General features: G+C 42.3%; 6 protein-coding genes across 17 annotated transcripts in view; 4 read left to right on the forward strand and 2 right to left on the reverse strand.

Annotated features, from left to right (window-relative positions):
* LOC109884375 (casein kinase I) overlaps positions 1-2,095 on the forward strand; it is a 9,843-nt gene extending 7,748 nt beyond the window's left edge. For all 4 annotated transcript variants that reach the window (XR_004210406.1, XM_020476342.2, XM_031827582.1 and 1 more), the window contains one exon: positions 1-2,095. This exon is cut by the window's left edge and continues 46 nt beyond it. The gene's annotated coding sequence lies outside the window, so the exon portion shown is untranslated.
* A 1,707-nt stretch (positions 2,096-3,802) lies between these two features.
* On the forward strand, positions 3,803-18,951 carry LOC109884386 (transmembrane protein 184B-like). 2 transcript variants are annotated; one of them, XM_031827583.1, is made up of 10 exons: positions 3,825-4,306; positions 8,058-8,294; positions 9,386-9,551; positions 12,591-12,681; positions 12,890-12,965; positions 13,061-13,152; positions 13,527-13,696; positions 13,858-14,052; positions 14,567-14,593; positions 15,015-18,951. In XM_031827583.1, the coding sequence occupies exons 2-10, from the start codon at positions 8,061-8,063 to the stop codon at positions 15,239-15,241; spliced, it is 1,278 nt and encodes a 425-aa protein (XP_031683443.1). In that variant the 5' UTR covers positions 3,825-4,306; positions 8,058-8,060; the 3' UTR covers positions 15,242-18,951. The 2 variants fall into 2 exon arrangements, with proteins under 2 accessions (XP_020331947.2, XP_031683443.1); XM_020476358.2 differs by lacking the exon at positions 14,567-14,593 and having other exon boundaries at positions 3,803-4,306.
* An 8,623-nt stretch (positions 18,952-27,574) lies between these two features.
* Positions 27,575-36,228, reverse strand: LOC109884382 (ADP-ribosylation factor-binding protein GGA1). 3 transcript variants are annotated; one of them, XM_031827584.1, is made up of 18 exons: positions 36,161-36,228; positions 35,915-36,071; positions 35,237-35,321; positions 34,572-34,647; positions 34,337-34,435; positions 34,122-34,245; positions 33,936-34,036; positions 33,711-33,791; positions 33,249-33,386; positions 33,040-33,121; positions 32,801-32,914; positions 32,527-32,667; positions 32,374-32,450; positions 29,386-29,576; positions 28,895-29,100; positions 28,636-28,805; positions 28,434-28,544; positions 27,575-28,310 (listed from the first exon to the last, which is right to left on the reverse strand). In XM_031827584.1, exons 2-18 carry the CDS (start codon positions 35,979-35,981, stop codon positions 28,200-28,202), a joined length of 1,974 nt encoding a protein of 657 aa, XP_031683444.1. In that variant the 5' UTR covers positions 35,982-36,071; positions 36,161-36,228; the 3' UTR covers positions 27,575-28,199. The 3 variants fall into 3 exon arrangements, with proteins under 3 accessions (XP_031683444.1, XP_031683446.1, XP_031683445.1); XM_031827586.1 differs by having other exon boundaries at positions 35,915-36,210; XM_031827585.1 differs by lacking the exon at positions 36,161-36,228 and having other exon boundaries at positions 36,026-36,129.
* LOC109884389 (MICAL-like protein 1) lies at positions 35,991-43,944 on the forward strand. 5 transcript variants are annotated; one of them, XM_031827588.1, is made up of 15 exons: positions 35,991-36,104; positions 38,668-38,714; positions 38,848-38,989; positions 39,095-39,189; positions 39,322-39,446; positions 39,554-40,102; positions 40,286-40,328; positions 40,601-41,752; positions 42,058-42,159; positions 42,260-42,386; positions 42,517-42,607; positions 42,757-42,830; positions 42,986-43,100; positions 43,211-43,254; positions 43,413-43,944. In XM_031827588.1, exons 8-15 carry the CDS (start codon positions 41,150-41,152, stop codon positions 43,496-43,498), a joined length of 1,242 nt encoding a protein of 413 aa, XP_031683448.1. In that variant the 5' UTR covers positions 35,991-36,104; positions 38,668-38,714; positions 38,848-38,989; positions 39,095-39,189; positions 39,322-39,446; positions 39,554-40,102; positions 40,286-40,328; positions 40,601-41,149; the 3' UTR covers positions 43,499-43,944. The 5 variants fall into 5 exon arrangements, 4 of the variants coding, with proteins under 4 accessions (XP_031683448.1, XP_031683447.1, XP_031683449.1 ...); XM_031827587.1 differs by lacking the exon at positions 35,991-36,104 and adding an exon at positions 36,191-36,876; XM_031827589.1 differs by lacking the exon at positions 35,991-36,104 and adding an exon at positions 36,191-36,876 and having other exon boundaries at positions 42,061-42,159.
* Positions 43,945-44,452: 508 nt separating this feature from the next.
* On the forward strand, positions 44,453-47,040 carry LOC109884383 (DNA-directed RNA polymerases I, II, and III subunit RPABC2-like). Of its 2 annotated transcripts, none has more exons than XR_002254351.2 (5): positions 44,453-44,600; positions 44,819-44,888; positions 45,174-45,913; positions 46,065-46,136; positions 46,256-47,040. XR_002254351.2 is itself a non-coding variant. In XM_020476355.2 (5 exons), exons 1-5 carry the CDS (start codon positions 44,581-44,583, stop codon positions 46,344-46,346), a joined length of 384 nt encoding a protein of 127 aa, XP_020331944.1. In that variant the 5' UTR covers positions 44,455-44,580; the 3' UTR covers positions 46,347-47,040. The 2 variants fall into 2 exon arrangements, 1 of the variants encoding a protein (XP_020331944.1); XM_020476355.2 differs by having other exon boundaries at positions 44,455-44,600; positions 45,174-45,304.
* Positions 47,041-49,167: 2,127 nt separating this feature from the next.
* On the reverse strand, positions 49,168-59,368 carry LOC109898604 (SRY-box transcription factor 10). Its single transcript, XM_020493632.2, has 4 exons — positions 59,251-59,368; positions 54,218-55,074; positions 52,446-52,711; positions 49,168-52,333 (listed from the first exon to the last, which is right to left on the reverse strand). The coding sequence occupies exons 2-4, from the start codon at positions 54,658-54,660 to the stop codon at positions 51,552-51,554; spliced, it is 1,491 nt and encodes a 496-aa protein (XP_020349221.2). The 5' UTR covers positions 54,661-55,074; positions 59,251-59,368; the 3' UTR covers positions 49,168-51,551.
* Between the last annotated feature and the right edge of the window lie 10,298 nt (positions 59,369-69,666).

Genomic DNA, 69,666 nt, shown 5'->3' on the forward strand with positions numbered 1-69,666 from the left:
TTGCTAATTGGACAAATAAGTGGATCTTGGAGGAAAGGACGGAGAATCATAAACTGATGAAAGGATGGCAGTTGGTCAAGGACTGCAGGAATTTCTCCCCTCCACCCTAACTTTGATGGGATGAACCTGGCCTGTAATAGTATGAGGATAAGATAGTGAATAACACCCTCCTCTCCACTGACCCATTTACCCCATGGTAGCTTGGATCATGCACCCCCTGCCACACACCTTTGTCCCTCCCCCATTCTCTGGGTGGCTGGCAGGTAGAAGACTGATTTGGGGGTTGAAAAAGACAAGCTGGTGCTCCTTTGCCAAATATAGTTGCGGGCACAAACGCGTTCCAAACCAAGAAAGGGTCAACTCGAAATTTGGGCTTGTGTGGATTTAGCCATTTCTGTTTACACCGCAAAGACCACACACACAAATGTACCCATGTATGTTTTAACCAGTTAATTTATAGAATAGTAAGGGGCTGTACTGATTGGTATGATATACTGTGCATATTTTGTGAATAGATCATATTCATTTGGTGGGGGTCCTATTGAGGCTTGGGCAATTTTACTTTCTTATTTGATGTTTTAACTCAGAAAGGAAAGGAACAGCTGAAGAGAAGGAATGGTGAGAAGGATGGAGAGATGGGTGGGTGGTAGATGAAGCCATGAGAAGAAAGGAAGAGCAAGTGAATATTAGCTGAAATGATGTTGGGTTCTTTTCCCCTACTTTACCTCTTACTGAATTGCTAATTCTCCACTTTAGCCTAGCATTTAGGCTACTTCAACCCACTTTGGAACTGATGTTGTCCAAAAGCCATGGTGGACATGTTTTCTACCCTTCTCCTGCTTTTATTTATTCACCACCTCATCCACACTTGTTTTTTTCATCCTCCTTTTTGCCCACTTTGGTCTCCTTTTGATTTGTGTTCTTTGGTCGTAATATTTGGTAGGTTGATAAGGTCAAAGCAACCATGCTTATTTTAAGACTGTGCAACATTCTTAAGACATGGAAGAATCACAAGCTTTCTTAATGTATCTGACCAGAGACTGCGATGAACAAGTTGGCAAATGATGGTGGCTATGATTTTCATGATTTTTCTTAATGCCAACTTTTACATTTTATTTTAATGTTTTTCTTTTTGTAGGTCTGATGGGAATGGATGAGCTCTGTACTTGATTGCATCAGGTGCAATGGCTTTTTTTTGTTGCTTTTTTTTACTTCACTGTAAATATTTTTTATTTCTGTGTAAGCCAAAATTTGGTTGGTTGTTTTTAAGGTGTAATGTAGAAAAATAAATGCATAAATTGCAGCTGGGTATCAGTATTTCTTTAAAAATATATTAAGTACTAAATTGGGAGGAATTTTAGAAACTTTTACATCGCCAACTGGGTTGTGTGTGTGTGTGTGTGTGTGTGTGTGTGTGTGTGTGTGTGTCGTCAGAAGTGTAGGTCTGGTGCATGGACTCTCAGAATTCCATAGGTCCCCTGTTAAGATCACAGGGCTGCTGGGGACAAACTGCAGGCTATACATTTCTCATGCCTCATTATTTGAGATTGTCCGTCTCACTGTTCTTTTTCCGATACTCCATTTTGTTTCTCTTGTGTACGAGGAAGCTCTTGGAAGTATTGCACTTTGTTTTTCCTATTTTATTCCCAGCAGTTTGTTCATAGTCTGAGAATTTGTCACTACTCTCCCCATCACTCCACTCAAAGCCTTTCCTGGAGGACCTGATATAGGGCTGTCTACTTTTTTTTTTTTAACAAGGAGATCTATTCTATCCTTCTATTGCAAAATAAGAGGTCCCTGGATGTCATTTACCAGCACCCTTGATGTCATTGATAACTGGGACTCGGATGCAATCACAGTGATGTCACAGTTTCTGGTAATGACCTGTGTTTGCGACGTGTCCCTTTGGCAAGCCAGTGTGACCCAGTGGCAATGTAACTACGGGGAGGGATAGCGCTGGTCAGGCTATGGGGAGTATACACCTTATGTATTGTGTACTGATATCTTGTACAGTTCTTTAACACACTTTAACTTTATTTACAACAGTATTTGTGTATATTTTATGACGTAATAAAAAAATCTAATTTCCTCACTAGTAATTTGTTGAAATGGCTCTATTCTACTTCAGTTCTATGCACTTGTGTTGTGTACTGTTTATTTTTGTAGCTGTACAGTTGTGGCCAGAAGTTGAGAAAGACACAAATATAAATTTTCACAATTCTCCTGACTCAGTTTGTATGATGGCAATTTGCATATACTCCAGAATGTTATGAAGAGTGATCGGAGGAATTGCAAAGTCCCTCTTTGCCATGAAATTAACTGAATCCCCCCAAAAAATTCCGCTGCATTTCAGCCCTGCCACAAAAGGACCAGCTGACATGTCAGTGATTCTCTCATTAACACAGGTGTGATTCAGCTGTGGGATCGGGGCACCACCAGTACAGCGCTTGCTCAGGAATGGCAGCAGGCAGGTGTGAGTGCATCTGCATGCACAGTGAGGCAAAGACTTTTGGAGGATGGCCTGGTGTCAAGAAGGGCAGCAAAGAAGCCACTTCTCTCCAGGAAAAACATCAGGGACAGGCTGATATTCTGCAAAAGGTACAGGGATTGGACTGCTGAGGACTGGGGTTAAGTCATTTTCTCTGATGAATCCCCTTTCCGATTGTTTGGGGCGTCCGGACAAAAGCTTGTCCGGAGAAGACAAGGTGAGCACTACCATCAGTCCTGTGTCATGCCAACAGTAAAGCATCCTGAGACCATTTATGTGTGGGGTTGTTTCTCAGCCTAAGGGGTTGCTTCTTGCCTAAGAACACTGCCGTGAATAAAGAATCCTCCGAGAGCAACACATCCTCCGAGAGCAACTTCTCCCAACCATCCAGGAACGGTTTGGTGACTACCAATGCCTTTTCCAGCATGATGGAGCACCTTGCCATAAGGCAAAAGTGATAACAAATTACCTCTGGAACAAAACATCGATATTTTGGGTCCATGGCCAGGAAACTCCCCAGACCTTAATCCCATTGAGAACTGGTGGTCAATCCTCAAGAGGCGGGTGGACAAACAAAAACCCAACGCCTTTGACACTTATGAAATGCTTGTAATTATACTTCAGTATTCCATAGTAACATCTGACAAAAATATCTAAAGACACTTAAGCAGCAAACTTTATGGAAATTAATATTTGTGTCATTCTCTCAACTTTTGGCCACGACTATACACTGCATTTGGGAAATGGCATGTTATTGTATCTAAAAGGGGACCATTTGAAAAGACTGTGGAGGAGTGAATGGGTCTGAAATGCTTTTTTTCAAAATTAAAATGTCAATACAGTAATGAGACATCTCAGTACATATTTATAAAAGTCACTACACTTGAATACATGAACATGTCATGATTAATAAACATTTTACATTCAATTTGCAGATACATTTTTAAAAGGATCAGGGTTGACATTTTTTTAATTATGTAAGAAAATACTGTTCTTGTCATTGACTAATTCTATAGATTTTAATTAATATTTAAGTAAAACATTTCTGGTACGGATATATATCTGAAATTGACTTTGATATACCAATCAACTTTAAAATGGGGAAACTACTAACTGTTTTGTGACAAGTTATTTTGGAGGAGCTAAGTAACTGCGTTTTTTATTTTTCAATGAAATGTGTAATATTATTCGAATGAAAACAACGCTACTGAATTAATTAACTTTATACTACCTGGTAAATTCTTCATACACAAACACATATATTTGAAATCTGGGTTTGTACAACAATGCAAGACCAGCTGGCATATACGAGTTACATCATGGGAAAGTGGCTCAAGGCGATGAAGCTAAAAAGCAGCGCCTGCGTGAAAGCAGGAACGGTGGAGGAGTTTCGCTGTTCTGCTACTGTAAAATCTTAGCGTAGTGAATCGCTAGGAGAGATACAGGGGAAGAACGGAGCCGAATTCACGAGCGTTCCCGGATAATGCTATTTTGAAATGATAGTGACTGAATAAAGTCTTTCTACATGAGATGGACTATTAGTACAGACAAAAGTTTGTATTTGCCTAGGATTTGAAGAGTTTGCGAGCAGCTACCTAACTAGCGATGCTAACGTTAGCTAGCGAACTAGATACAGCTGTAAACATGGTTTAAATTGGTTTCTCACTTGACGTTATATTGCAGTGATTTAAATTTAGTATGAATTATTATTTTATGAATGTGTGTCTGTCGTAGCTAAAAACGTATTTAGGATACATTTATGCTTGGATTCAAACAGCCGCAGTGTGTACACAAATCAAACAACTGCAGCAGAGGCAGGTAAGCCACCGCTCGCACTGTGTTTTTGTGTTCAGAATGGATAGAAAGAAACTGTTTCCAAACGAACGACGAATGTACCTTTCGCTTGATGACACAGTTGTAATTTCAGTTCCTGTTTCAGCTCCTGAAATCATCCGTAAAGAGGTTTTGGTTGCCTTTTTTTCTATTATGGAAATGGGAAGCTGCTGTTTTTTTAATATAGTCTTTGCATGGAAATTATGTTATTCATTTATTCTCACTGCAACGCCCTATATTTTCCTTAGTATGTTATGCCTTTAGTATATCTGGAGAGGAAAACTGCTAAAAATGTATCTCGTTTTCATTTTGGCATCAATGTCAAAAAGCCGGTGCTGGATGACTGGTAGGATTTAGGTCAAAGTACAACAGATGTTATGAAATACACCCTCGGGTTCAGTCAGCAGGAATTGATGGAGTCTCCCCTGTCATGTCTATATGAATTATCTGGTCATTGAACCAAACGAAATGCACCAGACATGGCTCTCAATTACAACTGAACATCAGTATACCTTATAAATATAACATGTTTGCTGTTTTTAGAAGCCATCAATATTGACCAATACTTTCATTCTTTACTACTGTCTCAACCCTTTCCCTTTTTCTTGAATAATTAAGTATTTGTGTCATGGAAAAATCACATTATAAATCTAATAGGCATTCATTCTCTAGGCCTATGAAGAATAGGCCTACATATTGTTGATATTCAATCTCAATAGTCATCAGTCAATAGTCTATGCTTATCACGAACCAATAGTTACTTGAGAAACCCAACTTGAGGGAATTTAGTGTGACATTCAAATGTAACTGCCCCCTCAGATGTAATTCATACAGCAGGCTTCGTCCAGCAGCGTGAGTCACCCATGGCCACGACCTGCCTATATTTAGCCATGCATATTAATTGAATCCCCTTTTTAAATCAGTTTTATTCTGAATGATTAGGTTATTGCCATCATTGGACGCCAGACTGATGCATCTAGCGGTCACATTACCTAGTTAGCATCACTCATGCAGGATTGAGCAATAGGGGTCAGTCACCTTGCTGACTTTGAGAATTGATCATGTGCTGCTGATGGCTAAAAGACTCAAACCAATCTCATAAATGTTAAAAAATTTTCTGTCATTCAATAAATTCCTCTCATTAGCTATACAGTTGAAGTCGGAAGTTTACATGCACTTAGGTTGAAGTCTTTAAAACTCATTTTTCAACCCTCCACAAATTTCTTGTCAACAAACTATAGTTTTGGCAAGTCGGTTAGGACATCTACTTTGTGCATGACACAAGTAATTTTTTCAACAATTATTTAGAAACAGATTATTTCACATATAATTCACTGTATCACAATTCCAGTGGGTCAGAAGTTTACATACACTAAGTTGACTGTGCCTTGAAACAGCTTGGAAAATTCCAGAAAATGTCATGGCTTTAGAAGCTTCTGAGAGGCTAATTTACATCATTTGAGTCAATTGGAGGTGTACCTGTGGATGTATTTCAAGGCCTACCTTCAAACTCAGGGCCTCTTTGCTTGACATCATGGGAAAATCAAAAAAAAAAAATCTGCCAAGACCTCAGAAAAAACAATGTAGACCTCCACAAGTCTGGTTCATTCTTGGGAGCAATTTCCAAACGCCTGAAGGTACCACGTTCATCTGTACAAACAATAGTACGTAAGTATAAACACCATGGGACCACGCAGCCGTCATACCGCTCAGGAAGGAGACCCGTTCTGTCTCCTAGAGACGAACGTACTTTGGTGTGAAAAGTGCAAATCAATCCCAGAACAACATCAAAGGACTTTGTGAAGATGCTGAAGGAAACAGGTACAAAAGTATCTATATCCACAGTAAATACGAGCCCTATATCGACATAACCTGAAAGGCAGCTCAGCAAGGAAGAAGCCACTGGCTCCAAAACCGCCATAAAAAAAAGCCAGACTACGGTTTGCAACTGCACATGGGGACAAAGATTGTACTTTTTGGAGAAATGTCCTCTGGTCTGATGAAACAAAAATAGAACTGTTTGGCCATATGTTATGTTTGGAGGAAGAAGGGGGAGGCTTGCAAGCCGAAGAACACCATCCCAACCGTGAAGCACTGAGGTGGCAGCATCATGTTGTGGGTGTGCTTTGCTGCAGGAGGGACTGGTGCACTTCACAAAATAGATGGCTTCATGAGGACGGAAAATCATGTGGATATATTGAAGCAACATCTCTAGACATCAGTCGGGAAGTTAAAGCTTGGTCGCAAATGGGTCTTCCAAATGGACAATGACCCCAAGCATATTTCCGAAGTTGTGGCAAAATGGCTAAAGGGCAACAAAGTCAAGGTATTGGAGTTGCCATCACTAAGCCCTGACCTCAATCCCATAGACAATTTGTGGGCAGAACTGAAAAAGCATGTCGGGAGGCCTACAAACCTGACTCAGTTACACCATCTGTCAGGAGGAATGGGCCAAAATTCACCCAACTTATTGTGGGAAGCTTGTGGAAGGCTGCCTGAAACGTTTGACCCAAGTTAAACAATTTAAATGCAATGCTACCAAATACTAATTGAGTGTATGTAAACTTCTGACCCACTGGGAATGTGATGAAAGAAATAAAAGCTGAAAGAAATCATTCTCTCTACTATATTATTCTGACATTTCACATTCTTAAAATAAGTGGTGATCCTAACTGACCTAAGACAGGGAATTTTTACTAGGATTAAATGTCAGGAATTGTGAAAAACGGAGTTTAAATGCATTTGGCTAAGGTGTATGTAAACTTCTGACTTCAATTGTATGTCCCACTGGCACTGATATACCCAGTCTGTCCTTCAGTGTGCTCAATAGAGATGTGTTTGTGGCTCTCCTATGCTCGCCCCTGCTCTCAAACCAGGAGGAGAAGGAGAATTTGGGTCAGTGGGCCCTCAGCCCGTGTCACGCCAATTTGCTCTGACTGACTGATTCACTCTGTCCCTGTGTTCTCTCTCAACTTCCATCCCCCTCTCCCCCTCACTCGGCTTCTTCTGGTTCCCCTCTCTCTCCCTCACTCGGCTCCTTCTGGTTCCCCTCTCTCTCCCTCACTCGGCTCCTTCTGGTTCCCCTCTCTCTCTCCCCCTCACTCGGCTCCTTCTGGTATCCCTCTCTCTCTCCCCCTCACTCTGCTCCTCCTGGTTCCCCTCTCTCTCTCCCCCTCACTCGGCTCCTCCTGGTTCCCCTCTCTCTCTCTCCCCCTCACTCGGCTCCTCCTGGTTCCCCTCACTCGGCTCCTCCTGGTTCCCCTCTCTCTCTCTCCCCCTCACTCGGCTCCTCCTGGTTCCCCTCTCTCTCTCTCCCCCTCACTCGGCTCCTCCTGGTTCCCCTCTCTCTCTCTCTCTCTCTCTCTCTCTCCCCCTCACTCGGCTCCTCCTGGTTCCCCTCTCTCTCTCTCCCCCTCACTCGGCTCCTCCTGGTTCCCCTCTCTCTCTCTCCTCTCCATATCTTATTCAGATTTTCTCTGTCCACAAGGATGTTAGTTTCAGCTTTAATTGTTCAATTGAATAAAGTAGTAGGTTTTTATTGGTATGCCCGAGACAACCATCCATGTGTGATGTGTTCGATAACCTTGAAAGAAACTAGGGTATTGGTCCCTTGGGAGGCACACTGTTCCTTAATGGAGCTCCACCATTTCTACATATTTAGCTACTTCTGTTAATGTGATTGTGAATATCCCCCCCCCCCAAAAAAACACCATATCCCCCTGTTGTCTCCCTCCAGAGGATGGAGGAGCTGTGGAGACGTGGCATGCCCCTGTCAGATCGAATGGAAAATGACTCCCCAGCCGATATAGCCCCAGGGTCCCCGACCACAGCGGCCCCGTCGGGCTCCAATGCCTCCTGGGTGCCAGACACCCCCCTGGTGACCCCTGAGGAACCATACTTCCTCATGACGTCCACTGCCCAGACCGTGTCAGGGTTCTTTGTCTGGACAGCCCTGCTAATAACCTGCCACCAGGTAAGGGGCTAGTGAACTCTTTCTCACACATACATACACAAACACACACACACTCTTATGTTTTTCTGCATGCTGCATCTAACATATGCTTAAACTGTTTGTACTCAAATCATATGTTAGTGTGGTCTCACTGCTGCATAAGATGGATGCCTAGTGCCTCCAGTAGTTTTCTCAGTATGCACAAATCAAATTGGAGATAGAAACTGCAGAAGCATATGAAGGCATCCCTTCAGATTCCTCACGCCTGCTAAGTCCAGGTTGATTATGCACTCTGGAACACCTCAGGCTGTTCAACCATGATAAAGTAGTTGTGACAGGTCTTCAAATATGTAGTCATGTTTCCTGCAGACCACTAACCTCCTGTAGGTTCAGAGCTACTGAAAGGCCCAGGTTAATGATTTCTCTCCATTGTGTGTTGCTGCTCACACAAAGGGTTAAAGATGAGCCGTCGCTCTGACAACAGGTGTACCTAGCTCTGCAGTGACATCAGAGAGCGGGGGGCTGTTGCCCAGCAACAAAGCTGGGTACGGTGCTCTGTGTGCGAACACCCTACTGTTTGTTATTTTACCAAAGGTGTGTGTGCCCAGGCCAGGAAAGGTGATAGGTGTAGCTTTGTGTAAGTGGGAACCTGGGACAGGATGAAGTAGACAAAAGGTATTGATGACAGAGCCTGCTCATCCGAATGGAAAAACACAACACATATCCACTCATCACACACACACGCATGATGTCGACTGCTCTCCCCAGGATGTGGGCAGGACCACAAAGTCACAGTCACTGAGCCCTAGTGAAAACGCATTGATTTCATGAGACACTTGTTTCAGCTAGCCCATTTTTAGCAAGCTTACGTTGACAGAGCTGTGGTCCCTCTCAGGGAGAAGGAAGCTGTTGAATATTCAAACACAATTACCCCCCTTTCACTCCATTGTCTATTTAACTGCCATGTTTATAGTTTTTAAATTATTCTCCTACAATGAGGCACATTATAATCTAGCCAGGTCCTTTAGGAGCTGAGATTAAATGATGCCCTCTTCACTCTGTCCTTCTCTTTCTTGTCTATGTATCTTTCCCTATTTTTCTCCCTTTGACAGATCTACATGCACCTGCGCTACTACAGCTCTCCCAATGAGCAGAGACACATAGTTCGCATCCTCTTCATCGTTCCCATCTACGCCTTTGACTCGTGGCTCAGCCTCCTCTTCTTCACTAATGAAGAGTACTACGTCTACTTTGACACGGTCCGCGACTGCTACGAAGGTGAGAACCTTCCCACCCTGTCAATGGTGTATGACTCTTACCTGTTAAAATAGTGTTTTTAAATGTATTGGTATTAATATACATTTTTACATTTTATTTCACCTTTATTTAACCAGGCAGGCCAGTTGAGAACAAGTTCTTATTTACAACTGCGATCTGGCCAAGATAAAGCAAAGCAGTGCAACAAAAACAACAGAGTTACACATTAACAAATGTACAGTCAATAACACAATAGAAAAATCTATGTACAGTGTGTGCAAATGTAGAAGAGTAGGGAGGTAAGGCAATAAAAAGGCCATAGAGGAGAAATAATTACAATTTAGCATTAACACTGGAGTGATAGATGTGCAGATGATGATGTGCAAGTAGAGATATTGGGGTGCAAAAGAGCAAGAAGATCAATAACAATATGGGGATGAGGTAGTTGGGTGTGCTATATACAGATTGGTTGTGTACAGGTACAGGGATTGGTAAGCTGCTCTGACAGCTGATGCTTTAAGTTAGAGAGGGAGATATGACTCCATTCATCTTTTTCCCTACCCTTGCCCCGCTTGTTAGATATTATGCACATTGATAGCTTGATACCAAACGCCCTTTCCATTTGATTTATCATAGTATCAGGCTAACAGGAGGCAGCAGCAGTCTGAATGATCAGACTGTGACAGAGAAGTGAAAGTGATCTGGTGAAATTAATGAAGCGTGTGGACAGAGAAATACAGCTTCACTCTATCCAATCAGAGTAGCAGGATCAATGTACAGCCAGCACTTTTCTTTAGACACCGGCAAGCTGGCCAGTTGAGTTATTTAGACCATGTAGCACCTCACTTGACTGACATGAGGAAGATAATTACAAAAAATACTCTGATCAAGTCGTACCCAGAAAATGACCCATATCTGTTACTATACTCGTTTTGTCTGACTACCCGGCACACCTCTAGCAGGACGACACTGGAAGAAGTTTATTTTGTGGAACTTAAACAAAATGTTATTAACCGGTCCCCATGCTTTTAAAATAATAGTTCTGTTCCAGAGAAGAATAGATCACTTTTGTTCCCGCTTCTGATTTTGTTCCTTGAAAAATGACGTTCTTTTCCAGTTTTCAGTTCTGTTCTCTGAACCGGTTCCAACCCCTGGTCGTAGTAACTAGTGTGTGGGAATCTGTTCTGTCCCCGGTGACAGATGGGCTTTGCAGTCTCTCTGCCTTTACGAGAGTGGCCATCTTTGTTCTCTTGTTGTTTCCAAGGCCTGCTGGGATTGCTGGGGAGGGGAAGCCTGTTCCCTAGCAACAGTATGCAAACGACTGAAGCCTTGAGAAGAGTTTTAGAAACCACTCACTTATGAACAGATAAATTGTCTGGCTGTTCTGTACCAGCCGGCTGTATCTCAACAGAAGTAACATCAACAGAAATTGGCATTATCATTTTGTTACAGTGGTTACATAATAAAGACAGGTGTGCCCCTTGGTTACCGGTCTCTGCCATCAAATTATACCTGACAAACTCTATTGTATGTACAATGTACAACCCTATGTATGTTTGTGGGGAAAAGGGGACCTCAGTGCGAAAGTGTGCTCAATGCATGAACGAGTGCTTTGCACTGCACATTTTGTCTACCTTGTGTCAAAGAGAGTTGTGTGAGTCTATGATGCATGAGAGAATGCTGTGTGTGTGTGTGTACTGTATGATGTGTGTGAGTGCTGGGAGCGCATGGATTGACGGCTGGGGAGCTGACAGCTCAGCCAGGCTGCACACAGTGGGCTCTCCCTTCCAGCACATGGCACACCGCACAGGCAGCAGCTGTGGCCCCAGGGCTCCACACTGCTAAATATAGAGGGCCAAAATGCTGTCATAAAGTTACACACTCTCTCTCACACACACACACACACACAGCAAAGTACACACACAGCAAAGTACACACACTGATGTTGTGTATTTAGACATGCATGCTTGTATATGCAGCGATATGTGTGCAAATATAATATACAAAGAAAGCAAATGGAATAGGCAGGGGTCCTTTATGGCTGGAGTTTCCATTGCCAGAAAAGAGAGAGAGAGCAGCAAAGATTCAGGATTGATTCGTCCTGTAGTTGCTTCACCACCCTCAAATTAGCATGGCCTGAACACCTGGGACAGCAGCTGAAACCACATTCCTCCCAGTCAATGACACCAATAACAGTGTTCACAGCCAAAGGAGAGACAGAGAGAAGTCCTGCAGCCTCTTCTTCCCCGACAAACTGGAAGGGATTCAGTCTGACGAGAGGATTTTCCCTCAACTCTCCGTCTGTCCCAAGGAGTCGGGACCCACCACTGTGCTCTGTTCATTTGAAGCAATTTATTTAATTTCCAAATCAATTGAAATCTCTATGAACCATTCAAATCTCTTAGATAAATAATTTATGCTAATGAATGTATTCAAATAAACAGGCGCGTATTAGATTATACCAGTACTGGACATGTGTTGTTAAATAGGATGGTAACTGAATAGTTTTGGACTAAACATTCAGGTGGATGGATATCAATATATGGGAATCTCTGGAATATACATTGTCACACACACACAGAGTGGGGGAGGGTAGCTTTGTGTGCACACAGGGGGACAGAGCGATGTTGATCCAAGCTAGAATGGAGGGCGGTTTAGCCAGAGGCCATTGGGGACAATGACTCAGTCTCTCATCTTGTTTTGCTTTCTGCACTGGCCCATGCACTGACACAGCACATCAGCATTCTGCTCATGGGAAATCGGGACCAAGGCCTTAATACTGTAGAGAGGAACATGGCCAATGCCTCTAGATAGAACATGTTTACTTCTGTGTGTGTTAGTGTTCTTTCTCGTTAATGTTTCTGGGTTCTCAAGGGATGCTCAGAGTCCAAAAAGACCAAATACACACAGACAGACAGATTGTTTTGGGGATTGATTTTGGATATGAAGGCTTTGCTGGGTTAACCGAAAGACTGCTGTAGTTACATAGAGGCAACTACCCCCATATTCTCTCAACTCTCTGACACTGCTTACATGTGTTTGTGTGTGTTTCCTCTGTAGCGTTTGTGATCTACAACTTCCTCAGCCTGTGTTATGAGTACCTTGGAGGGGAGAGCGCCATCATGGCTGAGATCAGAGGAAAGCCCATTGAGTGAGTCTCTCTCTATTAACACTCTTTGTCCTCTCTTATAAAAAAATAAAGACAATTTATGTACAACCCAAGAATGTCATTCAACCATCCCACAACTGCAGAATAGTAATGTGTATCAATACTTTATTGTATGGTTTGAACCTCTTTTCATGCAATTTTGATCTTGAGAACACAGACTACCAAATGCTTGTGTCTTGGCTGTCTACAGGTCCAGCTGTGTGTACGGCACCTGCTGTCTCTGGGGAAGAACTTACTCCATTGGGTTCCTCCGATTCTGCAAACAGGTATAGTGAAAGCCTTCTTCTCACACATTATTTGTGAGAAACCCTTCCATTTGAACACAGAGTTGTTACAGCATTACATATTCTCTCTCTCTCAGGCCACTCTACAGTTCTGTGTGGTGAAGCCTCTGATGGCCATGATCACAGTCATCCTGCAGGCCTTTGGGAAGTACAGAGATGGAGACTTCAAGTACGTAGGGCTATGGGACACTCACTCATTCTACTCTATACTATATCAGAGTATTTGCTTAACCTGTGTTGACCTCAGTGAACTGTTTCAAAAGCCACAGAGGATTCATGTTTGTCTATAATATCTTTACTAGTCTGTACTTTTGTGTATGAACAGTTTAAATGTTATTTGTTTGTTCTCACAGATGTTTTTTTTACATTTACACTATTCTGGCTGTAAATCTGTTTTCACCGAAATGTCGGGGTTGTAGTTGTCAAGCATCTCAGAGTAGGAATTATATTATGTAATCTCTAAAATAAGACTTTGCTAAGACATCCCTATGTGTTGACACTGTTCTGATAGCTGGCTGTGCCTCTCTCTCTCTCTCTCTCCAGTGTGGCCAGTGGGTACCTGTATGTGACCATCATCTATAACTTCTCTGTCAGCCTGTCTCTCTACGCTCTCTTCCTCTTCTACTTCGCCACCCGCAACCTGCTGGTCCCCTACAGCCCCATGCTCAAGTTCCTCATGGTCAAGTCTGTCATCTTCCTCTCTTTCTGGCAGGGTAAGGAAACCTCTTGATCGACACACACACACAATGTATCATAGATAATGCTGCATCCAAGTGTGCTGACCCTCTCTCCCAGATAATACACACAATGTGATTTGACAGTACTCTGATCCTCCTTCCTCGATTTCTCTCTCCCTCTCTCTCTGGGGGATAAGGTATGCTGCTGGCCATCTTGGAGAAGTGTGGAGCCATCCCTAAAATCAACTCTCCCGAAGTGTCAGTTGGGGAGGGCACGGTTGCCGCTGGCTACCAGAACTTTATCATCTGCATTGAGATGTTCTTTGCCGCTGTGGCCCTGCGCCACGCCTTCACCTACAAGGTCTACATGGACAAGAGGCTGGACTCCTACGGTAAGGATACAGAGGAAGGGACTATCCATGCAGTTTAGAGAGAGAACTGTTTAAGTAAAAAGAAATCAAGTCATCACTAGCATATTAGTGTGTCCCTGACTAAATGACACAAGCAGTTGCTTATGTTTCTGGAACTGTGTTCAGTGAGTATTCAGAACACTGGTTCTCCATGGTTGTTTCTGGAACTGTGTTCAGTGAGGATTCAGAACACTGGTTCTCCATGGTTGCTCTTCAAGTCTATTTCAGTGACTTTGTTCCACTGACTTGCTCTGTCTGTCTCTAAATGTTTCATCCTCTCTTTTATTCTCCCTCCTCTCCCTCGGTTTTTTGCTAAATTTTTATTTTGTTGAATCCTTTTTCTTCTCTCATTTATCTTCTATCTCTTCCTTATTCTCCTGTTCTGTTCTCTCACCCTTCTCCTTTTTTATTGTTCAATATTCATCCTTGTATATTTTCTTATGTCCACCCTCTCTCTGTCTGTCTCTCTCTGTCTCTCTCTGTGCTGCACTATAAGGGTCCTTTCCTATTTATGGACAGTACGGTAGGTCTACCACTAGCTCAGCTGTGTTTGGCTTCTCACTGCCACAGTACTTTCTGGTTGACTCCATTTCTGTGATGTGCTCATATTTTGTTATTCTATTGTTTTTTAAACTGTTTCTGAGATATAGAGTTTAATTTTGTACAAACAATTTATTTTGAGCGTCCTCAGTGCTGTCATACATTTGTATTGCCATTATTGTACAGTATGTGCTGCTTTTATCAATGTATTATTTTGTGGTGTGTATGAGTTCTCCCCTTGCAATGCACTAGGAGCTCCACTGGCTGTTTCTGTCTGTTTGGTTCAGTAGTATTATGTGATCCTCCATTTTGTTTACTCATGGCATTCAGGTTGCTCACTGTAGGGTTCCACTCTTTCTTCCATTATCCCTCATCCTCCCTTTATTTCTATCCTCTCCCGGCAGGTCGCTGCGCCCCAATGAAGAGCATCTCCAGCAGTCTGAAGGAGACCATGAACCCCGGAGACATGGTGCAGGACGCCATCCACAACTTCTCCCCGGCCTACCAGCAGTACACACAGCAGTCCACCCTTGAGCAGCGCGGAGGGGCGCCGGTGTCCCGCAGCCACAGCAACCTCAGCACCCGCGACAACGAGAAGACCCTGCTGCTCAGCTCCGACGATGAGTTCTGAGCCCCCCTACACACCGACCGGTGGTACTACTGGGAGGTAGAGACGGGAGGGGCTTTATGGACTCTACTATAGTGCTGTACCAAATCGACAGGCTTGAGTCCTTTGGCTGATCCACTTCATGAACATAGTACTCATATTCCTCAGTCTATATTGACAATACAAGCAACCTACTGCATAGGTGTCCATTTCCACATACCACTGCCAATATGGATCAATACAGATACACACATGTGCATAGATCATTCCCAGGTGTCTTCAGGCTGTGTTAACACTACAAAGGCCTACTAGACAGAGAAACACTCACCAACGTGCATGCCATTGACATGAGTGCCATTGAAATAATACAGCATCCCCCTCACCCTCCTGCCAGCTCTGCCTCTTGCTTAAATGTTGCCAAATAGAGGGAGATCCCGCTTGGTCAGCAGGACCCTCTCTAACTTAAAATGTAGATTTCAGAGTGACTTGGATAAGACACTAAGGGACCCCGAAATCACTGTATATTTGGATGTTTATTGACCTGATGGTGTTGTTCTCATTTTTAAACAAATCTATTATGAAGGGAGGTTATTATTATATGATGTGTGTTAGTGTGTGTTGGAAGGTACAGTGAGGATAATATAATTGGGGGTCATTTGGGGTGTCTCCCGGAATGTTATGGTTGATGACGTATTGAGGGAACAGCTGTTGACAGAAGTTTGGTGTGGGCGACTAACATCGCTCACACGAATTACAGATGAAAGAGGAACTTGCTTCTTAGCAGAGCTGGACTCGGCCACAGCAGACCGGATTAGAATCCCGTAATTGGGGCATTATGTGCGGCACAGATCAGGCATGTTTTTACCATCAGGTTGGTGTAATGGTCATATCACGCCCGAACTGCGCATGTGCAGACCGTCTAATCAAAGGCTGTCTTTTGATCATGTTTTTACCATCAGGTTGGTGTAACGGTCATATCGCGCCCGAACTGCACATGTGCAGACCGTCTAATCAAAGGCTGTCTTTTGATCATGTTTTTTGGGACGAAAATTTCAACTTGTCAGTGTCACTTTCACAAGGTTGGAGTAATAACATGTTCAACTACTTAAGACATTGGCTCGAATCTAGATTGTGTCTTTAGATTGAGAAAATAAACAACTAATTTCACTGTTCTCATCTCAAACCTCAGCCTGGTCTGTTTCGCAAGCGTTCCTGGAAGTCTTCAATGTTGCACCTCTGGGTTTAGAAACTCTGTGAAGTTGTCAAAGGGTATGGAGACCAAGCATTTCTTCCCCCTGGTGGCAAGAGGCAGAGAGATTTCCAGCCCAGCCTCTGGGAGGAGCCTGTTGAGCATAAATAGTTTCTTTGAATACATAGCCAAGCCTTGCCTATCTTCAGCATTAATATACTTCAGTTATGCCTGAATATACCTGCTTTCTTCAACATGGCTGTTTTCTTGTCTTGTTAGGGTTGCTATGTTGTTGCTTAGTGTCACTAGCCTCATAGATTTTTCCTTTGAGAGGTCTTTTTGCTGAAGACAACACACAGATCATTTTGAAACGTTTTACTCATAAAAAAAATCTCTCACTGAACTGTCAATTCCAAAGCTGCAGTTTTACAAAAACAATGTAAATAGGAAGACTACCCATATTTGAATACCAGAGGGAAGTGTTTTTCTACAGCAGGGGTTCTTAAACGTTTTCATCTCGAAACACAAATTAGAAATGTTTACCGTTCTCCCGTGACTCAAATCTTCCTCTAACGACCCAAATTAAAAATAAATAGTGTGTTATTATAGATGTATTCTCATAACTCATAACCTCTCACATGCCCAGGGTCCACTTCGGGTCAAAAAACCCTTTTCTACAGGGTCCAATAAATACAGTACCAAAAGTTACTATTCATTTCAATGTTTTTTCTTTATTTTGACTATTTTCTACATTGTAGAATAATAGTGAAGACATCAAAACTATGAAATAACATATGAAATCATGTAGTAACCCCACAAAAAATAAACAAATTGAAATATAATTTACATTTTAGATTTCTCAAAGTAGCCACCCTTTGCCTTGATGACAGCTCTGCACACTCTTGGCATTCTCTCAACCAGCTTCACATGGAATGCTTGAAGGATTTTCCACATGCTGAGCACTTGTTGGCTGCTTTTCCTTCACTTTGCGATCGAACTCATCCCAAACCATCTCAATTGGGTTGAGGTCGGGTGATTGTGGAAGCCAGGTCATCTGATGCAGCACTCAATCACTCTCATTCTTGTATAATTAGCCCTTACACAGCCCGGAGGTGTGTTGGGTCATTGTCCTGTTGAAAAACAAATGATAGTCCCACTAAGCGCAAACCAGATGGGATGGTGTATCGCTGCAGAATGCTGTGGTAGCCATGCTGGTTAAGTGTGCCTTGAATAAATAAATAAATCACTGACAGTGTCACCAGCAAAGCACCCCCACACCATCACACCTCCTCCTCCATGCTTCACGGTTGGAATAACACATGCGGAGATCAATCCATTCTCCTGCTCTGCGTCTCACAAAGACACAGTGGTTGGAACCAAAATTCTCCAATTTGGAGTCATCGGACCAAAGGACAGATTTCCACCAGTCTGTCCATTGCTTGTGTTTCTTGGCACAAGCAAGTCTCTTCTTATTATTGGTTTCCTTTAGTCATGGTTTCTTTGCAACAAATCAACCATGAAGGCCTGATTCACGGTCTCCTCTGAACAGTTGATGTTGATGTGTCTGTTACATTTATTTGGGCTGCAATTTCTGAGGCTGGTAACTGATGAACTTACCCTCTGCAGCAGATGTAACTCTTGGTCTTCCTTTCCTGTGGCGGTCCTCATGAGAGCCAGTTTCATCATAGTGCTTGATGGTTTTTGCGACTCCACTTGAAGAAACTTATCAAAGTTCTTAAAATGTTCCAGATTGGCTGACCATGTCTTAAAGTAATGATGGACTGTCGTTTCTCTTTGCTTATTCGAGCTGTTCTTGCCATAATATGGACTTGGTCTTTTACCAAATATCTTCTGTATACCACCCCTACCTTGTCACCACACGACTGATTGGCTCAAATGCATTAAAGAAGGAAAGAAATTCCACAAATTAACTTAAGGCACACCTGTTAATTGAAATGCATTCCAGGTGACTACCTGTTGAAGCCGGTTGAGAGAATGCCAAGAGTGTGCAAAGCTGTCAATGTAAAGGGTGGCTATATATGGATTTGTTTAATGCTTTTTTGGTTACTTTGTGTTATTTCATAGTTTTGACGTCTTCGCTATTATTATACAATGTAGAAAATAGTCAAAATAATGATCAACCCTGGAATGAGTAGGTATGTCCAAACTTTTGACTGCTACTGTATATTTCATAGGTTTGAATGTTAAGTATAGGCTACATACACTTAAGTGATTGTTTTAATGATGTGCCCTATGCTGTGTCTTGGTTAAAATGAATATATATTTCCGAACAGGATATTGACAGGATATTGTGCATAAAGTTGAACTAGATAATGGAATATGTTTATTGGTGGGTATAATAATGATAAAGCACAATGCTTACTTCTGTATCGTCTCTGCTCCATATTCCTTATATTATTTTGTTTCATACTTTTGTGTTCATTTGTATATTGGTATTATTCTGCTTTATAGATTCTGATGCAATTTTTTGTCTTTGTGGTATTTAAACAACCGCAAAATAAAAGGACAGACAGAATTGAATATTTTCATTTGGTCCTTTAGTGTGTGTTGAGTGAGAGAAGAGTCAGTGGGATTGATTGATATTGCATTTGTTCATTTTTAGGTTGGCTGCATAAAAAGCTTAAAGTACCACTTTTTGGAGCTGGTCACTTCCCTATACAGAGAAGCTACAGTCTTCTGGTTCAGAGATGTATGATGCTACCAGGCAATATAGTTGTTCTGTTTAGAAGTTTTGTCACGTGCACAAGTACAGTGAAATGCCTTTCTTGCCAGCTCTAAACCCAACAATGCAGTAATCAGTATCAATGTCGTACTAAAAATAACAGGGTAGAACAAAAACACGGGAAATAGAAATAAGAACACGAGAAAGTAAGAAACTATATACAGGGTCAGTGTCAATACCATATTTACAATGTACAGGGATACTGTAGTGAGGTAGATATTGTATGCATAGGGATAACGTGACTAGGCATCAGTATGTATGATAAACAGAGTAGCAGCAGCGTAAATGAAGATCTATGTAAGTGTGTGTAGTCAGTATAAAAATGTGCATGTTCTGTGTGTTGGCGCGCGAGTGTGCATAGAGACAGTGCAAAATGTTTAATAAATACAATGGTCAATTCAGATCTGTGTCTGACTAGCCATTTTGTTAGCTATTTAGCAGTCTTATGGCTTGGGGATGGAAGCTGTTCATCACTGCTTGCCATACCAAGCAGTGATGCAGCCAGTCAAGATGCTCTCAATGGAGCAGCTGTAGAACGTTTTGAGGATTTGAAGGCCCATGCTAAACATTTTCAACCTCCGGAGGGGGAAGAGGCGCTGGCGATCCAGCTTCACAACTGTGTGCGTGTGTGTGGACCATTTTAAGTCCTTAGTGATTTGAATCCTGAAGAACTTAAAAGCTCTCGACCTGCTCCACTGCAAAATGTTCTGATTTTTACGATGGGGCCGTGCCCCCCCCCCCCCATTTCCTGTATCAGCTCCTTGGTCTTACTGATGTAGAGGTTGTTGTCCTGGCACCACACTGCCAGATGACTGACCACCTCCCTGTAGGCTGTCTCCTCATCGCCGGTGATCAGGCCTACCACCGTCGTGTCGTCAGCAAACTTGAGGATGGTGTTGGAGTCGTGCGGGGCCCACAGTCGTGGGTGAACACAGAGTACAGGAGGGGACTAAGCACACACACCTGTGGGTCCCCCGTATTGAGGTTTAGCGTGGCGTAGGTTGTGTTGCCTACACTCACTATCTTCGGTCGGCCCTTCAAGAAGTCCAGGATCCAGTTGCAGAGGGAGGTGTTCAGTCCCAGGGTCCTAAGCTTGGTGACGAGCTTGGAGGGGACAATGATGTTGAACACTGAGCTGTATGAACAGCATTCTCACATAGGTACTCCCCTTATCTAGGTGGGTTAGGGCAGTGTGGAATGCAATTGAGATTGTGTTGTCTATGGATCTGTTGGGGCAGTATGCAAATTGGAGTGTGTCTAGGGTTTCTGGAATGATGGAGTTGATGCATGCCATAACCAGCCTCTCAAAGCACCTTATGATTACATATGTGAGTGCTACAGGGCGGTAGTCATTGCGGTAGCCTCAGACAATACTGTAAATTAACACCTGAGGGAAGTCTCATCTCCTATGGTATTTTATTTGAAAAAGAAACAGTAGTAGTAACAGTGGTTTTGAATTATAAATATCTTCCTTTGTCAGAGAAAAGGCTGTAGCAAGCTAGAAATAAATATTCTCCTTATGGTCCTGGTAACTTTGATTTGAAAAGAAACTTGTCTGTGTAACAGTTAGCACTTATAGCTGGCTATCATGAAATGAAGGTTTGATTTATCAACAAAAAAAAACAACTGAGAACGAGGGAATAAGAACTGAAGTTCAAGTTCAGTTTTAGCAAAGAAGTTGAATAGCAGTTTGGGGACATTAAGATATAGCCTCCCGAAGCCCTTTACATGGTGAGTGTATTTCATACAGGTCTTATTCAGTCAACCATGCCAATGCTTTAATGTGTCGTTGAGATATTGTATTTCAGTTTTGTTTCGACTAATCGATGCAGAAGAAATATATTGAGTAGACTAGAGCAGGGATTCCCAACCCTTTTGGAGCTGGGGACCCCCTTTGCGAAAGCAAATTCATCAGGGACCCCCTCAAAAATCAGAACATCTTGCAAGTTTAAAACTAACTTCCTGCAACTCTACACATTTTCCCATGGGGCAGGGAAACATTTGAACAGTTTTAAAGCTTAAATTACAATGAAAAAAATTTATTTTTAAGGAATACAAGAAGTATTGAGTTGAACACTATTATTGATGGAGTACTGTGGATCCTGGTGAGCCTCACAGACCATGTTTTGCATCCCAGGGTAGCCTATATTGTAGATGAATAATATTGTATTGTATCCTCTGAACTTGTTCCACAGAACCTTGGCCAAATTCGTTTAATCTGTTTTTGCTAGTAATATTTATTTAAATTTAAATATTTTTGATCTGGCTTGCAGTACCTGGTCCACATACCCCCTGGACTAGAGTAGGGCTGCTATGAAACTGTTCTTCATAGCTATGAGTTTGTGTAGACTATTACATTCTTGTTGGAAAAACACTAACCAAACCTTTCAAAAGTGTCATATACACCCCACAAGAGGGGACATCGTCAGTATGTCTCCAAAAAGCAGCAAGTGACATTTTTTTTTTTTTTAAACAACAATAGAGATAAAAGGATACTATGGCCCCACCTACTTTGTGAAGCACTGTCTCACCAAAGAGTGTAGAACTTAACAAAGATGGTACCCTTAGTTATGTTTCAGTAGCTTGTAAAGTAATCCAAATTAATCGTTTAAATTAGAAATATGATCTGATTATCTTCTCTTCCCAATGTCTGCGATAGTGAACTTGGTGCTGTGTGGGAAAAGAGGAGCTTGGAAGACTTCTACACAACCAACTGGGTCAGACAAAGTTTAGCCCAGAGTGAACCTCCTGCTCAGTGTGTATGAAGAGACAGGGAAAGGTAGATAGACGCTTAGTCACTCTGGTGGAGCTGCCTGCTCTGTATGGAGCACCTCAAGAGGCTCAACTCACTGATGAAGAGGAAAGAAAGTAAGACACTATCCAGAATATACTGAGTTCAGAGGTCAATGACTTTATGGTTGTGTTGAAGCACATAATTTCCACCATAATTTGCAAATAAATTCATAAAAAATCCTACAATGTGATTTTCTGGATTTTTTTTCTCATTTTGTCTGTCATAGTTGAAGTGTACCTATGATGAAAATTACAGGCCTCTCTCATCATTTTAAGTGGGAGAACTTGCACAATTGGTGGCTGACTAAATACTTTTTTTGCCCCACTGTACATACATACATACATACACAAACATTTATGGACACCCCATCAAATTAGTGGATTCGGCTACATCAGCCATACCTATTGCAGACAGGTGTATTAAAATCGAGCACACAGCCATGCAATCTTCATAGACCAACATTGGCAGTAGAATGGCCTTACTGAAGACCTTAGTGACTTTCAACATGGCACAGTCATAGGAATCCACCTTTCCAACAAGTCAGTTTGTCAAATTTCTTCCCTGCTAGAGTTGCCCTGGTCAACAGTAAGTGCTGTTTTTGTGAAGTGGAAACGTCTAGGAGCAACAGCGGCTCAGCCTCAAAGTGGTAAGCCACACAAGCTCACAGAACTGGACCGCCGAGTGCTGAAGCGCATAAAAATTGTCTGTCCCTCGTTGCAACACTCACTACCGAGTTCCAAACTGCTCCTGGATGCAACGGCAGCACAAGAACTGTTCGCCGGGAGCTTCATGAAATGGGTTTCCATGGCCGAGCAGCCGCACACAAGCCTAACATCACCATTCACAATGCCAAGCCTCGGCTGGAGTGGTTTAAAGCTTGCTGCCATTGGACACTGGAGCAGTGGAAACGCGTTCTCTGGAGTGATGAATCGCGCTTCACCATCTGGCAGTCCGATGGACAAATCTGGTTTTGGCAGATGCCAGGAGAACGATACCTGCCCGAATGCATAGTGCCAACTGTAAAATTTGGTGGAGGAGGAATAATGGTCTTGGGCTGTTTTTCATTGTTTGAGCTAGGCCCTTTAGTTCCAGTGAAGGGAAATCTTAATGCTACAGCATACAATGGCATTCTAGACAATTCTGTTCTTCCAACTTTGTGGCAACAGGTTGGGGAAGGCCCTTTTCTGTTTCAGCATGACAATGTCCCTGCACACAAAGCAAGTTCCATACAAAAATGCTTTGTCGAGTTCGGTGTGGAAGAACTTGCCTGGACAGAGCTCTCACCTCAACCCCATCGAACACTTTTGGGAGGAATTGGAATGCTGACTGTGAGCCAGGCCTAACGCCCAACATCAGTGCCCGACCTCACTAATTCTCTTGTGGCTGAATGGAAGTAAGTCCCTACAACAACGTTCCAACATCTAGTGGAAAGCCTTCACAGAAGAGTGGAGGATGTTATAGCAGGGGGGGGACCAACTCCATATTAATGCCCATGATTTTGGAATGAGATTTTTGACAAGCAGATGTCTACATACCCTTGGTCATGTAGTGTACCATTTACTTAACGGCAATGATAGACGCCACGCTCAGGTCACGGAGCTCCTGGGTAAGATAAACATCATGGTGAAAGTGAATGGAGGGAGTTGCTACACCATTAAGATGTTCCATAAAGTACAGGCCCTAAGGGAGGAGCAAGCGAGAATACTGAAGGAGAGGAAGGAAAAGATAAAAAGAGAGAAGGAGTTGAGACAAAAACAAGAGGCAGAAATTGCTAAGTGGAAAGAAACCATTCAGAAGGAGGTAAAGTGAGAGAAATCAAAGAGCGCGAGAAAAGGGGAGCTGGATTCAAAAAGAGAGAGCCGAAGATACTGAAGGTAAGAGATGCTGAGAAGGAGAAGAAATTAAAGTTGGAAGAGGAGCGCAAAGAAGGGATGTTTGATGAGAAAAACAAAGAAAATTAGGAGAAAGAGCAAAGTCTTGCCTGTGAAATAAATGCATGAAAAATAGATAAAAGACCTGAATATGGAGAGTGAGAGCAGCAAGAAAGAAAGCAAAACAATTATTCTGTGCTCCACTGGAGAAAGAGATTTCAAAAGCTAGAGAAGAGATGGGGGAGGTGTATACGGGAGGAAAGGATGGGACGAGGCAGGGCAGGGAATTAAGATGGGGAGAAGGAAGGGTTTATGAAGGAAGAGGAGGGTAAAATGGAGGGATATAGGAAGAGTATCAGAAAGGAGAGGAGGAAGGGAAACTAGAGGGATTTAAGAAGGATGATTAAGTAGGCTATGGGAAGGGGAACAGGAGGGATATGATGAAGGGAAAAAGATGCAATATCCAAACTAATGGGAAATAGAGCAGTTGAGTTGGGTAGAGATGCAAAAGAGTACATATTTTGCTAAATCTGCTGTGATTGGAGTCATTAATGAGGGTAAAGGGAAATGTATGAAGAGGGGAATAAGGCAGGGCATGAGGAATGGCAGAGATAGCAGAGGGCTATTGCATTTTGTACAGTCCAAGGCCCTTGGGGTTGAGAATAGACCATCTTGTAACACTGTATTTGAGCGTTTGTACAAGAAAACAAGAACATGCAAGCCAATCTTTTAAAAATAGCTAAATTCATCTAAATCAACTTTACAGTTGATTTCAACCTCAACCAAACTGAGCTGCTCTTTCTCCCAGGGAAGGCCTGCCCACTCCAAGACCTCTCCATCACGTTGACAACTCCACAGTGTCCCTCTCCCAGAGTGCAAAGAACATTGGCGTGACCCTGGACAACACCATGTCATTCTCTGCAAACATTGACTCGCTCCTGCAGGTTCATGCTCTACAACATCTGTAGAGTATGACCTATCCTCACACAGGAAGCGGCGCAGGTCCTAATCCAGGAATCTTGGAATCTCACATCTAGACTACTGCAATTCTCTGTTGGCTGGGCTCCCCGCTTTGCATTCAGACCAAAAAGTAAATGTTTTATTCCTTATGCTCTCAGTCTTTCACGTACCTTTTGGCAAACACTAGGTGTGCTGTCATTATCCTTTTTCTCAGGAGTGGCTTCCGTCTGGCCACTCTCCCATAAAGTCCAGATTGGTGAAGTGCTGTAGAGACACTTGTCCTTCTGACAGGTTCTCCTATCTCAGCCCAGGAACTACTTCTGTCAGAATGGTCATTGGGTTCTTGGTCACCTCCCTGGCCAAGGTTCTTCTTGCCCAGCAGATCAAGCAGAAATGGAGCTGGTCAAGTATGATCACCAGCAAGGAAGGTTGTTGAACTAAAACCTAGTATGAAAACCTAAAATGTTGTAGTCTATAGTCCTCTTCAGAAAAAAACCCTGATGGAGTTTAAGATACAAGAATCATTAGAATACTTTGCTACTACAGCGGATGAAGGAGTGGAAAGAGCGTGGAATTTGACAGTGAGGAAGATGGAAAATAGTTAAGAGGGAAGAGGTGTGGTGAGGAAGATTGGCGTCAAGTATAAAAACTAAAAACATACTCCAGTAGCTAAGACATTGAACATGACTAGAATGAGGATGAATTACCTGCGGTGGCAGGTGCAGTGAAGACCGGCAAGTTCTAGCATCGTCCGATGATGGTAAAGGGTATTCTGGCCTAGTAGAAGTGAGATTTTGAGAGAATGGATCCTTGCCTTCTGGCTGATCCATATGTGGTGTCTAGTTGGGTGGAGAAGAGATTGCGGACTTGAAATCGGTGAAAGTAACTTGAAGTGGACTCGTGATGATTGTGTGTCTTCCGCCCAGAGGGATGGGGTGTTCCGCACCACACGCCTCGGGATAAGAACAGTGATTTGCTTTGCTCTCTGGAGCAGGGCACTGTTGAAAAGAGTGATAACTGGGGTGGTGTTAAGTGTTGAGGAGGATCAACTGAAATGGAAGATTCCTGGTGTCTGTGATGCCTGCCGTTTGGTGCAACTCAATATTAGGAATGGTGTTCCTAATGTTTTGTACACTCAGTGTATATTTCAGTAGATGGACTACTACAAATTCTTTATTCCAAATGGCTAGTGGTTTCTAGTCTATATCCACAAACTGCTGCTATACTGTAATAAAACATCTGATACTGCTGCTAGCTACTGAAAAATGTGCTTGTGTTTTTTATCAAGAGTTTCTAATGCTGCTCTCATCCCAGCCTGACAGGCAGACCCTGATGTAGAGTGCCACCTGGCCCAAGGACGTGTGACAGCTAGGAGAGGACTTCCTGAAGGACTATGTCCAGATCAACGTGGGAGCCCTGGAGCTGAGCGCCAAACACAACATCCTGCAGATTGTGGACGTGTGCACGGAGAGTGAGAAGGACAACAAGTGAGGCTAATACTTCACTCTACTCCACTGAAACATTAGCGTTAGTGAATGGGACTGTGTTGATGTAGACTGATGAGGCGCTTAGTCGTAGACCGATGTAACTAACTCTCCAAAGAGCTTTCATCGGCTAACATGTCCGCTCTCCTTCTCCCCAGGATGCACCAGCTGATGGAGGAGATCATGGCTGAGAAGGAGAACAAGACCATCATCTTTATGGAGACTAAGAAACGCTGCGACGATCTGACCCACAGAATGAGATGTGATGGGTGAGGGAGGGAAAGGAACACACACACTGGGAGTAATTTATTGATTTTATTGAATATAAAATACTTCTGGTCATGGGGTTGTACTACTTCATAACAATTCCCAGTTCTCTGATCATCAAGCTGACAAGTTTTTGCTCCTCAGTTAAGTAACTTTTTCAGCATATTGTCAAACGTAAAGGTTATTTCATTGTACAAACCGGCAATCTTAGTATAGTTAACTAATGTGCTATTTTTGCTTTTCGGTGTATGAGGCAGGTGCTACCATTTCTCTAAAACTTTTTTTCTCAGCTCATTCAGATATTGAGCTTTTGGTTTTTCAGCTTTAATTAGTTTGTACGTAAGTGATTATTTTCCCATTTAGAATTTCTCTGTTAAAGGTGGTCAGTAATTCAGTTCCAGGACAGTATTTTGAAATATGGATAGACATTTCCTGTCATGAGGTAGTTATTCGACTTCTTATGTAGGTTACATTTTAATTGTTTATTTTGTGGGATCATTCCAACCCCTCTGTAGCTGAACTATATTTCATTTCTGTTTCATGGTCTTGGGATATTGTTTCTCTATTGAACTCTGTAAACCAGTCACACATGCTTGTTTCTTCCTAGTGTAGGGGTGTATCGGTTTGTGCTTGGCTGCTGCTCTGTCCTTTCCACCTGTAGTTGAATCATTCTAGTATGTAGACAAGACCGACCTGTAAAATCACATTTTTACTGTCTGGTTTTGTTTTTCAAGTTTCAATAAAGCTTTTGAATGTGTGTCTTAACATTTTGTTTCTGTACTCCAACTAGTGCTCTTAAAACTACCATTGTGTGAATGAACTTGGTTAAGATTGTCAGACTCCTACATCTTAATGACAAGAACAGTTTAAACCCCAAGAAAAATAACTTTGCAAATGTACATGAGTTGTATTGGAGATGCCTGGTGGAATGTGCTTGGGAGACTCGAGGCTTTGAGGAAAGAGTGTTTGTCAAGTTGTCTTGCTGAATCCTTCATCTTTAAAACAGATAATCTATGAAGCAGCGAGGAGTAAAAGACTCATACCCAAACTCAATGTCTGAAAAGATTTATGGATCAAACGAGTAACAGGTAAAACCAACAAACCCTCAAGGGACTTGATAGTGAAAACAATCCTTAAATAGGCACAAATGGCAGATTAAATAGGACTTCAGTGTTAGAATGTCTAATTCTACATGGCAAGGATATCAGGCAAACCATTCTCCGTGCAGAAGGAGAGGAAGAATGATCCTTCATTATCACAGTAAGCAAACCTGGGCGCATGGTAGGGTAAACGCACCGTCAACCGTAATTCAGCAGGGCATTCAACAGCTATATAAAAAACAAAGACTCAAAGATAAAAGATGAGCCTTCCCCAAAACCTCCCAAAAGGCCCATTGCATGAAAGGAGAAACAGTGTAAATTCGATGAATGAAGGACAACTTATTTGTTAAAAACAAGACATGGCTGTGACAGTACTATTGCACAGCAGACAGTGTATGTTTGAAAGCAGCCAAATAAAGTTCTGTAAAGCTGTACAGAGGACATTCCTCCAAAGCATAAAGCAAACACACCGTTGTGATTGGCTAAGCAAGGTAATCAATAGAAATAGAAGCATTTTTATAAAGGTTTATGCCGTGTCTGAGTGAGATGCCAAATCTTGTCAATCTGTTGAATGTTAAAGATTGCCCCATGTGTCTGAAGGTGGAAACTGTGCTACAACTCCTCTTTCATCATGGTCTTCCTCTCCTAGCGTGAAGTTTAGCTTGTATTGCAACTGCACCTTCTCCTGGAAAAGAGAATTGAGGGTTGCAGAAATCTATTTGGCTTCATAGTTTATAATTACAAGAAAATGTTGGGGATGCCACAGGTACATAACAGGCCTTAAATGAATGTCTACACAGTCTAGTACCTTGTGAGGGTTGGCCAGCAGCAGGATCTGTGTGATGGCAGCAGGTGGGAGGATTGGGTTGAAGGCTGGAAGCTCGGTTTCTGATGGGGGCTGTAGCTTCACTCTCATTGTCTACAACAGAGGACAGAGGTCATGATGTCAACCCAACACTGATCATGGAACTGAAGGTGAAAAAGGCATGTTAAGAGAGAAGAGGTCTTACGTCAGGGACAAAGGCCTGGAAGAGGATGTTGCTGACTGGAACCGGGGCAGAGGAGAGCATGGAGATGATCACCACCAGCACATCAGCAAGAGAGGGCAGAGAGTCACGTGCAAAGTGGAAGAGCACCCGCAAACTGTGGCTATCAAACACCGTCACAGGCAACAGGCTGCCTGGTTACAACAAAGAGTTTAAAACACTGTTCAAATGTGATGCACTATTAGCATAGCAAGTAGATAATACAAATATTATAGATACTTACTGGGCTTAATGGACTCAAGCGGCACAAAAACATCTGTCAGGGTCATTTCTATAGGGGGAATGACTGTGTGAACCGGAGAGGAGTCCAACAACCTATCACCGAGGAGAGCCACCGGGTGCTCAGGGGAGAAGGCCGGGATAAGACTTGGATTAGTTCCAGATTTGTTCTGGAGATCTCGTAGAGTAGGTTTGAACGGAGGCTTGTCCCTGAAAATAGATAAAGGTACTACATAAAAGGTTGAATAATGTTGCTGAGTGTCTGTCATGTTGTTCTAACAAGTTGGCATGGTCAGCACCCCATGATCCTTCATATATGATTTTGCTTCTTCATATATTGTTTTGCTTCTACAGCACTTGGAGTGACTTCAAATTATAATGAACACAGTGGTCCATCAATACTGTACTAAGCAACATAACTGGCAGACTAACACGAATACTTGACACAAACATCACCTGCGGTGTAAAACCCTCCCATAGTCAAGGGTTAGTTACCATTTGACCTGCAGGCCCTCTGGAGGTAGGGACTGCTGCAGCAGCGTCTTCCCCAGCAGATCCAACTCATCTAAGGCTGAGCTTCCAGACATCGCTCCAGTAGAAAGAGGCTGGGTGTACGGGAGTGGATCTGGACTCAGTAGTACACTAGGCGCAGCTGGGATATCAAGAATATCCACACTGTCGGAAGACTGTAGCAAAGAAAGTGACACCATGTGTAAGACACAGACGTGACACTTGTTAAGGTATAAATCATGAACCTGCCTAAGTAATGGCAATCAAATCGTATTGTCACATACACATGGCTGGCAGATGTTAATGCGAATGTAGCAAAATGCTTGTGCTTCTAGTTCCGACCATGCAGTAATATCTAACAAGTAATCTAACCTAAAAATGTCACAACAACTACCTTATACACACACACACACAAGTGTAAAGGAATGAATAAGAATATGTACATAAAAATATATGAATGAGTGATGGCCGAACGGCATAGGCAGTAGATGGTATAGAGTACAGTATGTACATATGAGGTGAGTAATGTAGGGTTTGTAAACATTATATAAAGTGGCATTGTGTAAAGTGAATAGTGATACATTTATTACATCCAATTTTTTATGATTAAAGTGGCTAGAGTCAGTATGTTGGCAGCAGCCACTCAATGTTAGTGATGGCTGTTTAACAGTCCGATGGCCTTGAGATAGAAGCTGTTTTTCAATCTCTTGGTCCCAGCTTTGATGCACCTGTACTGACCTCGCCTTCTGGATGATAGCGGGGTAAACAGGCAGTGGCTCGGGTGGTTGTTGTCCTTGATGATGTCCTTGATGATCTTTTTGGCCTTCCTGTAGGGCAGGTAGTTTGTCTCCAGTGATGCGTTGTGCAGACCTCACTACCCTCTGGAGAGCCTTGCGGTTGTGGGCGGAGCAGTTTCCGTACCAAGTGGTGATACAGCCCAACAGTATGGTCTCGATTGTGCATCTGTAAAAGTATGTGAGTGTTTTTGGTGACAAGCTAAATTTCTTCTGCCTCCTTAGGTTAAAGAGGCGCTCTTGCGCCTTCTTCACCACGCCGTCTGTGTGGGTGGACCATTTAAGTTTTTTTTTTAAATCCACCTTCTCCACTACTGTCTCGGCGATGTGGATAGGGGGCTGTTCCCTCTGCTGTTTCCTGAAGTCCACGATCATCTCCTTTGTTTTGTTGACGTTGAGTGAGAAGTTATTTTCCTGACACCACTCTGAGGGCCCTCACTTCCTCCCTGTAGGCTGTCTTGTCATTGTTGGTAATCAAGCCTACCACTGTAATGTCATCTGCACACTTGATAATTGAGTTGAAGGTGTGCATGGCCACGCAGTCATGGGTGAACAGGGAGCACAGGAGAGGGCTGAGAACGCATCCTTTGGGGTCCCAGTGTTGAGGATCAGCGGGGTGGAGATGTTTTCTATCCTCACCACCTGGGGGCGGCCCATCAGAAAGTCCAGGACCCAGTTGCACAGGGCGGGGTCTCGAGCTTAATGACGAGTTTGGAGGGTACTATGGCATTAAATGCTGAGCTGTAGTCGATGAACAGCATTCTTACATAGGTATTCCTCTTGTCGAGATGGGTTAGGGCCGTGTGCAGTGTGATTGCGATTGTATCGTCTGTGGACCTATTGGGGCAGTAAGCAAATTGGAGTGGGTCTAGGGTGGAGGTGATATGATCCTTGACTAGTCTCTCAAAGCACATCATGATGACGGAAGTGAGTGCTACGGGGCGACAGTCATTTAGCGCAGTTACCTTAGCTTTCTTGGGAACAGAAACAATGGTGGCCCTCTTGAAGCATGTGGGAACAGCAGACTGGGATAGGGATTGATTGAATATGTCCGTAAAACACACCAGCCAGCTGGTATGCGCATGCTTGAGGACGCGGCTAGGGATGCCGTCTGGGCCGGCAGCCTTGCAAGGGTTAACACGTTTAAATGTTTTACTCACGTTGGCTACGGAAAAGCAGAGAACACAGGCTTTGGTAGCGGGCCGTGTCAGTGGCACTGTATTGTCCTCAAAGCGAGCAAAGAAGTTGTTTAATTTGTCTGGGAGCAAGACATCGGGGTCCGCGACAGGGCTGGTTTTCTTTTTGTAGTCTGTGATTGACTGTAGACCCTCCCACATACGGCTCGTGTCTGAGCCGTTGGAATTGCGACTCTACTTTGTCTCTATACTGATGCTTATCTTGTTTGATTGCCTTGCGGAGGGAATAGCTACACTGTTTGTATTCGGGTCATGTTTCCGGTTGCCTTGCCCTGATTAAAAGCAGTGGTTCGCGCTTTCAGTTTTGCGGGAATGCTGCCATCAATCCACGGTTTCTGGTTGGGGAAGGTTTTAATAGTCACCGTGGGTACAACATCACCGATGTACTTGCTAATAAACTCGCTCACCGAATCAGCGTATACATCAATGTTGTTGTTCGACGCTATCCGGAACATATCCCAGTCCTCGTGATCGAAGCAATCTTGAAGCGTGGAATCAGATTGATCGGACCAGCGTTGAACAGACCTGAGCACGGGCGTTTCTTGTTTTAGTTTCTGTCTATAGGCTGGGAGAAACAAAATGGAGTCGTGGTCAGATTTGCCAAAAGGAGGGCGAGGGATGGCTTTGTATGTGTTGAGAAAGTTAGAGTAACAATGATCCAGAATTTTTCCAGCCCGGGTCACGCATTCAACATCCGACGAACCTTGTTTTCAGATTAGCCTTGTTAAAATCCCCAGCTACAATAAATGCAGCCTAAGGATATGTGGTTTCCAGTTTACATAGAGTCCAATGAAGTTCTTTCAGGGCCGTCAGGGTGTCTGCTTGGGGGGGGTTGTTGTACACGAGTGTGATTATAGTCGAAGAGAATTCTCTTAGTAGAGAAGCTAAAAAGGGACTCAATAATGGATTTGGTGTTACCTGTTAATATTATGCATTGTCTCGCATCATGTCTCCCTGTGTGAAGTGCTCAGTTCTCCCCTCACCTGGAAAGAGTCCCAGGTGGTAGAGTCCTCAGGTTGGGAGGCCGGGTTGGAGGTGTGGGGGGTCCCCTCACTCAAACCTAGGAAAGATAGGCACAAAGTTACCCACAATTAACACACACAACATGGAAGTAGCAGAGGTCTTGGAAGACTTACCCAGTGACATTAGCTCATCATCAAGGAGACTGATGCCCATCTCCTGGGAGGGAGCATTTAGGCTGTCTGTTGGAGTGGGGAATTCTGGTGACGGAGGTGATGTGTCCAATCCCGATAGATCAAGTAGCGCCACACTACTTCCTGGAGGAGATAAGTATTACAGTGAGAGGAAATCTTTAGCCCATGCATGTAATCATATACTCTAGTCCCCTACTACCAAGCTTGTGTCATGTGACCCTATCCATGCATGTGTCATTGACCCATTGTTGCTCACCTGTGAGCCTTTGTGTATTAGCTGAGTTGTTCCCGTTCACCACCTCTCCCTTCACCTGCTGCCTATACAGGTTGATGACCTGAGTCAGGCTGTCGTTGGCCTGGAGGATCTCCGCTGCCCGCCCCCACACACACACACACACACACACAATTGTAATATACTGTATATTGTCACCCACATATTCTTCTCTCTCTGTGTACCATACACTTAAACACATTGAGGAGTGTCTAAAACCTCACCCAGAGCCTCATCATTGTCCTCTGTATCACTGGCCAGTCTGAACAATGTGGGTCTCATCTTCTCACAGTGCTGGTACAAGTCCTAAACACACAAATACACACTATCAAATGTCTGTATCTGCATGCAGTGCTTTGTATACATCATATATAGGTGATGCCGTTATGGCACTGTGGGAGGTGTCTCTGGCTTGTGTAAAGGTTCCACAGACCTGGATGAGCTCTGCATTGCTCTGTGGGTTGGTGGTCCGGTCATAGTCCTCCAGCAGCTGAGTCAGTAGGCTGACACTCTCATTCACATCCTGGATGGCGTTCACACGCTTGGACAACTTCTCCGCCCGCTTCTGGTCCTGAGACACACACACAGGTCAGGAAGAAGAAACCAGGGAGGGAGGAGGGGGAAGAAATGTATCCGTTGTCCCTAAATTAAAGGAGTCATGAAAGCACTGAATGATTCTGACAAGGAGACCACCCCTTTCTCACTCAGTCCCCGTACATGACAGTATAGTACTAAAGCACTTAGGCATTCACTTTCCCATACTAACACACACACAGACCAGATAATACAGTTCACACTGTGCGATGTGATGTACATCTCTGTATTACTGTAATGAAACAGCCTATAGATCTACATTATTCATACATTTAGGCGAGCTTGAGAAAAGAGACTGTACCTCCTGCACCATTTCCTGGATCAGTTTGTTGGCTGCTTTCAGGTCCTCAGGTTGAGTGCTGTTCAACAGGCGAGTCAGTGTCTACCAAGACACCAGGGAGGAGGAAGAATTTAAAGTAAGGGAGAGGGCTGGTAAATGGAGTGGAGAATGCATGGTGAATCACATTTGTAATGCAAAATTTGACGAAACAAAATAGTATGTTTCTTTTGTTTAACAATGCCTTACCTTTGACTTCTCCTCATCCTCAAATATGGCATTTTTTGGTCTGGGAGGTGGAAGCAGGAGGAGTTTGTCAGCTGGAAGAACTGGGTCCTGTTTGACAATGCCTGTTTAAAAAAAAAACATTAACAACAACTGTGTGTTCATCACTATCATAGATACACTGAAGTCACCAAGTGTAGAACAGCTCACCATGTTTTTTAAGCATCTCGTAGGCATCAGCGATTTTTGCCTCGTCAGGCAGCCCCAGTGTCCAACTATAGATGAGCTCCAACACCTTCTTCTTCACTGGCTCTGGAGCCCGGCTGCCGAGGTACTGAGGGAGAGAGCAGGAGCATGCGGAGTGAGAGCTTATCCAATTTTAACAGACTTGCTCAGTGAAAGGCACAGACAGAGACAATCATTACCTTTGGAGAGACCACTTTGATGAGCTCGTTGAGGAAGCGAAACTTGCCCACCTCACTGTGGAACCTTTCCCCACAGCTCTTCATGCACGTCTCCAGCACCTGGTTGTACACACATTACAAGTGAGTCAAACAATTAAGTTATTCAATATGAATGTAGGCACACACACTAGACAGAAGGCTGTCAATTGTATTGGCTATGATTCCTATTACAACACACTGCCATCACTTAACTCACCACGAGTGCCTGCATGGCCTCCCACTCCTGAGGGGATTGGATCTTGTGAGCCAGTAGCCTGGTGGCCAGCTGGGGTCTGAAATGGAACATAAAGAGTTTGATGTGGCTGAATTTGGCAGCAAATCTATCTACCATTGACTATTGTATGACATGCAATTGTACCTCTCCCTCTACTCTAGACAACCCCATGTTTTTTTATTGAATGACACAGATGTCAGCACAGGGTCAGTATCAGAAATCTTAAAATGTGGAATATGAAGAAATCGCTCCCCCATTTCCTGGTTGCAAAAATTCTAATAGTTTACCTAATTTCAGTTTGTGTGGTAAAACAAGCAATGTATAGTGTAGAGAATCATTGTACCATCTAAACCTCTTAAATATATTATAAATAACTACAAATACAGTATTTTCAGCTGTATGAAGCTGGTGTGCAAAACCAAAAGTAAGACGCAAAAATGAAAATTAGGAATGGGACGCATAGAAATATCACACAAAGAACAAATCTACCGCTTCTTAGACTTGTTTTCAATGAGAATGACTGATCTAGAACTCACATTCCTATGTGAATTTGAACATAGCCCAAAAAGTTCCATATTGCCGCTTTAAGTAACAAGCATGTACTCAGTACAGCTAAGACGTGTACATGTCATGAGACACTGACATACCCCTCCAAATCATTGTTGAGCTGGTCACAGAAGGCCTGGATGCTGTCCCAATCTGTATCTCTGTTTAGTGGGTTCGTGGCCTTGTCTAATGGGAGAATTAAGGAAATTAGAAAAGGGGAAGTAAAGGTTCATCTGAATATTTTTCGATAGTGACACATATCCATGTTTAATTCAGGGAACTGTCAAAAATGGAGATGAACATCAATCAATTCTGTTGCAGAACTGTTTTGAAAACAGATAATAGCAAGTACTTTAGCCTTCCAACAGTACTTTGGACACGACTTTGTAAGGGACTCCAACTCCAGTTCTCCCACTGACCGAGTGAGCTAGGCTTCCTGCATTTGACAGCACACTGTCACATAGTTAAGCGTAACGTCACTGGCAGGATATGAATTCACGATAGGTGGCTTGCTGGTTCCCGTATCTAGCAAGAGTTTGATGATTCTCTCTAGTCTAGATAGATTCCCAGAACCATCTGGATAGCTAGTTAGCTCACGTTAGCTTTACAGCTGGCTAGCTTGCCGTTTATGAGAGGTCTAACGTTACAGTCCCTCTCAATTTGCACCTTGATTTTGCTTAAACTGTCATCTCGGTCGACTGCAACACGGTTATTTTTCCAAGGATGCATGCTCCAATAGCTCTCTATACAACCTAAATAACTTTTTTTTAAAGACTTACTGATACGTGCCTCCAAACTGCCCGTGTCAGGCGGCGCCGCCATCACTACGGGAATTCTCTTTACCATGAACGTGTCTCGCGAGGAACAACTTTGAGAGCCCCCTTTCTCACCTCCCCAACAGTGATGGGTAGATGATGGACACGATGGCAGCTTGCACTGGAGCATAAGAATATATAACACAGAAAAAAGGTTATCATACTTTCTAATGAACCTTCTCGATCATACTGTAGTTGTTTATTGCAAACCTGTGCAGACAGTGCAAGCAGTTTCAGATTTCTCCCGGTTTTCTCTACCCTCTAGCGGCACAACGGTGTACTGCTGTACATGTGTGTAGACATTGCAGTTACGGTGTAGTACAGTAACGGGTTTGTTTTGGTGTTTATTCTGTGTGATCAACTCTTCGGGATAGTACATTATCTCGGAAAGCCACGATCGCTAAACAACGTAACACATTTATTAAAATGTAACCCAAAAGTGATTCGAACGAAAAAAATACTTGAGTGAAGAGATTAATTGTTGTATCAACATTTTACAGCGAAAGTGGAGGTTGCTCGCTATTTTCTACTTCAAGGATCTACTTCGCTGAGATTAGAGACTTTTGGGGAACAACACATTGGAAGCAAGTTACAGTGACGTCACATAGGTTTTCTCAGTAAAAACAATGTTGAATTTAGTTTGACTTGGTCGACAAAATATAACCAACAAGCTAACGTAGCTAGTGGGTGTGCTAAACAGTTTTGAATGTCCAGGATCTGACAGGTTGAGGTTGAAGTGGTTGTTGACTTTCTCAATTTAACATGGGAGAATGAAATTCTATCATGGGGACATTGAACGCTTTACAAGAATGGTGTGGCATAAAATGCGAAAATTACCCCAATGTGGAGATAAGGACCATGTCTTCTTCATTCAGAGATGGATTGGCGTTTTGTGCTATTATCCATAAACACCGACCTGATTTGATGTAAGTATATAAAATAAATTAGAATAGGAATGTGAACTCTCTTGTGAGCTTCCCCATCCTCTCCACTACTGTGGGCCATCACTGGCACCCAGTCTCCCACATAATCCTACCTCTGTAGCTCTGCCCCAGTCAGTGTGTTGTATGTGAGTACATTGTTGATAGTAGGCCTATAGGACGGACGCACAGTCGGACTCAGTTCCTGCCTGTCCTTAGGCTGATCCAGAGCGGCTGGCAAACTCTAATCTGTAGCTGTAGCATGGACCTGAATCCTGTCACAGTGGATTTGTCTGCCCTGATACATGGAACCACAGCATGGCCTAAGCTCCAACTTAACTCTTAATCTTCCTCTCTATCTTTTCCTCTCCCCCCTCCATTCTTAAATGGAAATGTCTCTAATGTTAAACATGTAATGTGTGGTGTGCCGCAGGGCAGCTCTCTTGGCCCTGTACTTTTTTCTATTTTTACTAATGATCTGTCACTGGCATTAAACAAAGCCTGACCCTTCATGCGTCAGCAACCGCAGCTAGTGAAATCACTGGAACCCTGAACAGAGATTTGCAGTCAGTTTTAGAATGGTTGGCCAGTTATAAACTAGTCCGGAACATCTCTAAAACTAAGAGCATTGTATCTGGTACAAATCACTCCATAAATTCTAGACCTCAGCTGAATCTGATAATGAATAATGTGGTTGTTGAGCAAGTTGAAGGGACTCAATTACTTGGAGTTACCTTGGATTGTAAACTGTCATGGTCAAAACATATTGATTCAATGGTTGAGAAGGTGGGGAGAGGTCTGTCTGTAATAAAGAGATGTTCTGCATTTTTACACCACACTCCACATAGCAAGTCCTGCAGGCTCTAGTTTTATCTTATCTTGATTATTGCCCAGTCATATAAATGAGAACTTGTTCTCAACTTGCCTACCTGGTTAAATAAAGGTAAAATAAAAAATATGGTCAGGTTCTGCAAAGAAGGACCTAGAAAAACTGCAGCTGGCCCAGAACAGAGCAGCACATCTTGCTCTAAACTGTAGACTGGCAGTCTCTCTTGGCTATAAGAAGAGGAGAGACACTTTCTTGTATTCATAAGAAACATTGTGTTGAAAATTACAAATTGTTTACATAGTTGACTTACACACACACTTACCCCACCAGACATGCCACCAGGGAGGGGTCTTTTCACAGTCCCCAAATCCATAACATATTCAAGAATACGTACAGTATTATATAGTGCCACGATTGCATGGGAGAATGAAATGTCCTTCCATCACAGATTGTTCAAGTGAACAGCAAACCTGTTTTTAAAAAACAACAACAGATAAAGCAACACCTCTCCTCTATTTGACGTAGATGTTGTGTATGTAGGCTGTGTGTGACATTTTACATAGTTCTGTCCTTTTCATTTAACCTGGCAAGTCACTTAAGAACAAATTCTTATTTTCAATGACGGCCTAGGAACAGTGGGTTAACTGCCTGTTCAGGGGGAGAATGACAGATTTGTACCTTGTCAGCTCGGGGGTTTGAACTTGCAACCTTCTGGTTACTAGTCCAATGCTCTAACCACTTGGCTACGCTGCCACCCCTTGAGTTGTTCTTGTCTATTAATGTTCTGTATTGTATAATATTTCATGTTTTGCGTGGACCCCAGGAAGATAGCAGCAGCTAATGGGGATCCTAATAAAATACCCAGTCCCCTCTTCATTACATCCCAATGTTGTTGGTCAAATTATTATTAAGGGGTCTGTGAGGGCCCATCATTTGTATCACATAGTACTATTCTGATTTTGCTCCAGAGACTTCAACTCCCTCTCCAAAGAATGTTTATGAAAACAACCATCTGGTGAGTTTTACATAATTATGTTTTACATGCATAACTGTCTCAATGCACATTTATGTTCATACATTGCACTACATCTGTTTATATTGTTCTAACTGTCTGCCGTTTTTCATTATTGATCCCTGTCTCCTACCAGGCATTTGAGGTCGCACAGTCAAAGCTGGGCATCCCTGCATTGCTGGATGCTAAGGACATGGTGTCCACAGAGGTGCCAGACCGGCTAAGTGTCATCACTTACCTCTCCCATTACCACCACTGCTTCAACAAGAAGTCTCATGGTGTGTGGCTAAATTGTGTCATAGTCAAAACAGCACATGGTTGGTCCCACCTGTCTTTGTTTGTCAAATGTGTGTGTATTCAAAGTGTTCATTTTTACTAAGCAGCCGGTCCAGCCAGTTTGAAGACGCCATATGTCGCAGAGTGCTCCAGTCACTCCCAGACACAACCTGACTCTCTTGGAGGTCTGCAGCCTGCCAAGGTAATGTAATAAAGTTGTTATGAAGCCATTTTTATTTGAATTTTGTATTTATCTCAATCTCCTCTTTCATCCCAAATTCTCACATTTCTTCCTCTTTACTGTTGCCATTGGCTGACCTCCCCTGCTCAACAGTCAAGGACAGAGGAGCCATCCAACAGTGGCAGGCCATGCAGCGTTTGTGCCTCCTGCATGAAGCACGTTCACCTGGTGCAGAGACATCTCACTGAGGGGAAACTCTACCACCGCAGCTGCTTCAGGTAACACCACTGCTCAGAAGGCAACGCTAGCTTATCCTTATCTGCAGACAGTGAAATATAATCTGTGATTTGTGTCCCTCTCATGTCATCCTGTGTTTCTCTTTCAGATGCAGTGTGTGCAGCAGCACTCTCTTACCAGGGTCTTACAAAGAGGGGAGTGCAGTTGGCTCCTTGGTCTGCACCCACCACTTGACAGCCAGTCAAAATGCCCTCCCCGAATACAGTAAACAAACTGGATCATTAGAGAATCTGCCCAAATTAGATGAGCAGGAGGTGACACTATCTCAAGGTGGATTTACAGACAACCCCTGATCTCTCTGATTTTATTAGAAAAACAGACTCAGGTGAGACAGTTATTTCTGGAAGAGGAGAGACAGAGACAGAGGGAGGTGAGAGAAAGACAAGGCATGACACACTTAAGAAGCCAAGGCCACCCTGTCCTCCAAAGCCCACTGTAGAAGAGGGAAAGCTTGAAGAAGCAGGGACACGGCCCATTCAGACAACAGAAACTGTCACTGTAACACCAGACAGCGGTTCGGCTTCTGCAAGCCCTGGACGGCCAGTTCCTGCACCCAGGCGGGTGTTAGACTCTACCCCTCCTCGTCCTGCACCCAGAACCCGTCCACCTAAAGCCATGGACAGCCCCCTTGTTTCTGGTGAGTAAGACAAAGCCACCCACTCCAGCTTCTCAATTCTGACCTCACTTTACGACTGTATGAAGAGTATGTCATTATTATCAGAATATTTCAGTACACTCAATTCTGTGTAGACTCCCCATCTTCTCCTCATTTCAAACATATCCACTAAATGTTTCTCTGTCCATCTCCCTCTCTCTGCAGGTTACACAGTTGATAATAAAACTTTACCCAATCCTTCTCGGAGGTAAGTTTGACATAACACATTATGTATCAGACATAACACATTATGTATCAGACATAACACATTATGTATCAGACATAACACATTATGTATCAGACATAACACATTATGTATCAGACATAACACATTATGTATCAGACATAACACATTATGTATCAGACATAACACATTATGTATCAGACATAACACATTATGTATCAGACATAACACATTATGTAACTTTGAGTAGAATTGTCCAATTAATGGCTATTTATTTCTTTAACTTTTGACATCAGGTTTGGCCAACCCAGTGGGCCCTGTAAACCCAAAGACCCACCGTGGCTGGAGCTTGTCCTGCCAGGGCCCTGGCCAAAGCTGCCCCCTGCCCCGCCCCCTAGTATGCCCAAGCCCCCACGCTCAGGCTCTATAACCTCCCTCAGAGGCAGTTGGTACAGAGCGAGAGAACCCCCTCCCAACCCCTTTGGGGAGTTTGAGGATGAGGAGGCTGATGATGATTACACTGGGGAAGAGAACACAATGAGTGGTGCTGAAGGCCAAGCACAGCCCTCAATGGTAACCAGCCAGACATGGTGTGGTACCAGTCAGTTAGCTAAAGTAGCCAGCTCACATTGCCAAGCTCATTTAGAGGACACATCCAGAGAAGTTGACAAGTCTAGTATTGCTGGAGCGGATGACGCAGTAAATTTCCCTGAAATTGCTAATGCACCAAATGTAGAAAGTTTAGCTGAAGCAGGATGCTCACTTGCTGTATCTAATTTAGCAGAAGTTCAAGCAATTGTTCAATTGCTATATCTGAGTCAGCTGATGTTGGTGTGATAGCTAACATGGCTGAAGCAGCTGGCACACTTGATGTATGTAATTTAGCAGATGTTGGAGTTGGAGAATCAACCAACTTGTCCAAAGCAGCTAGTTCACTTGGTTTGTCTAATTTGACTGAAGCTAAAACCACAAGTTCATCTTACTTGGCTGAGGCTGCTAGTTCCCTTGATGTATCTAATCTAGCTGAAGTAGCCAGATCACACAGTGTATTTGGTCTAGCTGGAGCTAGTGGGTTAGGCGGTTTAGTTGGAGCAATTAGTGCACCTAACATATCTAATTTAACTGAAGAAGCTAGTTCATATGGTGTTTCTGAAGCTTCTGCCGGTTCACTTAGTGTGTCTAATTTAGCTGGAGCTGATAGCATATGCAGTGTAACTGGAGCACCAAGTGCTCTTGGCAAATCAGATGTAGCCCAGAGCCTCTCTTTGCCCAAAAGTGTGTCTGTGCCAGCAATCTCCACTAGTTCAGCCTGTACTCGAAGCCACCCCCCACCAACCTTGTCAACCAATGGAGCAGCAGCCAGTCCCTCCCTGCTCAGACCCCCATCGCTCCCTAGTGTGTCTGAAGTGAGGGACTCTGGCCAGGTGCCCACCCCCTCTCACAGTAAGGTATAATGCTGCTCTTTATATCTCCACTGATATCTATGTCACAGCTCAACCTGCCCAAAATACAGGACATATAAGCTTGTATTACACAACACATATATGCAAAGATATCAGGTTAAGTGAGTTTCAGACTGAAACTATTTTCCAACATGTTAACATAAAAGACAACATGTTTTTCTAAGATTCCTGCATAACAACATCGTCCCTATACTGTAGGTTATAGCCTACTCCAGATAGCTGCTTGGACTGTGTGTGCTTGAATATTACAATTGTGGATTTCACAGAAATGTCTTCAATCTCCAATTTAGCAGGTATGTAAGGAGAACCCTTTTAATCGTAAAGTCTCCCCCTCTGAGTTCCCCAAATCCAAGCCTGCCCCTGGACATGGCTTTCCCCTCATCAAGAGGAAGGTGAGAGGATATCTCAGTGTAATGGAATTAACCCATTATCCAGTGTTTTCTCCCAATCAGAACAGTCCCCTAGTACACATGCATGTCTCCTGAGGTGCAGACAGACACCTATGTCTCAGTGGAGGAGCTGCAGGTGGAGCTGGGGGAGCTGGAGAAACGAATGGACAGGCTGGAGCTGAGAGGGGTGGAGATGGAGAGAAGCTTGAGAGACTGCCAGAATGGAGAGTGTCTGTAGTTGCACGTGTCTGTAGTGTGCTTATTATTAACATCCAAGTCATTCTTTCAGTTATCATATAAAGTGTTGTTACAGATGAATTGTTATTGAGAAGACTCGTGTCGTCCACCTGTTTGTTTCAGACCAGGAAGAGGAGGACATGTTGGTGGACTGGTTCACTCTAATACATGAGAAACACATGCTTGTGCGCAGGGACGCAGAGCTGGTATACATGTAAGTGCACTGACCTGAAATGATATCAAAGCAAGACAGCACCTTCATAACACCTTAATTATCTCTGCTTCTTTTATCATTCCCAACATATGGACGGTGTTGTAAATTAAATATTAATGGACCTGATGTATTTGTATGTGCACTCCAAGGGCCAAGCAACAGAATTTAGAGGAGAGACAGGCAGACGTGGAATATGAACTGAGATGTCTCCTCAACAAAGTGGGTGAGTGGCCAGTCTTCACATGACCCTCCCTCCAGTATTTACTACTCCTCAGCAATTATCAGTCTGCTATTATTAATTATGTGTTATGTGTTGTTATTTGACTAATCTAATTGTTTGTCTCTCCTCATCTCCTCCTCAATCATCATCCCCCCCAGAGTGTGAGTGGAGTAAGGATGACCGTTATAGGGACCAGCAGTTGATGGAGGAGCTTGTCACCATCATTGAACAGGGGAACCACATCATCAACAGCTTGGATCAGGACAGGCAAAGGTGCAGGAAACACTCATAGATGAATACCGACGGCCATTGATTCAGACAAATTTCATTAAGCAGATAATTGATGCTCTTGCTCATACCTACCAATGGTTTGTATTTTTCAGGGAAGAAGAAGAAGATGCTCTGTTTTCCATGATCAAGAAGAAAGGTGAGGGGAAAGTATTTTCCTAGAGTGTTTATTTTGTTGTTGTCTTTCCTGTTTTCTCATGTCTGTTCACACTCTCATTCCTATTCCCTCAATACTACACCTCAGACTCCTTAATTTCTCAGAATTTGATCATGGTATCATTATTTCTCCCTCTTCAGATTTAAAAAAAGAGTCTCGGGAAAGACCTGAAGACGTTAAGAGCAAAGTTCAAGCCCATGAAGATGCTGAAGATCCTGAGTCATAAAGACTCTAAGAGCAAAGGCTCTCTAAAGAAGAAGAACTGAGTTGGACTCGGGCTCACCCTATAAGGAAGGAACAAATAGGTCTATATTTGTTAACAAATACACATTGAGCCACAATGTAATGTCTCATAATTGTACAAATAAATTAATGAAGATTACGGGTAAGAGATGAAGACTCTTGGACTGTGGATGAGAGTGGTTAAGAATTAAGAGAAGCCTCTGATGCAGAGTATATGGATTTTCTTCCCAAGTGAAACAAACTATCCCCATTATACCTCCCCATTACACTGCACTTTTTGCACAAGATGTGATTGCTCCTGCATTCCGTAAAGCCGTAGTCAGCCTACGATGAGTTGCAGCATAGAATCATTCACTAATGGGATTTATTTTTGCAGTTCAACTTTGTTAAATTATATTTAATAAAACATTGTACTTTGTATGAACAGAATGCATTTGTATGATCATAATCTTTTGATAATGTTTTAAATGTAATTTTAATGTGTGTGTTTTTTAAAATGTACCTCCTACACTTGCCTAATGTATATTACAAGAAAAAAGTATTTGCTACTCCAGATTGTGGCGATGCTTTCCATTGCCTGTACTGTCTGATTTATTGGGCAAGATCTTTGTGAGATTGAGATTCACACTGTATTCAGATATTTGTTATTTATGTCTCCCAATGTGGGAATTAACCACTTCTTGATGATAGGTATTTTATCATGCTCAAAACTACATTATACTTTCTAAAAAAAAAATACACGTTTAGTTAGTATAATACATTTGGAAAAATAAACCTAAATATATATTTTTAACTATATATATATATATATATATATATATATATATATATATATACAGAGGCTTCTCTTAATATATATATATATTATTATTTTTTACATATTTCGTTCATGCGTTAAGTCGCTCTGCGGAACTATATAATATGGTGCAGTTGATAGTCTACCAATTAAGTCGACGCACTACGCGACCGGAAGTTGGTTAAACGGTTTATGTCTAGATGTTAACAACAGCGTCTTGAAATTCCATATAAAAAAACACTCGTTTAAAAAAAATAAAGTAAGGGAACATGTCCGACAACGAAGGAGAGTAAGTATATAGAATATTGTTATCTACATTTATTTTTACGTACAACGATGTATGTCCATGTCTTTTTAGACTCAACGTAGGGACCTTTTCATTTTTCTCCTAGTGAGAACATGAATCATGTTAACCAATCTATCTGGTTAAATTCGCTCACGTTGCCTCAACTCTCCACTGTTCACGTTTTCGTGTATTATTCTTTACTCCTCTTATTACCTCTGCAGTTTTGATGATGGAGACTTTGATGACGCTGAAGAGGATGAGGGATTGGATGACCTGGAAAACGTTGAAGATGTGAGTTTGCTACCTATTTGTTCTTCCTAGTTAGCAAGGTATTCACTCTTAAAGTTAATAGTAAGTGTCATTGTATCTGGACAGATTTTAAAGTGTTTTAGTAATCTCTTGTGATCTGTCATATTCCTCTGATGCTTTTTATTTCACTACAATCAATCCATTACTGTCTGTCACCTATTCAATGTTCAACAATTTCATAAATTCAAACTCAATTTATAAAAATTCTCCCAACCTCTTCCTCTTTGCGCTCTCTGTCTGTTTCTTGTTGTCCTGACCTGTTACGAGGAGGACCAAGAGAATGTGAAGATCCTGCCTGCAGGGGAGGGGTCGCAGGCTAACCAGAAGATGATCACAACCCAATACATGACCAAATATGAAAGGGCCAGGGTGCTGGGGACACGCGCCCTCCAGATAGCGTGAATACACCTCAGCAGTGTTGCAATACGCTAGGAAAGTGAAACCTCCGCTTCTTTCTAGAAATGTCTTTATGCCCTTGACTCCCTGTGAATACGGTCTATTAAAAAGAGCCTGTGTCAAGCCTCTTAGCTGAGAGCTAGTAACCATCTATGGGTTTCTCAAATGAACATTTTGGAAGTTAATTAAAATACGATATGGAGATGACCTTTATCTCTTGCATGGCTGTAATGCATATGTATGATTCCACCCATGTCTTGCCTTTACTCAAGACAGTCATTTGTCTAAAGGTGAATATCAATATTGAAACAGAGAAACTAGGACTCAAATATCTAAAACAAACTACCATAATACACATGACAACTGACTGCGTTCTAAATGATAAAGCTAGCTGTTTTGGTACAGAATTACAACAAAACTTTCCAAAACCAACGTGAATCACAACCTTACACCGTAATGTTTGAAGGAGCTTGGTGCCTACAGCATGGCTGACAAGATGTACAACAAAGGGAAAAAATGACAGCAGTGGACACGGAAGATAAATCTTCTCCCACGTGGATGCCATGTTCCCAGCATATTACAACAGATGTTTATTTTTGCCACTACTACAGGTACCACTCACCTTGTGCCCTTTACCATATTCTCTACCTCGGGTGTAAACTGCAGGTTTAGTTGGTGAACGGTAATCTGCTGATTATGTGGAGGAATGTATAGTCTATCTCTGTCATGTTGTCACTATTCATAACTGTCTCTGTGATATAGGATGTGTGCCCCAGTCATGGTGGAGCTGGAGGGAGAGACAGACCCTCTGCAAATTGCCATGAAAGAGCTAAAGTAAGCTATGCTTAATCTCGTTTTTTTTTCTAGTTCATGATGGAAGGAGTCTATACGGTTTGATACTTGGAGAGTGCCTGTTACTCTTCAGTATATGATTGAGTGTGTGACCGTTACAGGTGCAGGAAGATCCCCATCATCATCCGGCGGTACCTTCCTGATGGCAGTTATGAGGATTGGGGCTGTGACGAGCTCATCATCACAGACTGAGCCAGACCAAACAGGACTGGCAGGGCCAAACCACCTCGCAACCCACTAGGCTGGTGTGAGTGCAAACTTTTGTTCCAGAAAGCATTAACACACCTTATTTAACTAGTCCGGGTCTATTTAAGACTATGATTCATTGATTAGTCAAATCCTGTGTGTTACTGCTTGGCTGGAACAAATGCCTACATACATACTGGTCCTTTGCTATAACCTCACCTGCACTGGGCCAACCAGCTCTACAGGCAACCTGCAAAGTGAAGTCTTCAATTAATAAGACTTTTTACATTTTAGGCCTGTGACCCCTCCCACTGTATCTCCATTGATTTTGAAAACATTGAAGCATGTACACTCTATGAAGTGAAAGTAGGGCTTCTAAAAGCTATGTGCTGTTATTACAGCTGTTATTCACAAGGGAGAACTGTAATTCATGTCTACATTTACATTGTGTTAGGTAAAAATGTAATTGTGTTTATGAATAGTTTTATGACGGGGAAGAGCAGTTGCTGTGGAAGAGCTCTTTGTTTTATTGTTGTGATTAAATTGTTTTGTAACAAAGTACTTTTTGTATTTTTCTTACCAACACAATTGACTTATTGCAGGTCTCTGACTTTTTATAAAGTTTAAAGCAAAAAAAAGTATTTGGATTTTTTTCATGCAGTGTTAATTGCAAAACATCTAATTAAATATCTGCTACAGATGGTGCAACTCATAAATTAATTTGAGTGAATAACTTGCTGAAACAATTTCAACTATGCTCTGAGCAAAATGTCTTTTAAATAATCCTCCCAAGAACTGAGATTTCTAAGAGCTCTGTGTCATATTTCTGCGATATCAACATCATATGTTTTTCTTGGAGGCTGGCTGAAGTACTGAGTCACACTGACATGACCCAAACACAATTATAGACTGAAGGATTGTGTGTTGCTGGGTTTTACTGTATCAGTTGTCTTACTCTGTACTGTACAAAGCTCTTGCACCTAGATCTTCTGAATTGTACAGATAAAGCACCTATCCAACCCAACACCCCAAATCGCATGGATATGTTTTCACAAATCAAATCAAATTTATTTATATAGCCCTTCGTACATCAGCTGATATCTCAAAGTGCTGTACAGAAACCCAGCCTAAAACCCCAAACAGCAAGCAATGCAGGTGTAGAAGCACAACAGTCAGTGTTCTTTCTCCAGTTTGAGTTCCACAGTCAAACAACTCTTTTATATTATTGTGAAAGTTGTACCCATACCTCCCAATGATGGACAGATACTGAAACTGACATAGCTCTCACCCTCTTACTTGTTCTATCTGCACACACTCAAACACACAAGCACAGTCAGTTCATTGTTTTAGTGGAAATGGGTTGTTACTGAGGTAACGAGCCCTACCCAAGTTTGGGAGAGGGACTCTTGCCCAATTAGCAGATTTGTGTGTAAGGGGCCATGACACCCCAGTCTAGTTTTACTCTAGTCCTTACAGTGGGCCGACATTCTCCTACGGCCTGTAGGAGTAGAAAGAAAGGTGTTGGAAAGAAAAGGAGGGATATTCCCAGGTCAAGCAGGAAGAAAATAGATCTTTGCCTTGGTCAACCAGGGCCGTGCAGTTTCTGGCCTGTCACGCTTTTGATAGGAAACCATTTCATTTTAGCCTTGTTCAACCATCCACATTTAATTTCTTAACTATATTCAGCGTGATTTAAGAGGTCCACAATGGGGAATTGCATTGGCGGTATCTTTTTTTTGCTTGTCTTTTTGGGTCGCAATGAATTTGGAAGACTCCCTGCCTGAGGATGGCACAGCATACCCAAGATCTTCACATGACCATTTTCTCAACCACAGAAAAGGGGGCATCGCTAGGGTAGATCCACTCTGATGATGGCGTACGTGCATAATGTCTGGCCTGGGCCTACACTTACCTAACACCCTCCTGTGTTCTCTTGTCCCCCCCCCATTCACCTCTGCTTGGAAACTTCTGTCCATTTTTATACCCATTCCATGAAACGACAACATTTGAATATCCTGCAGCCTCCCTCTTTTCCTCCATCATACAAGCATTTTGCCCACATCTCTATCTCTCTCTCTCCAGTTTTGGAATGTTTTAATCCCATTACAGTCCCAACCTGAGCAGGGAGGGGAGTGTGGGGGTGCAGAGACTGTGCAGCCAGTATGAGAGTCTCTTTGTATCCTAGCGAGCTACAGGCCAGGCAGTTATGGGTATGGCTCCCTCATTGCCCCGTTTCCCTCCACTCACTGCTTCCTCTCAATGGCTCTCTTTGTCTTACCAAAGTATCACACAGCCCATTAAATAGAGGGAATTAGAGTCAGGCTTAACCCACAACACACAATCACACACAAGCATGGACATAGGCATACACACACATGATTTAAACTGCTGAAGTGCGTGTAGTGGGACCGGTCAGAGCAGTGGACCATAGTGGGGTTCAGTGTTGTCTGTATGGTGCTGTGTAGCCTGTGCAAAGAACAGCAATATCCAGCAAAAGTGTTCTGTGCCTAGAGCTCATGGATGAGGGCTACCATGGTTTTCAATATTCTGTAATCATACTCAGCCTAACTGAATTAGCCATGATCCAGTCGCTGAAATTGCTTTTGTTAAGTGTATGAAACAATGATTGAGTTACTCCAAGCTGTGCATAACTGCTGTTGTTGCATCGCCTAGCCCAAGCCCTAACCCTAGCCTAAATCTGCAATGTGAGGAAAATAATTCACTTTGGCAAGTAGCATGTATGGTATATTGGAATTCACTGTTTGTTGTCCAGTGTCATCTTACCTTTCTTAAGGCAGCCGGTATAAAAACATTAGTGGAAACAGACTTTTACAAAAGCAGAAAGAATACAGTTTTATTTAGTGTGAGAGGAATTCATTAGTCATCATGTCGCTAAGGTCTTGTTTCCGCTAGTATTTACAGGTTGTTTTGTTCTGCTGGCAACACTTACTGAGAAAACACCAAAACAACAATAACAGTCAAAAGTTTTCAACACGGTGAAGAAAACCAGCGCATAAAAACATAATACCAGCAAATATAAATAATAATTGTTATATTCATAAGAACAAGCAATTCCTAAAGCAAGATGTAGGATTTAAAATGAAATGTCATGTGCTTCTTACACTCAAGACATAATGTACAAAAATGGCCCAAAAGTAGTTCTGGGCCAAATGGAAGCACTACCATTATTTAAAATAATATCATTGAAATCACATATATTAGAATAAAATAAACATACAAGGTATTATTTCACATTACAACATGAAGGGGCATCCAACTTTAACTACAGGTACTGTTATTTTGGGGTTGTCTCTTGGTACCTCTCTTTAGAAAATAACCCTTTGGATTGTTGCTATTCTGTTGCAAACAAGGGGTTAGTATTTCATGACATAAAGGCCAGTTTGCGATCTTACCCTCTGTAGACTCGAGAACTCATTCGTACATGCTGTTAATCACTCAATCTCAGGCAACTGTTTCTATGATGGCATTTCAGAAAAGCCATAAACAGGTAGCAAAAATGTTACAACAACTATCTACAAATCTAACATTTTACACTGAATACGGTACACTGAGTGTACAAAACATTAGGAACACCTTCCTAATATTAAGTTGCAGCCCCTTTTGCCCTCAGAACAGCCTCAATTCGCTGGGGCGTGGACTACAAGGTGTCGAAGGCATTCCAAAGGGATGCTGGCCCATGATGACTCCAATGATTCCCGCAGTTGTGTCAAGTTGGCTGGATGTCCTTTGGATGGTGGACCATTCATGATACACATGGGAAACTGAAACTGTTGAGCATGAAAAACCCAGCAGCATTGCAGTTCTTCACACATTCAAACCAGGACGCCTGACACCTAATACCATACCCCGTTCAAAGGCACTTTAATAATTTGTCTTGTCCATTCACCCTCTGAATGGTACACAGCCCATGTCTCAAGGCTTAAAAATCCTTCTTACCTGTCTCCTTCCCTTCATCTACACTGATTGAAGTGTATTTAACAGGTGACATCAATAAGGGATCATCGCTTTCACCTGATCAGTCTATGTCATGGAAAGAGCAGGTGTTCCTAATGTTTTGTACACTCAGTGTATAGACACATTTTGAATGTCAAACCATTCATTAAAATGTGGGGGCAGTGATGCAGACTTTCAGTGTAGTGATGACAAAACATTGGCAATATAATGACATTAATAGTAACGATTATAACAATGAAAATAATGTATTATGTCTACTGAAGATACATACTTAATGACCTCAATTTTGGTTAATAGAAGATGATTATATCAAATCATTATGTAGTATTGTCTTCTTATTCGCTACTCAGTTTTGAAATGTTCTGTGTTAAAGAGACAATGCTGAATCAACATAATAGTCAGTGCCATGGAAAAAAAATATTGAGGTTGATAAATCAATATAGTGTTGAGGGTATGTCACCAAAGAGCTGTAATCAGGTCAGAAAAAATGTGTTGTACTTAATTCAACATCAATGTAGTACTGTAATACAGTGTCATACAGAGAGAAACAACTTAAATAATATTTTTCTCTTTCATTAAAGTTTTGGTTTCAAAACTTTGGTCATTTTAATTTATAAAACATTTGTAGAAACAGATTTTCTGGACTGTATGCCCTTTGTTATAGTTTTACAGTATATTCCAATTACAACATAGGCAACTTATACGCGCATTCTGTATGTCATTTAGCAGACAAATGTATCCAAAGAGACTTACAGTCATGTGAGCATACATTTTACGTATGCGGTTCAGTCGATACAAGACATTTTTGGAAATATGCCTCTAGGCCAATCACAGAATATGTCATTGATTATATATTGGATATTGTGTTACATCATGTAATTCATCTGTTTTAAACATGCCTGAGATGTAGATGGATGGGCTAGCACTGGCACTCTGTACTGTTGACATCTTTACATCATAAAACCATTTCAACGATAAGCCTCTAGATTTGAATACGGATTTGATTTATTCTCTTATCCAACCCTCCGAGTACTCAACATTGAAGTTATACACCACACGTTACCCCATAAAATCATCTGATTTCCATTCCTCCTTGGACCCTACAGGCCTTCCTGCATCTGGGCCAGACCAGAAGGGGATTCCATCTCCCCACTGCCTCCAACCCAGGTCTCCTCCGCTCTGTGGGTCTGCCGTTGGGGCCAAATCTGCACCAGAGCCCTCTGCTCCCGGTCTTTGTCAGGGCCGCGACAGGGTGGTGTAGACCGGCTGCTCCCAGTGCGTGGGGCTGTGTGACTGTGGCATGCTGGACGGGTCAGTGATGGCTGTGTACAGGGGCCTCTGCGTGGGCCCCATGTAGGAGAAGGCAGAGTACAGCCCTGAGGCCTGGCTGGAGTGGGCGTAGTAGGATCCCGAGGCCTGGTGGTCAGCATACTCTGCAAACTGGGCCCTGGAGGCCAGTGAGGGGAAAGCAGAGCTGTAGTGGGGCAGGCTGAGGGGAGTGTAGGTGACATGGGAACCCCCTGAGGATGCTTCAGCAAAGTGTCCCCCCGAGCCAGCCTCACTCTTAATCTGGGCCTTGGAGGGGTCGGAGCCCAGAGGTGAGGCATGATGCTGCTGGTGCTGCTTGGATAGCCACGCTGCAGAGTGTCCACTGGCCACGGCCAGGGCAGAGGAGATACCGTAGGCATAGGGAGATGCAGAGGACCCTGCTGCTGCCGCAGACCCAGCACTCTGTCCAATCCCCGGGTGCCCATTGGGTGGCAGGTACTGGTCAAACTCGTTCACATCAAAGGGCTCCATGTTGGCCATCACCTCGTGGCTGATCTCACCGATGTCCACGTTTCCGAAATCAATGTGTGGTTTGCCTGACCCTGATCCAGAGCCACCCTCCACTCCTACCCCCATTCCCCCACGGGAGCTCCCTGCTCCACTTCCCTCCCGCTTCCCATCGCCCGACTTCCCAGACTGGAGCTCTGTCTTGGGGGTGGTGGGTGGTGTAGGAGGGCTGTGGCTCTGGCCTGTGGGGAGACACAAAGCAGAGTTATTGTCAGCCTGGCTTGTGGTATATTAATTAGAATGGGGATGTGTGACAAACTGCATCGATAGGGCTGGTCAGACTCTGTGGCATACCTGCAGTATGTGGGTGGTGTCCATCAGCCAGAGGAGACCCCGCCCCCCCGATGTGGGCAGCCACGTCCAGGTGGAGGCTCTTGTAGTGCGATTGACTGTGGCTGACCTCACCCTCAGAGTGGCCGTCAGCTTCAGAGCCGGAGCCGGGTTTGCCATTCTTTCGGCGGCGTGGCTGGTACTTGTACTCCGGGTAGTCCTTCTTGTGCTGCTTCCTCAGCCTCTCGGCCTCCTCGATGAAAGGCTTCTTATCACTCTCATTCAAGAGCCTATGAGGGAGAAAATCATTTTTGAAATAACAATGATAGAACATTTTAATTTCAGTCAGGAGGAACTTAAAGTAGAGGTGTTGTCGTGCTGCTGATTTGATGCATGTGTCAAACTCTAATGCAGTCAGCCATTCTGTTTGAATGAGGAAATGACAGTAGTCTGAGAACATTTAACAGCATGTATTTTGATAACATGACGACCGTTATGTGTGTGTTAAGATAACAGTGACACAGTGCTGGTTCCTTTGACACCTCCACATCCCAGAGGTCAATAACCCTGGCCAAGTCCAATAGAAGAAGAATGACATTTTATTTACTAAGTATTCATTTTATAATACTAAGTATTCTAGTATTTTACTTTTTTTTTTTACGTCTAACTGGTGTAATGGCAACACACTCATACGAAATGATGCTATTCTCCTTGATTAGCATTAAAACATTTTTAGAAAACAACAATTGACAATATTTCTACTGTGGAGATTATTTATAGCGTCAGTTTTGCCTCTGAAACATTCGTTCTAAATCGGATCCGCCATCTGCACAGCTGCATCAGAAAACCTGCCCACACCAGGGGATTTTCGCTGGACTGTAATGAAATTAAGACACAGGCTAAAGATGCATCCTGTGCACGTAACATAAATCCATATTACTGATGGTGGAGTCAGGGGGACTGGCATGAGAAAACACTGACCTTTGAGACTCCCAGTTCAGCATGTTTCTTGGCCAATTATACAATCAAGCGCAGGCTCAAGGTCAAGTCTTTATCTAATTAATGTTGCCTCCTTATAAGGTTAATGAATTAGCCTCTCTGGGCCTTCCAATCAGCACGCACTTGTCTGACCTAGCAGCAGTCCTCCATATCTGTGTTTTACAGGCTGACTGAACTAACCATTCAACCCGTTGACCAGTAAAATCTTGGATATCTTTTTACATAGTAGGTTCTTTAATATGGCACTCTCAATTACAAATGAGAGGGCTGTAAAAGTGTATATCTGACATAATGGTCTATGCTTTAAAATATATAGATGAGGGGATTCCCACTGCAGCCATCTCCCTCCTAAACCACCATGAATTAAGTGGGTTATGAAATTGGGCATATCCAGTCACTATAATGTGAATACTAAAAAACATAAAACTACATGTTTTTTGTTTTCTGTAGGCTACATAATCAACATAATTATTATTATTTTTAAATTAGGTTGTAGGGCTTTTACAAGCTTTATTCTGAGCTGGTAGAATATTATTTTAACATATCTCAGCTAATTTGATTGAGAAACTCATTGCTGTAAAGAAGGGAACCTGCCTTGAAAAATCTAAAATCTATGACTTTTTAAGTTGTTTTTATGTTTTATGGGTCCATAATTCAAGTCTACTGTAGCATGAGGTGTCCTTTTAACTTTTGACCCAGAATGTTGTGACTAAGAACGCATTTGAACTTGTGTAACCCTGGATGTTTATTGTTGTTTACCAAAGCGGACCGACGCTGTAATAAACGCTTTCCCTTACCTCCATAGTTTCCCGAGGGTTTTGCTGAGCTCCGCGTTGTGGAGGTGGGGATACTGGTCTGCCAGTTTTCTCCGTGCGGCCTGTGCCCACACCATGAAGGCGTTCATAGGCCTTTTCACGTGCGGCTTGCTTTTGCTGCTGGAGTTTACGCGCACAGGCATTGGCACGAGAGTCCAGTCGTAGCCGTTCAGCACCTGGCTCACTGCCTCGCGGATACCAATGGGAAAGCGATCATCGTCTTCATCGGACTTGATGGAAATCCCGCCAGCTACATCGGATAGGGCGTCGTCGCCGACCCCTGTCAGCTGGGGCTGCGGACCGGACAGGGGGGAGTCTCCTCCGCCTGCTGCACTGGAGGAGTGACCCGGTGACAAGGAATGACCGTCGTCCGAGACCCCCGGACTCATTTCTAACTCAGATAAACTCTGCTCCTCTCCCGACATCTTCCCCTCTTCCAAGAAAGCTTCCTCCCTCAGGTGAGTAACAGAACGTGCACAGGGTGTAGTTTCTTGGCCTATGGGTGTTCAACTACTAATCCTAGGCCTATCCCTATGTCTGACCTAATGAAGAAGTTCACCCTTTCTCAGGAATATAAACTATGCCTGTTTAAAACGAAAGGATTGCTTCTGTCACTCGAGGTCTCCTTTATATAAACTCCCAGTCAGTCTCAACTCTCAGTCTACGTTCTAAAATTCTGTTAGGATTCCTCATCAAAGTTCTTTCCATCCGTGTTGCTGGTATCTTACGCTGAGCGCGTATTGTGGATCCCAGTTTACCTGTTGATTCCCACCTCTTGCTCCAGTAGAACAGTGTCCTCTCCCTTGCAGTCTTTGAAATTGTAGTCCTTTATCTAAATACTGCAAAGGACATAAAGTAGAGTGTGTATTAGAAAACAATACCCTAGTGAGTGAAATATAGAACATATTATTAAACTGGGTGGTTCGAGCCCTGAATGCTGATTGGCTGACAGCCTTGATATATCAGACCATATACCACCACAGGTATGACAAAACATGTATTTGTACTTCTCTAATTACATTGTAACCAGTTTATAATAGCAATAAGGCACCTCTGGGTTTGTGGTACATTGTCTGCTCAGAATACTTTAATTTAATTAGCATATAAAGGATGTAATAAAAATGATTCGGAATTAGGATATAGAAGTGAATCTGAAGCCCATACAGTTACTGCAGACGGTCTGTTATTCTAGCCCAGGCCTCGACTCCTGCTAACAAGCTACTGTTTAAGGTTTGGCACTTATTGCAAGCTCCCCAGAGAGAAAGTGTTGGAATAATATGAGCCCGCACCAGCACAGGGCTTCGATTTATACCTCGGAGCTCTTAGATAAACACGGGCTGGCGCTGGAAATATAAATCGCGTGGGTACGTGTGTATGCGCGTGTGTGAATTGGACACTGTCTGTTTGAAAAAAGTATAGGCTATGTGTCTGTATGCGACCTATTGGGGTCAAATGTGTAGTTTTGTCCATAGAATCAACGCCTGCCTGTGTAGGCCAACACGACAATAACGTTTTGATTAAGCGAACTTGTGAACTGTAATAACAAACTATAGGCTGTTTGTTTTGGAATTGATTTAATCGTTGAATCAGTCATATTGTAGAAGTTAAATTCATAATGCTTGTCTCTCTAGTGCCCAATTGATCCTTTGTAACATTTGGATGCCCCTTACATACTGGTGGTGAATTATCAGAGCATTGGCGGGACTGTGCCATCTCATCTTGTACCTCAACCACGTCCTGTTGTGCACCTGGTGGTCACAATTACCCCACCCCCCCCCCCCCCAATCCTTTCTGTACGCCGATTTGCTATCCTGTCCACGCACATAACTGTTGCCCCCATGATAGTGTTACATTGGTCAGTAGGGAGAAGAGCATGGGGTGTGGTGATGATGCTTCCTTTGCCACGGCCCAAATGTGTTTAATTACAGCCCTATTAGGCCTAATGGATCGCATTGCAACGCTGTGATCTTGCAAAGAGATTTGACCGGTGCGTTTTAGTCAATAAGGTTTTGACTAATACCAAAATGCAGGTTAGACGTTGCCTTTCGTGGCTCTCATCCAGCAATAGCGCGCCTCCTAGTATTTTCTCGAATATATGTCTGTTACGTTGAAGCTTATTAACAAGTCTCTGGCACGGATGTTAATCTGAATAGGCCTATGTCCGTATGGGTAACTGCGCTCGCAACAAACGATCTCCAATTGCGCGTCCGCATAAGAGACTATGGGCCTACTTTTCATATGACAGGAAGACACTCACACAGGCTACTTAGAATAAAATATTGGAGCTTTATACACTATTTATACAAACGTATGAGGACACCCCATCAATTTAGTGGATTCGCTATTTTAGCCACACCTGTTGCTGACAGGTGTATACAATCGAGCACAACAGCCATGCAATCTCCATAGACAAACACTGGCAGTAGAATGGCCTTACTGAAGATCTCAGTGACTTTCAACGTGGCACCGTCGTCGGATGCCACCTTTCCAACAAGTCAGTTCCTCAAATGTCTGCTCTGCCAGCTCGATCAACTGTAAGTGCTGTTATTGTAAAATTGAATCATATAGGAGCAACAACGGCTCATTCGTGAAGTAGTAGTAGGCCACACAAGCTCTCAGAACGGGTAAAAATTGTTTGTCCTTAGTTGCAACACTCACTACAGGGTTCTAAACTGCTTCATGAAGCAATGTCAGCACAAGGACTGTTTGTTGGGAGCTTCATGAAATGGGTTTCCATGTCCGAGCAGCCACACACAAGCCTAAGATCACCATGCACAATGCCAAGCATAGACTGGAGTGGTGTAAAGATCGCCGCCATTGGACTCTGGAGCAGTGGAAAGGTGTTCTCTGGAGTGATGAATCACGCTTCACCATTTGGCAGCCCAATGGACTGGGTTTGGAAGATGCCCGAATGCATAGTGACAACTGTAAAGTTTGGTGGAGGAGGAATAATGGTCTGGGGCTGTTTTTCATGATTTGGGCTCCTTAATTACAGTGAAGGGACATCTTAACGCTACAGCATACAATGACATTCTAGACGATTCTATGCTTCCAACTTTGTGGCAACAGTTTGGGGAAGTCCCTTTCCGGTTTCAGCATGACAATGCCCCTGTGCACAAAGCGAGGTCCATACAGAAATGGTTTGTCGAGATCAGTGTGGAAGAACTTGATTGACCTGCACAGAGCCCTGACCTCAACCCCATCGAACACCTTTGGGATGAATTGGAACTACGACTGCGAGCCAGGCTGAATGGAAGCAAGTCCCCGCAGCAATGTTCACCATCTAGTGGAAAGCCTTCCCAGAAGAATGGAGGCTGTTATTGCAGCAAAAGGGGGACCAACTCCATATTAATGCCCATGGTTTTGAAATTAGATGTTCGAAGAGCGGGTGTCCACATACTTTTGGTCATGTAGTGTATGTATAGGATAATAACGGGTTTGTAATGGACATATAAGGCGACAATAATTGATGACAACTCCGTTCTTGGTGCGCTCGCCCATTCGAGTTGGTTGCAGCCAGAACAGAGTTCCTATGTGATTCAATATTGACCATTTCTTTCAATTAGCAATTTTTTTTACAAAGAAAGTATTTTCACCAGGTTGTCCTTCAGATTAGTTCAGAACTATGAAAGACACACGGTTTGTCTGTCCTGTGATTATTAAAGCAGGAGTTAAATGCCCATTTTTGCTCGTCCACATTGAAAACTCGTATCTAATTTATTGTCAATATAGGCTCTACTGTATATATATATTATGTAGCCTACAGTATATTGATTGTTCTCAACATTCCTCTTAAATTGGTGTTTATGATGTCTAACTTTCCATCAGTTAGACATTTTCTATAGCAACCGTCATTAATTTACATGAAAGAAGTGGACTCCAAAGCCCTTCTTATCGGTTGACCTAACAATACATTTCCCTTGATTTACGAAAATATTTTCCCATGATTGATGCTGTAGTCTCTTTCCCTTAGTTAGTTGTAACGTGTTCATTTATTATAATAAAATAAAAACGTTAACATGTCCAGAAATGTGGCATAGCCTATCTGAATCTGCGATTTTTTAAAATTCCAAAACAATTGTCCCTAAACAATTGAATAAAACGTGACAATTCTATGACCTATTTGAGTTTTATCGTGAATTTGGCCTTCGAGATTGTGTTCTGATGCAGGTCTGGAATATTGTATGCATTGAACAGGTTGTTGGCACGAACCACTGATCAGAGATGACGAGAATACGTCCAGCTTTTAACGCATTATGAAATTGATGATCCTGTTGACTAACTTTCTCTCAATGAATGAGTATATTAGTCAACCTGTAAATACTCACCAATAAATAGGCATAATATTTGTCAAATGCCTCATATCGTTGAAAATAGTCCCATGCGTCATGAATTTTTGGATAGTCAGTAGATGTAATTAAGGAGTCAAATGTTGCTGTTAATGGGAAAAGTTTCGTTGATTTCAACTTGAACTCGATCGTTATATCTAAAACTATATTTTTCACTGGTCTATAAATAATTGTATCTTCGAAAGGACCGTTTACGACAAGGCACACTTAAACGGAATACATAACTTTGAAGCTGGTTCATAATTGAAATTGTATGTCAGTAGGCCTATTTGTATTAACCTATATAGTCTGTAACATACACTTGCAAAAAATATATATAATATATTGCTGGGATGCGTATTAAACATGTATTTCTCCTGCCAGTCACGATAATCATATCCTGCTATAACAGGGTAGGTGATGCCCACTTTACACAGCAGGATTATCCTAAGATACATTTTAAATGTAACAATAATAATATGGTAATAGTTATAATGATAATAGCCTAATAATAATAGTCTAATAATTTAAATAAAACAATGATTTAGAAAAGATGCAGGTGTAATACATAATTTCTAACTGCACAATTTAGATGAACTTTATGGCTTGATTATTTGACAAATGAAAGAAAGATAGAGAGAGAGAACAGCAGAGACAGGAAAGTATTTCAAAAGCTAAGCGCCTTACTTCAGTAATGAAAAATGAGGTCGCCCGCTTAGCACGAGAGTCCGTGTGTTCCCGAGTTTCCAAAGTGACGCTCGCGCTCACTCCCTAGCCCCCTCGCTCGCACTGCCCTTCTATGAATGCCTGCTCTGTGTGGCGCCGGAGCTTAAAGAGCTCCGTTGTGTGAGGAAAAATAAAAAAGTGGGGGAAAAAGTCTTAAAGGAGCAGCAAACTTACACGCATGCAACACCGGCAATCAATGTGATTGGTCGATTATTCTTTTTGATCAGTTTCCTGCAGTGTAGGATCTCACTGTCAAAATTAGTATCAATATTATGCCAATTTTACGCCTACCTGAATAATGTGGAGACGCCTCGATTGTTTTGGTTAGGTAGGCTACTTATCTATTTCTAGGCTGCAGTGCCATCCGATTCTGTGGAATGAGATGCTGCATTTGGGTTTGGGTATTTCAGACTTCTGAAAAGCAATATCTAGCCTATGGAAAATCCTTTCTGTTGGGAAAATGTATGTGATATCATCCATATTTGGGGTGTGCTACTTTTTGATCCTCTTGTGGTGATCAGAGTAGGGCAATTCCAATGTGGAACACAAAAATATCCGTTTTCTATGAACATTTGTTAAGATTAAAAACTGTAATTCAGTAAGAAATATATGTTTTTCTACGTTGTGATTTTTGAGATCCATGTTATTCTCATACGTCATTATAGCCATTACAGGGTAGCAGATTCTGATTGAATGATTTCATGTGCTTGATGTTTTATATTATTGATTTGGAATGAGGTATTCCATCTCTAAATGTAGGCATAGCCTAAATATCTATATAATACTCAAATCATAAAAGAGCAATGTTGACTATGATATTTGTCGTGTTAAATGTATTGGAGAGGGATATTAGCGGCATGCGCAATCCTTTACTGAGAAATTTTCATTCGCAAAAGCTTATAGGGCCACACCAAAAAGAGACCTTAAAAACATAAGTCATCACTCAATTTCAAATAAAAAATGATTTGGGTTTCTGAATAATTCATAAGGCCTGTATTATAAATAGGACTACCGGCTAGCCTTATGTGCATTTACGCATGAGGTACATTGATATTTACCAAACTCCACAATCACCTTGAACGCGTTCCCATGGAGAAATGTTTTTGTCTTATTGTTATTATTATTATAAGACATATTTTTTTTGTAGAAGGAGCGTAGGCCTATTCTCTGATGTTATCAAATGTAATTTATTTTCCTGTTTCTGCATTTCCTGTTGGTGGTGTGAATTTGCATTTGATTTGAATGATAGGCTACATGATGTAGTGTGCCCCACAGGAGCTTGTCCAGCACCCTGTCACTCACATCACTAGATACACGCGTCAACAACTGACTTTGATGTGTCTCTTCTTATCCTGTTTGAAGTGATGTCCGGGGACATCATCTAAATTAGCAGCGGGGTCTCAGGAGAACACACTGATGCTTTGTTTTTGCACGCTCATATCAGAGTCCCTCCCTCAGAGTCCCTCAAAGTCCCTCTAATTTAGATATCGATTTTACGCACGTTTTACCCACACAAACTAGGCTAAGTGAACAGTTGGCCTATAGGCATTTATCTCTTGATATTTTGTGTTAGATTAACTTAAATTTCACTGACACTGGTTTGTTGGATAGAGCATCAACGTAGGCCTACAGTAGACTATCCAGTGCAGGCCACTGACTGTCGGAATTAAATATAATTCCAATGCGAACACTGCGCTACTTCATCCTATGTGTGAGTTTTATAATTGCATCAGTGCGCAGTCACTTAGATACACAGAGCACACATTTAAAACCAAACAGCATTTGGAGAAAATATAGAAAGTAGCGATGGGGGGTATTATGTGTCGAACGCACACAAATACATGCGCTGTTCTTTTCAACAATGACCCCTTGTATTTCCTTCTCCCGACACTACCCCCTCATCCCAAAAAAATCACTTATTTGTTCATTATCCATGAATGTTGACTGTGATAAGGGAATCCTAACCATGAGTGAATCTCTCTGTCTGGTTCTCTCTCCCTCTCTCGCCCTTTCATTCCCTCTCTCCCCTTCTCTTTGCGCCCTTTGTTTTATCTCAGGTGAATTGTAATCATGTGATCAAACGAACACCCCCTTCCATTATCCCCTTAAAATGAAAAAATGAGGAACAAAAAACAGTTCTGTGTATATGAAAAAGAAAAAGAGAAAAATACATGTCTCCGTTTAGTGCGTCTCTTTGTCTTTACGCTCACATATAGGGGGAAATGCTCCAAGACCTCTACTTTGCTTATGGGTCTCTGTCGCACTGTCCGGCTCTTGAGAGGGGGAAATTTAAAATGCAACTCCGGTGGACTGGCTGGTCCTTCAGGATTTGTGGCCTGGCCGCAACATTGAAGTGAGTTTTTGTGAGTGTGCAGTAAAGATTGGGAGAACATCAGGAATTAATGGTGTTTGGGGGTGAAAAGACTAGCCTATTACTGCTCTTTTCATGTCAATATTTAGCCTACATTTTGTAAGGCGCGAATATTTGAGAAATAAGTGTGATTCCTATCATTTCTGAGCCTCAGTGTTTGGTATTTCTATTATGTATTATGCGTTTTTTGTTATAAGCTAAGGATGTTGTAATGCAAAACGTTCAGAAAGATACACTTCATGTACGTGGTTAGTGTTTCTTTATCGAAATCAATATCCCGTAAGGACCCAGCATTTGTGTGTGATTGTGTTGTGATTTATTGAAGTGAATTAAGAGGGAGAGAAAAGCCAGATGAACATATCTGTGGTCGCATGTGTCGAATCGTTGTTGTTTAAATATTTATTTTAACTGCACCGTCATGACATTACATTTTATGTTCTCCTCTAGGCAAATTATAATATTTTATCGAAAGAAAAAATGTATTAAATTATGTATTTAACAAAGAATATGCTTCCATGCAATTTGGTTGATTAGCCTAATGTTACATTTTAATTTATCTGGTTTCTTAATTAATTGTGTAAACATTTAGTAGCCTAGACGATTGGTGTAGGTTAATAGAAGGTCGTTGTTCAAAATAACTCGGAATAGTTAGACATGGTTATATCGTTATAATCGATTCTCTTATAACATCAGGTTAACTATTACCAATGCGATTTGTTTTTGTTGGTTTGCTTTTTGGCCTAACAATAAGTAATTTCACCATTAGTTAAACTCTTATGAAAACTCCGCGTCTAATCCATCTACCAACCTGGCCCCATTCCATCATGGCCACCGAATCATCAACCTCATTCCTAATTGGCATACATCACTCTTAACCTCTCCACCTGAACGCTGATGTGTGGTGAGCGTTTAGGAACAAAAATGGTCGCCGTGCATCACCCAGGTTGGTGCCGCACATTGGTGGTAGATGGGGTGAGTTTCCCCCTTACTACGTAAAGCACGTTGAGTACTTCAGTTGGTAGAAAAGCACTATATGAATCCAATCACTTATTATTATTATTATTACAAACATTGGAGTAAAACAAACTTATATATTACAAGTTATATTCTTCAACAATCAATGGATATATATAATTAATTTACATCCACAAATTTACATATCAACTAAGGAATCTTGCTTTAAATATGTTCAAGGATATGGTATGTTATACTCTCTAATTGTAGCCTACATTTACTGAGCTTGTTGTAGGACAAAATGGTCAGACTATTGTTTTTGTTAATGGCAGCAAACGTGACAGAATAAGACGAGAAATACATTTTCCTCAATTTTACATTAGGACTAATTTATCAGAATATTAGAGGAAGCATTGATGTAACGAAAATATATATAAAGTCGTGCAAATGTGGCTTTTCAATTTTGGTTGCATACAACGACTAACAGGTCATTTATGTCGAAAGCCTAAATTAGTATCAGATCATTATTAAATCAAATATTCTGGAAAATGTTTTGTCAAAATAACTAAACTTAATGTCAAACACATTTTTTAAATATATATTTTATAACAGAAGCCTAACTCCTTCACCCTCTGACTTCGCTTGTTAATTAATAAATATGCATTTTCTATATGATAAAACAGCGTCCAACTTTGTGGTAAACCTTTTAAAAATGTAAAATGGTGAATATATTTGCTCTGTTTTGTTGTTGTGTCTTTAGAACCAGTATTTGAATATTGTGCTAAACTGTATGTAATGTATTGACGTTTACAGATGTAGAGAAGTAAAAAATAGGGTCAAATTATATAATTATCAATAGAACAAATCGTTAACATGATGGTATTGATTGAAATAAAAAAATAAGAGGCAAAGGAATAAGAACAGTTGTTAGAATGAGACTTCTCTTACTTATTGAATATTCATTTATTATATGTTGATTCATAATGATTGAATATTCATTTATTATATGTTGATTCATAATGAGGATTTATTTGCTATTTGTTTATTTAGCTTTGTTAACTTAGAATGGAATATGTTGCAGTATTGGGACATTTTCTACTCACAAACCTCCTTCATATCATTTTAAATCACTATCTGAAAGTAGAAACAAATGGACACTACAAACGTTGAACTTAGTGCTTTTTACTGTGACTGATGTTGCTAAATGTTTCCTACAACATAGAAATGTGGTTCATGTTGAAACCGTCTCTTAAGTTTCTGAGTTTCCCATAAATCCGCTGTGGTGCCAGGGACCTGACATGTGACACTGATGAGGCCGTTTGTTGTGCAGCCGTAGAGGTAAACAGTTGGAACTCAGGTCTGTGACCAGGGGAGTAAGGGGTCACCCTCAAAGCAGACTGCTAATGTGGGCCTCATGGTTCTGTGACTGTGACACTACCTGAGGGGGCTCTTCCATTAACCTGGTCACAACATGGACAGATATCAACAGCACCCTGTGGCACTAGACTGGATCAAATTTGTTTCAAGAACACTTAAGGGATAGAAGAAGAACAACAAGAAGAAGAGAGAAAGACCAGAATCTTCTAGAGCAAATGCATTTATCATTTTGTGTCTGTGAGGGAAGGGTTGACCTTTTGTCTGTGTGCTGGCAGAGAAAATTCCTGGGGGAATTCCTGCATTCTCACAAAAGGAGATAATCTGATAGGGGGGAGAGAAAGAGCTGGAGAGGGAGAGAGAGGTCAGTGGGTAAAAAAAAATGACTGGACTTAGTGTAATGATCTCATATTTTCTGCTGGGATGGGGAGAATTCTGCTGTCATCCATCACTTGAATAAGGTGCCCAGTAAACACCCAAACTCTTCCTTCTCATAATCCTATTTTTGGCACTGAGCAATGGATTGCAGTGGACAAGATGGACTAGGCAAACAACACAGAGGTCCATTACAGAACAATAAGTCATTTACTTTAATTTAAATGTATCAGATTTTGCACCTGTACAAAATCAAACAGGTGCACAAATATTTCCCATTGCAGCAGGTCAGTCAAAGCTGCTGCAATCACCCCCCCCCCCAAGTCAATTTTGGAACCGCCATTCTTGGATGTAGACATTGACAGGTTAGCACAAGGATATCACACAGTCCCTCTTCCCTTCGAACGTAGACTCCCAGTGTATCTGTTGTCCACTACTTCACATTAACACTTAGAACCAAAGTTCACAGACAGTCAGCACTCCTAGAGTTGAACTCTTTAAGATTCCTTACATTTACCATATCACAATGACTGAATGGAATCCTTCACAGAAATGCCTCACTGATTGTGATAAATAATGATTAAAGCTCATTAAAATGTCAGGCAATCTTCAAAGGGTTAATAAAAATAATTCAGCATTCCATGAGACCTTCTGACCTTTCTTTTCAACCATCTTTTTAATAAATCGATGCAGCTGCGCGGCGCTTAAATAGGTCCCCCTCTTGAGTGTCTGTGGCTTGCCATGAATCCTGTCTTTGTGTTCCTACCACTGAATTTCCTATTCTTTTGTGTTCTTTTTTCCGATGTTGCTGGTGGTGATGGGGGGGGGGGGGGGGGAGTTGGTTGGTTGGGTGGTAATAGTGGAGGGGGGATACAACTTGGACTGGCTTTCAATGCAGCTGGGGAGCAGGGTGGGGTGGGGTGGGGCGGGGGGTTAGCAGGAGAAAATGCTAGAGAGAGATGGGGCGAGGAGGCAATAGGGGATGGGGTGTGGTGGTGCTGGGAAGGGGTGTGGGTCGATGTATTGCAAGCACCATGAATGGCCCTTTGTATGTCCTGGTTCATATCTACACTAGCTAGCCAAAGGGAAGAATCTAGTTACTTCAATTGTGTGAGGGGACATCTAAAGGAAATTGATAGGGGGTTGTGGAGTTAGAGTCTGAGGTAAAAATAGCGGAGTTTAGTTACCTGCCGGATCTTTGGTGGCATTCTATAACCGTTCATTTGCCATTGCATGCCATTTTGTGAATCGTGCCGTTATCAATAGCATTTCAACCATAAACAAATACTTTATAATATTCTGCAGATTGCTTGTAAAGTTTTGATGATAATGTGCATGCATCTATGTTTTGCTATCCTTGTTTTTCCTGTGGCTAAGATTTCCAGGCAACTAAGTAAACTTTAACGCACCGGTGTGCCTTTAGTATCTATATATTGATGTAAAGTCAGTATTTTATTATCTATATATTGATGTAAAGTCAGTATTTTATTATCTATATATTGATGTAAAGTCAGTATTTTATTATCTATATATTGATGTAAAGTCAGTATTTTATTATCTACAGTGGGGCTAATTTTTGCTAATTTAGAAAAAAGAAAAAAAGAAAAAACATAATTTACAGTGGGACAAAAATGTATTTAGTCAGCCACCAACTGTGCAAGTTCTCCCACTTAAAAAGATGAGAGAGGTCTGTAATTTTCATCATAGGTACACTTCAACTATGACAGACAAAATTAGATTTTTTGTTGTTGAGAAAATCACATTGTAGGTGTGATTTTCTGGATTTTTTTCCTCATTTTGTCTGTCATAGTTGAAGTCTACCTATGATGAAAATTACAGGCCTCTCTCATCTTTTTAAGTGGGAGAACTTGCACAGTTGGTGGCTGACTAAATACTTTTTTGCCCCACTGTATATATTGATGTAAAGTCATGTCAAGATGTGTATGAAGGCGAAGTCAGGTGCAGGAGAGCAGAGTATGATAAATAAAGCGAACTTTATTATAGTTCCAAACCGGGAGCACAACAAAACAAACTCGCTCAAAAAACAGAACAATAAAGTGAAGCGCTAAATGAACATCACTAGACATGAAAACATTTACACACAAAACATGATGGGAAACAGAGGGTTAAATACAAGTAGATTGACTGGGGAAATGAAAACCAGGTGTGTATGAAAACAAGACATGGAATTATGGAATTATGAAAAATGGAGCGGCAATGGCTAGAAAGCCGGTGAGGTCGATCACCGAACGTCGCACGAACAAGGAGAGGAGCCCACTTCGGCAGAAGTCGTGACAGTACCACCCCCCTTGATGCGTGGCTCCAGTGGCGCACCGACACCGGCCTCGAGGACGAGGCGCAGGGCGATCCGGCCGGCGATGGTGAAACTCACGCAGTAGTTCAGGATCCAAAATATCTGCAACCGGAACCTCTCCTCCGGTCCGTACCCCTCCCACTCCATGAGGTACTGAAGGCCCGACGCCTCGAATCCAGGATGGAACGAACGATGTAGCCGGGGCCCCCTCGATGTCCAAAGGGGGGGAGGGACCTCCCGCACCTCAGATTCCTGGAGCGGACCAGCCACCACCGGCCTGAGGAGAGACACATGGAACGAGGGGTTAATACGATAATAAGAGGGAAGTTGTAATCTGTAACATACCTCGTTCACCCTCCTCAGGACGTTAAATGGCCCCACAAACTGCGGACCCAGCTTCCGGCAGAGCAGGCGGAAGGGCAGGTTACGGGTCGAGAGCCAAACCCGGTCCCCCGGTGTGAACACAGGGGTCTCACTGCGGTGACGGTCCGCACTGGTTTTCTGACGACTCGCGGCTTGCTGGAGATGGACACGAGCGGCCTCCCATGTCTCCTCTGCGCGCCTAAACCAGTCGTCCACCGCAGGAGTATCGGTCTGACCCTCATGCCATGGTGCCAGAACTGGCTGGTACCCCAATACACACTGAAAGGGGGAGAGGTTAGTGGAGGAGTGGCGAAGCGAGTTCTGTGCCATCTCGGCCCAGGGCACAAACGCTACCCACTCCCCCGGACGGTCCTGGCAATAGGACCGCAGAAACCTGCCCACATCTGTCGTGGAGAATTGTCTCAGAAATAAAATACTCTTACAAGAACTTGTGAATTCAATATACACTTTAATACAAAGTAGCAAAACTGAGCCCTTCCATGGAAGGACCTTATCACTAACGTAACAGAGCCGAGCCCCTCTATGGAAAGAGACTAAACTCTCATATTACAGAGTCCTGCCTTTATAAGATTATGTCTTTGCATATCATATAAAGTCCCCTCCCTCTATATAAAAATAGCTTCCGTTGACCTTTCTCCATTATTTTCTTTTCATCTCAGAGCTTGCTTGTTCACGCCCATTAACGCTCATATCTGCTTTTGGTTAGGTTATAATGATGGTAGAACTCCTTTCACGTCCAAAAAATAATGTATGCATTGCATGCTTATGTTTCACGTGTCAGTCATCAGTTATCTTGCTTCCATCCTTCTTCCTTTGTCCTTCTGACCATAGTACGTCCAGCTGTCATAAATGTACGTATATGGTCTTGGTTAATGTACTCTTTCAAAAATAGAGTACAGCCTGGGTGTCATATGGCCTGGGTGTCATCTTATCTTAATGTGCATGTCCTTGCTACTTCAACCTAGCAACTAAACCTATCTATATTTAATGCTGAGCTGGTGGTTCGCTCCTACACATCCTGCTATTTTATTATCTGTATATTGATGTAAAGTCCGTCTTTTATTATCCACATATTGATGTAAAGTCAGTATTTTATTATCCACATATTGATGTAAAGTCCGTCTTTTATTATCCACATATTGATGTAAAGTCAGTATTTTATTATCTATATATTGATGTAAAGTCAGTATTTTAGTATCTATATATTGATGTAAAGTCAGTATTTTATTATCTATATATTGATGTAAAGTCAGTCTTTTATTATCCATATATTGATGTAAAGTCAGTATTTTATTATCTATATATTGATGTAAAGTCAGTATTTTATTATCTATATATTGATGTAAAGTCAGTCTTTTATTATCCATATATTGATGTAAAGTCAGTATTTTATTATCTATATATTGATGTAAAGTCAGTATTTTATTATCTATATATTGATGTAAAGTCAGTATTTTATTATCTATATATTGATGTAAAGTCAGTCTTTTATTATCCATATATTGATGTAAAGTCAGTATTTTATTATCTATATATTGATGTAAAGTCAGTATTTTATTATCTATATATTGATGTAAAGTCAGTCTTGCCAGACCAAGGGTCAATTGTTGGCAATAATGACCATGAAGTGACAATGGATTCAGAATGACCCAAGTACAATCATGCTGAGATGATTTGTTATCAAGAAAGACATTGCATATATCAGTATGAATGGAGCCATTGTTTTCCACCACACTGACCTCCAAAAATCAGGCACTCTTTAAAAGTCCCAGTATTTACCATGAAACAGGTGTAATTGGGCAAAGATTGAACAACAGCAGAGGTGCATAAAGATGGTGGTCCACATGCACTCACCACAAATTCCTTGTTTTGCTAAGTCCGCCGTACAATACAACGTATTGTTCATTGCTCTCCACTACAATTTTTGGTAATTACCACCGTATACATGATACATGACATCGTATCTCAATTCTTCCATCTTTATACACATCTTTACAAACAACAGACTTGAGGTTAACTGTTACTTTCGTTATTCCTTGAATTTCAGTTCACTCCACGGCCGCTGTCCCGTTCCACATCTCTCCCTCGCTCTTTCTTTTCAGCCTCACTCCGCCTCTCTGTCAGTATGCTCCCCCTCCCCTCCTCTAATGCAAAAGCATGAGCACTGCTGCAGCTGTGGGAGAAAGGAGGAGATGGAAGAGAACTGGGGGAGACGCATGAGGAGTAAGTGAGAAAACATTCAATGGAGCCTTGTGTCCCTCCCAACCATTCCCCCTGTCTCCTGGAGCAAAACCAATCACCTATTCTTTACCTCCTGTCACCACTATCTCCATCTCTCTGCGTCACCTTCTCAGTGCCACATAACATAGTGTGTGTGTATTATGTGATAACATTTGGAAAGTTTTATCCGTCCCTGAGTGAGAGGCATAAGACACAAACATGCTAATTGAGTGGAATGAGAGGCGAGGGACGAGGAGATTCAGGCATTTGCAGAAAATGATGCACAAGAATTTGGAAGAGAACAAAAGTGTCCTTTGTCACCATGTTACTGTCTGGGTGCTGGCTGGAACGTGGTCAGAGTCATTTGCATCACTGAAAATATTAA

Source organism: Oncorhynchus kisutch, linkage group LG6 (genome assembly GCF_002021735.2).
Source record: "Oncorhynchus kisutch isolate 150728-3 linkage group LG6, Okis_V2, whole genome shotgun sequence".
Classification (NCBI taxonomy): domain Eukaryota; kingdom Metazoa; phylum Chordata; class Actinopteri; order Salmoniformes; family Salmonidae; genus Oncorhynchus; species Oncorhynchus kisutch.

Coding starts and splice junctions, on each gene's coding strand:
- LOC109884386 (XM_031827583.1), top strand. CDS start 8,061: ATGGAGGAGCTGTGGAGACGTGGCATGCCCCTGTCAGATCGAATGGAA. Junction 9,552..12,590: donor GGTCCGCGACTGCTACGAAG/GTGAGAACCTTC, acceptor TTTCCTCTGTAG/CGTTTGTGATCTACAACTTC. Junction 13,153..13,526: donor TACAGAGATGGAGACTTCAA/GTACGTAGGGCT, acceptor CTCTCTCTCCAG/TGTGGCCAGTGGGTACCTGT.
- LOC109884382 (XM_031827586.1), bottom strand. CDS start 36,080: ATGCTCCAGTGCAAGCTGCCATCGTGTCCATCATCTACCCATCACTGT. Junction 34,037..34,121: donor CGAGATGCTTAAAAAACATG/GTGAGCTGTTCT, acceptor TTTTTTAAACAG/GCATTGTCAAACAGGACCCA. Junction 28,806..28,894: donor GCTTGAGTCCATTAAGCCCA/GTAAGTATCTAT, acceptor TGTTGTAACCAG/GCAGCCTGTTGCCTGTGACG.
- LOC109884389 (XM_031827588.1), top strand. CDS start 41,150: ATGGCTGAAGCAGCTGGCACACTTGATGTATGTAATTTAGCAGATGTT. Junction 42,160..42,259: donor TTCCCCTCATCAAGAGGAAG/GTGAGAGGATAT, acceptor CCTGAGGTGCAG/ACAGACACCTATGTCTCAGT. Junction 42,608..42,756: donor GACGCAGAGCTGGTATACAT/GTAAGTGCACTG, acceptor GTGCACTCCAAG/GGCCAAGCAACAGAATTTAG.
- LOC109884383 (XM_020476355.2), top strand. CDS start 44,581: ATGTCCGACAACGAAGGAGA. Junction 44,889..45,173: donor ACCTGGAAAACGTTGAAGAT/GTGAGTTTGCTA, acceptor ACCTGTTACGAG/GAGGACCAAGAGAATGTGAA. Junction 46,137..46,255: donor ATTGCCATGAAAGAGCTAAA/GTAAGCTATGCT, acceptor TGACCGTTACAG/GTGCAGGAAGATCCCCATCA.
- LOC109898604 (XM_020493632.2), bottom strand. CDS start 54,660: ATGTCGGGAGAGGAGCAGAGTTTATCTGAGTTAGAAATGAGTCCGGGG. Junction 52,712..54,217: donor ACCCTCGGGAAACTATGGAG/GTAAGGGAAAGC, acceptor TCTCCCTCATAG/GCTCTTGAATGAGAGTGATA. Junction 52,334..52,445: donor ACACCACCCACATACTGCAG/GTATGCCACAGA, acceptor GTCTCCCCACAG/GCCAGAGCCACAGCCCTCCT.